This window comes from Budorcas taxicolor, chromosome 25 (assembly GCF_023091745.1).
Source record: "Budorcas taxicolor isolate Tak-1 chromosome 25, Takin1.1, whole genome shotgun sequence".
NCBI lineage: Eukaryota > Metazoa > Chordata > Mammalia > Artiodactyla > Bovidae > Budorcas > Budorcas taxicolor.
Genome location: NC_068934.1, coordinates 50950585 through 51004587, shown reverse-complemented (window position 1 = coordinate 51004587; position 54003 = coordinate 50950585). Strand labels below are relative to the sequence as shown.

The window sequence follows — 54003 nt, the reverse complement described above, 5'->3', positions numbered from 1 at the left end:
TGGCCGGATCTGCTCGCCCCACGTGCCCATGCCCCCACCCTGGTGCTGACCTGTGGGATGGGGGCAGCAGGCAGGGGGCTGCAGCCAGCTCCCTCACTGTGCGGCCACTCAGGGCCTGTCAGCCACTAGGGTGCCCGAGGCTGCTTAGCATAGGGCCACGCCCTCCCAGCCTGAGCTCCTGGAGGTGTGTGGTGATCCTGGCCACCACGACCAATGACCCAGGCTGGAGAACATCACCCCCAGAGAACATTGCTCCAACCAGGGGTCGGAGGTCAGGGAACTGGAGGCCCCGAGGATGTGGCTTTGGCCACTCAGTCAGCCCCGGGGGCGCTGGTGCCCTGGGCTCACGGCAGCAGCCCTCCTGTGCCCACCCCGTCTCCAAGGCCGTGCCCCCTGTGGCTCATGTCTCGCCTCCGCCTCCCCATCCGCTCACCACGACCCTTGCCTTGGAGCTGGACCCATCAGGGAACCAGGATGAAGAGGGCTCAAGGGCCTCCCCTTAGTTACAGCCATGAAGACCTGTTTCCCAAATGCGCATACTCATAGCTTCTGGGGCTGGGGTGCAGGTGTGAATTTTGGGGGCCACTATTCACTAGCTTCACTCGCAGCCCAAGACAGGGTGGTCCAGAGGGCAGGCAGGGCATCCTGCACGGCCGAGGGTCAGAGTCCCCGCAGGCCTGACCGCGCCAGATCATGGTCACATCTGCCCTGGGCTGTTCCCACTTTCTGGAAAGTCCCCAGGCCTCTCACCTCTGGGACAAAGACCCTGGGCCTCAAGCTGACTGGTCACTAAGGTCCTTCAAGCACTGGAGGTGGAGCCACATCACCTCCCCCGCCCCCTGCCCCCACGGACTAAACCCACTGTGTCCCCTGCTCCCGAGATAACAGCCAAGGTCCCCAGAGACACAGAGCCTGTTCCTGGGCTCCACTCCGCAGCTCCCAGGCAGGCCCGGGGGCTGAGCATCCCTGGGACCCCCTGCCATTTGGGGAGGACGCCATCCAAGCCCTCCAGGCTGGCCGTCTCAGGCACAGTGGCGCACAGCCGACCCGCCCACTCGGTCTGTGTCCTGGCCCTCACCTTGCCCACCTGCCAGCCCTGCTGGGGGAGGGCATCTGTGGGGACCAGCGGCCTGGAACCTGCCCTCAGACCCTGCATGCCTCCCAGAGGCCCTGTGTCCTTGCTTCTGAAACCAACGCCCTGCCCCGCACCACCCTGCCCCGCACTGCCCTGCCCCGCACCACCTGGCCAAGGTCTTCCTGGGGTTTATCGCCGGCCACCAGCATCAGAGCCGCAGCGGGGCGGGGGTGGTCTGTGCTGAGAGCAGGCCCGCGGCCGGCCTCCCGACTGAAGGAAGCAGCGGTCACTCATGTGCCGCCAGCCGCGTGTCCCCTGGCTTCATCCTCGCAGCCGCTGCGGGGTGGGGGGTGTCCTCACAATGCAGGAGGGGTCCCCAGCCTGCAGTCCCGAGTGGGGCTCCCCGGGGCCGGGGTCAGCATGAGCACTGGGCACCCAGGGGGAGGGGAGTGAGAGCCACCTGCCTTGTGGGCGAGCTGGGGGCTGGGGGCCAGCGGCAAGCATGCTCCAGCCAGAGCTGCCCGGTGGGGAGGGGCACAGGCCACGTGTGTGGACACAGTCCAGCGATGGGAGGGGTTAGGGTGGCCCGGGCTGAGGAGGCTCGGACACCACCATGGAGGAGGTCCCTTCCCAGCCCAGGTGTCCTGCAGGTGGACACGACTCCACGGTGACCCCTGCAGCCATGGGGCATGGGAAGCGGGCACGCCAGGCGCTCAGCTCTGGCCTTTGCCGACAGGCTAGCTGAGCTGGGGCGGCAGACACGCCTCCCTCCTATCAGGCCCAGGGGCGCTCCTCAGGGAGTGGCCTGGTGGGTCCCCACGTCAGCAAGTCGAGGCCGTGAAATCAGCCTTATCGGCAGGGATGTTGTCTCAGGCGGAGCTGGGCTGCCAAGTCTGGAGGGCGTTCCCTGCCGCGGCCCGGGGGGCAGGGTGGCGGCAGCTTGGGTCAGGGGCCTAGGAGGGCCGGGCAGGGCGGGCAGCAGGGTGCCCACTGCTTGGTGTGCGGCCTGGTCTCCAAGGGCCTGTCCTGCTCCTGATCCTCTTGGAGCTTCTGCACTGGGGGCCAGGTGATGCTAGGGTACGGGGGGCCTGGCCTGCTCAGGGCCCTGCTGGGGAGGGGCCGTGGGCACCCGCTGGGCAGTGTCTACAGTGGCATCGGGGTGCCTGGTGTGCCCAAGAGCACATGCCCTCTGCCTGGATTCTCAAGAGGGGACCCCCTCCCACAAGTGAGGAAAAAGTCTCAGGGGCGCATCTGCCTCGCATGAGGTCACTGGCTGGTGGTTCTGACCATCACGGTCAGAGCTCGCCTCATCCCGCAGGGCCGGGCACCTCGCAGAGACACGCAGCGTAGGAAAAAAGGCAGCCCCGTGGGGAAACAGGGAAAGAGAGGCTGGCCCGGGATGCGGGTAGGGCCAGGCCAGCAGCAGGCACTCTTTAGGCGGGCACTGCTCACTCATGGCAGGGGTGGCACCAAGTCTTCCTGTCACTGCTGCCTGGACGTGGGAGGTGGGGTCACAGAGAGGGAGGGGGGCCAGGGCTCCAAGGCCCTGGGGGTTACAGGAGGGAGGGGCAGAGGGCCGGGGGTGCAGACTCACAGCCGCCAGGGCCTCCACATCCGCCAGGCTGAGCCTCGTCTTCGCTCCCAGAACATCAGGTTCTGGGTCTGCCCCCAGGACCCCTGCCAGCTCCCAGCTCTGTGTCCACTTCACGAAGGCCCAGCCTGCATCCAAGCCCCCCTGCACGCCCCTGCACGATGCCATTCCCTGCCCCGAGCCTGTCTTACCCCACCTGCCCCTCGGGCACAGGTGGGCAGCTGGTCTGAGGTCAAGCTCCCAGGCCAGGCCCTCCTGCTGGCCCTGGACCTGGGTATGCGTCCTGGGAGCTGCAGCCCCGAGGCGCTCTGGGCGGGGGGCCTGGGCCTCGCTCTGGCCCAGAGCCAGGGGGCGTCTCCAGACAGAGAGGAAGGCAAACACCCCTTTGTCTGCAGCCTCAGCTTCTGCTTGAGGGTCTCAGGGGACAAAAGCCAGGTGGGCCGAGGAGACTGCAGGCTGTCTAGACGGCCCCACTGGCAGGGGAGGACAGGGACGCACAGGTGTGGTGGCCGGGAGCCTGTGGAGGGGCCGGAGCCGGGGCACGGAGCCCGGCCGTGGTCCTGCCCTGCCGCCCTTCTCCTGCCCCTGCTTGGCCCTCTGCGAGGTCACCTCCTCCAGGAAGCCAGCAGGATGTGGCTTCCCTCCTGTCTCCCCCACTGGCCTCAGAGCCCCTCCAGCAGGCCTGTGATGGGGGAGCCGCCTGTGAGACTTGATCTAAGGGGCCGGCTGGGGAGTGATGTCCTGCTGTGGTCCAGTGTTGCCCGGCCTCTGCCACCGGCCATCGAGACCCCCTGTCCTGGGAACCGGTGGGCTTCAGGCCTGCTTCCAACCGTCGCCCCTCACAGGCCCCCACTTCCTCTCTGCATCCCAGTCCCCGGCAGCTCGTCGCCAGCCTCCATCCTCAGCACGCGGCATCCTCCCGGCCCCGTGCAAGCGTTCCTCACCCAGGTGTGCGCGCTGTTGGAAACGCCCTGCAGCCTCCGGGCAGGCCCCCCTCCTTGGAGCACTGCTCCCCTGGCCTCCTGTCCGTCATCTCCAGACCTGCCAGAGACCCGGTCATCACCACCCCATTCTTACTCCATCAGCCCTGCCAGGATTTAACCCTTCAAGGCCATTTTCTCCTGGCACCCAGCCTTCTCATGTGCTCACAGCTCTCTGCTTATTCAGGATTACTTTATTGCCCGGGGCAATAAAGATGCAGAAATAGGAACATCTCTAGCAATACTCTTGGCCCAGGGTTCTGTCCTCTGCCACAGCGTGGGGCAATGCCCCAGGAGCCCAGGTCCCGCAGCGACGGTGCCACACACAAGGCCCCAGCCAGTCCGCAATGGACGTGCCTGCTGTGTGGGCCCCAGTTAGAGCTTGGAGAGTTTGAACCTCGGACTTCTAACAAACTGACTGATACACTAACCAATCACTGAGCCCCGGGACGAGGAGAACGCACGATCCGCTCCACAGAAAGTGCCAGAGGCCTGGAGAAGTTACTTCATAGCAGGCAAACCACAAGCAAATAAAACCAACTGGAGCAGAGCCCTCGAAAAGAGGCATTCGCTAGTATGAAGGAAACGTTTCTGCTGAGAGACAGAGGAGACGTAATAGTTTTGTAAGAAAAAAAAATACAACAGAGAAGTAAAGTGTGCTTCAGAAAGTATCTATTAATTCAAGGAACTACTGACTCTGAAACAAGCAGTGAAAGATGGAGTATGAGAGATGGCTGATTAGTCCCCCCCAAGATCAAGTGACCCGCCAAAAAGTTAACTCCCTGCTGACCCAGAACAGAGCCTTCTCCTGAGGACGAGAACAGGACCTAGAGCCTCGGCATGCATCCTGCACAAGGGTCCTGTGTGCAGTAAAATCCACTGGGGAGTACAGAGAAGGGGCAGCCGAGGACGAGACGGTCAGACAGCATCACCAACTCAGTGGACTCAAACCTGAGCAAACTCCAGGAAGTGGTGGAGGACAGGGAAGCCTGGCGTGCTGCACACCATGGGGCCAAAGAGCTGGACACGACTGAGCAACTAAGCTGCCACCAGCATCCCCACCGTAAGGCCACAGGGAGCGCGAGGATAATGCCAGGCCATACAGCAAGTCTCAACAGGCTTTTGAGAATTGGTATCATCCAAGCATGTTCTCTCACTAAAATATAAATTCACTAAAACCCAGTAACAATAGTTGGTAAGAACACCCTTAAATGTTTGAAAGTCAAGCAGCATCATGAGTTCTAAATAACCTATGGATTGAAGGTGGCCCAGTGAGAATGACAGCTGATTTCTCCTTGGAAATAACAGTGGCTAGAGGATGATAGCAGAGCAGCAGCCAACCACCAGTGGAGCTGAGATGAACAGGAGCAGAGCGCCAGAAGCAGCAATTAGAAGGCAAACACAGGTGAAAGAAATTTCAGCTTTCTTAGTTTCTCTTAAAGAACTATTAACTGTTTAAAGCAAAAAAAAAAGAAGGACTTGACTGGTGGTCCAATGGTTAAGAATCCTTCTGTCAAGGCTGAGGATGTGGGTTCGAGCCCTGGTCCGAGCAGACTCTACATGCTGGGGAGCAGCTAAGCCATGCACCCCAACCGCAGAGCCCGCGTGCTCTGGAGCCAGCTTTCTGCGACGAGAGGAGGCAGCGCGGCGAGAAGCCCTCAGACCACAGCGAGGAGCGGCCCCTGCTCGCTGCAGCCAGAGCAAGCCTGTGCAGCAGTGCAGACCCAGAGCGGACAAGAGCAAGCAAATCAGGGAGCGAGGCGAAACACTGGCCATGAGTGAGAGCCGCACACGCGGAGTAGCGCGCACGGAGTAGCGCCCGCACAGTAGCACCCGCGACACGAATAGCGCCTGCCACGGGGGAGAAACGGAACCAGAATGTTCTAAAGTCCTCACGGTTCAGCCATTTCCCAACAAAACCTTTGCTCGAGCCCTGAGAACCACAATGTCAATTTCCAAAAGAAAATATTTGTTTCAACTGTAAGTTTCCAGGGCAGACATTGAAGCCCAAATTCACATTTTTGTTTATGACACTCATCAGATCAATGTTCTCACACACAAAAGAAATAAAGTTCTTACACCTCACGTTGAGGTATATGATGTTAATTCAAAATAGATTCTGATAAGTTAAGGATGATACTATAATATTTTAAAAAGCCACTAGAAATATAAACGTAGGCAGGTGAAAAGACAATGTGCACGCGCGCTCAGTCGTGCCCAACTCCTTGCGGCCCCACGGACTCCCGCCAGGCTCATGCTATGGGCCCCCTGGGCTCCTGCCAGGCTCCCCTGTCCGTGGAATTTTCTAGGCATGGATTCTGGGCAGGGGTGCCATTCTCTCCTCCAGGGGTTCTTTCCGGCCCAGGGATTCAATCTGCGCCTTTTGCGGCCCCTGCATTGGCAGGCAGATTTTTCACCACCGCACCACCTGGGAAGCCCCAAAAGTCGATAGAGGTTTTCAAATTACATATCGAAAAATGCTTAACCAACTATGCCAACTGTTGGCAAGAACGCGGAATAAGTGTCCAACTCTTTGCGACCCCATCTCCTCTGTCAGCGGGATTCTCCAGACAAGAATTCCGGAGTGGGTTGCTATGCCCTCCTGCGGGGGGTCTTCCCAGCCCAGGGCCTGACTGCGGAGTGGAACAAACAACTCTTTTGGAGGTGGAGGGAACGTCATATCTGGATCGCAGTGGCGGTTTTGTGAGTGTAAACGTTTGTTAAAACTCATTGACTAAGAGCTTGAAACGAATTAATCTTATGGTGTGTGAATTATATCTCAATAAAGTTTACTTTAACAGAAGAAAAAAAATTAATTGAAAGGAAATCAGGAGAGGAACAAAGAACAGGTGCGTAAGACACAGAACAAACTGAGAGATGAGAGGCTGGAGCCCGACTGTGCGGGCGCATGGCAGGTGAGGACATGGCAGGAGAAAGCCTTTCTGAGCTGAGGCACGATGTGAGTTTTGCTCATTTATTTAGCTGTTTGAGAACCTGACTGTCCTTTTTCGCTGAGCAAAAGTCACAAGAGCAGACGAAGCCCTTGCTCTCATGGGGAATAAAACATAGTGGGACCATCATCTTCTGGTTCTACAGTCTCATTAATCAGGGTATAGTTGAAAAAGGAGCATAATTCTATGGGAGTACACTCTTCCTGGGAGGTGAGCCACCGGAAGCAGAGAACAGCCAGAGAAGGTGTCCTTAACTGGGTGATGGAGGCTCAGACACAGGTGTTCAGCTGGAATGGGAGAGGACAGGACCTCTGAACACTGTTCAGTACAAGGATTATTATTTCTATTCTTTTTTTTAATGATTTTTTGATGTGGACCATTTTAAAGTCTTTATTGAATTTTGCTACAATATTGTTTCTCTTTAATGTTTTAAAGGCATGAAGCATAGGGATCTTAGCTCCCTGACCAGGAGCTGAACGCACAGCCCCTGCCATGGACAGCAAAGTCTTAACTGCTTCAAGCTCTTGGACCACCAGGGAATCCCAAAGGATCAGAAAGAATAAATACTCCCCATGTACTTTTCCTGGAAACTAAAAGGACTCAAAGACATGCTTGGAGATGATTCAATCAAGAAACGATCTCTGTGGATGTCCCTGGCGGTCCATTGTTTGGGACTCTGCCCTCCCAGTGCCTGGGGCAAGGATTCATCCCCTGGATGAGAAATAAGATCCACAAGCTGGATGGAGTGGCCTAAAACAAAATTCTTAATAAACTTTCAAATTCTGTTAAAAAAAAAATTGCAGCCTGAATAGGAATGCTCAAGAATGAGGAAGCTGCGAGCTAAGGAGGCCAGCGGGGGTCCTGGAGCACTCTGGCGTGGGCACCACTCAGGTGGCCTCGTGCTGTGGCAACGGCTCTGAGTGGGAAGATGACAAATAGCTCTTGCGGGACAGACACAAGGGGTGAAATTGTTATCACCATCCGGGGTGAACAGTCCAGAATAATGCCTGGAAGAACAGAAGGGTGGTGGCTTTTCTGCCATCCACAGTGGTGAGTCAATATTGGAAGAAAAAGATAGTCTCTATGGTGAGGTGAAATTACAGAGTGAGGGCCCACAAGGCAAAAAAGGCAAAGCAAACATGAGCCCAGCGGCGAGAGAAGGCAGGCTGAAGAGAGAGGCAGAGAGGCACCGACATGGCCCGGGGAGCCCACTCTCACCTGTGACGGCGAAGGCCCGTCCAGCCCCTCCTGAGCACGAAGCTGCCAGTCAGGCTGAAAAGGGATGAAGGCACCCACAGGCTGACTGCACGTTCTGTGTAAGAGACGTGTCTAGAAACCATGCCACAGCACCCGAATGTTCGCTGCAGCACTATTTACCACATCCTGTTCCTGGAAACCACGTAAATGTCCATCAGCAGAGAAATGGGCAAAGAGGATGCTGTGTGAGCAGTGGAATATTACTCCACCACGAGACAGAGTGAAATGGCGCCATTAGCAGCAGCATGGAGGAACCCAGAGATGATACCGATTCAAGCAAGTCAGGCAGAGAGGAGAAATATCGTTTGACACCCATTACATGTGGAGTCTAAAAAGAAATGATCCAGATGAGATTAGAAAGCAAAAAAAAAAAAAAAAAGATTCACAGACTTAGAGAACCACCTTATGGTTGCTGGGGGGAAGGATGGGGGAACGGATAGTTAGGGGGTTGGGGATGGACATGTACACACGGCTGATTTAAAATGGGTGATCGACAAGGACCTGCTGTACAGCGCTGGGAATGCTGCTCAGTGTTTTGTGGCAGCCTGGATGGGAGGGGAGTTTGGGGGAGAATGGACACATGTGTATGTGGGGCCGAGTCCCTTAGCTGTTCACCTGAAACAGCCACAACATTGTTAATTGGCGACACCCCAATATAAAAGAAAACGTTTAAATAAATAAATAAATAACAACCCATGCCACAGAGCAGTCAGAGGAGAAAAGGCAACACAAAGGTGACAAAGGCCAGAAGCAGAGTCACCGCAACAGTATCAGTAAACCAAAAAGCAGGGTGAGAACAGGGAGTCTAATAGGACAAAGGGGAAGATCTGGGTCAGCTGACTACCCTGAGTACCCTTGATACCCTGAGTACCCTTGATACCCTGAGTACCCTTGATACCCTGAGTATCCTTGATAGAGCAAGAGACAGAAAATCAACAAGGATGCAGAAGAATCTAATGCTGTCCACCAACAGGATCTAATCACCATTTACAGAACGCTCCACCCAGCAGTAGCAGAACGCACGGTTTCAGGTGCCCACAGAAGATACACACCAAGATGGGCTGTATCCTGGGATACAAAACAAATTCAACAAACTTAATGTGACTGAAACCACACGGAGTCTGTCCTCTGACCACATAGCCAGAGAATCAGATTAGAAACCAGTCGACGAAAGGTAACAAGAAGACCTCCACATGCTCAGAACTGCGTTTCTAAATAATTCATGGAGCAGCGAGGAAGCCTTGAGGGAAACACAAAGATCCATGCAAAGGACTGAAATGAAAACTCAGCCCATCCCAATCGAGGGGCAGAGCTAAAGCAGCGCTGGGGAATGTTATATCAGCAAGTGCACATCCTAGGAAAGAGGGAGCGTCAGATCAGGACACGAAGCTCCCACCTCAGAACCTAGGAAGAGAAGAGGAAAAACAGACTCAGGTCAGAAGAGGGAGTAAGCAAAGACAACAGCAGATTTCAGTGAAACAAAACAGGAACGAAATGAATTTTAATTCATTCAAATGAAGGAAAGGAAAGGAAAAATGTCAACAAAATTAACAAAACTCTAGAAAGTCTGCAAAGAAAAAAGAGGTGACCTAAGCTGCCAATATCAGGGATGAAACAGAGGCCATCACTACAGACCCCACAGTCGTAGAAAGGATGATGAGCAAGTGCTGGAAACGAGAGACAGAAACGACAACTTGGACAAAATCCACCAGTTCTTCAAAAAGCACACGCTACACAACTTAATAGAGATGGTTTGTGCAGCCTTGTGACCCTTACGAAAACTAGATTCATAACTTTAAACTCCAAAAGGTGAACCCGGGGTCAGACGGTTTCAGGGAAGAATTTTTTCAGCCTTTTAAAGAATTGACACCAAGTGTGCACAATTTCTTCCAGAAAATAGAAGAGGAGGGACTTGTCCCAATTTATTTCACAAAGCTAGTGTTACCCAGATATGATAATCTTAGAGACAGCACACAAAAAATTAAAAACCAACTCTCAAAACTACAGATCAACATCCCTGATAAATATAGACACGAAAATGGTTACTAAAGCCACAGCACACAGAGTTCACTGGAGAGAGTTCATAAGGAGAATTGTACATTACGGCCAGGTGGGGGAAGTAAGAGACGTAAGGCTGGTTCAACTTAAAAAGGTAATGAAATCAACTGTCTTAACAGGCCAAAGAGGAAAAATCACACGAGCTCATCAGCTGATGCAGAAAAAACTCTTGACAAAGTTCACCACCTGTTCATGATAAAAGCTCTCAGAGAAATAAGAATGAAGGGAGCTGCCTCAGCTGGATGAAGGCCATCTACAAAAAGCTGTGTTTCTAACGCTGACCTTTGCAGGGAGAGGTGAACACTGGGAACCAGAGAAGGACACCCATCTCATCACTCTTGTTCAATAGGCCTGGAAGTTCTGGTCCATGCAATAAGGTGAGGGAAGGAAGTGAGCGTCCAGGTTGGATGAAATGAAGCTGTCCCTATTTGTTAATAACACAAACGTCTACACAGAAAACTCCAAATAATCTATTAAAAACCTGCAAGCATGAATAAGCCAATTCTGCAAGTTTCAAGGATACAGGATAAACGTGTAGCCATGAGTTGAGGTTCTACGTCTTAGCAGTGACCAGGTCGTCGCTGACCACTGTATTAAGATCGCAATATTGTGGGCTCAGTGGTGTGGAATCCGCCTGCCAGTCAGGTTCAGTCCCTGACCCAGGGGGATCCCACATATTGTGGATCAGCTAAACTCACGCACCACAGCTACTGACTCTGTTCTAGAGCCTGGGAGCCTCAACCCCTGAGCCCATGGGCCCTGGAGCCTGCCCTCCACAACCAGAGAGGCCACTGCAATGAGGAGCCCATGCACCCACAGCTAAAGAGAAATCTGTGCAGAAATGAAGACCCAGCACAGCCATAAATCAGAAACCAAAATGATAGAGAGAGTACAGTGCCATTCGCAACTGTTCACATCGATTGAAAAGTTAGATGTGGCTCTAACAAAGCATGTATAGGACTCGCAGGCTGAAACCTGCAAAACACTGGTGAAAGAAATCTAAGAGGGTCTGAACAGACGGAAATGTTCCTGAACTCAGCTGGCTGCTCACCTGACGGATCCAATGCTAAGAGACAGATGTTGGGTAAATGGAAAGGTAGCTTTACTGAGCAAGCTGGCAGCCCTGGAGAAAAGGGGAACTCATGTCCCAAAGAACCAACTCCCCGGCTGCCAGTAAGAGGGCAAGCGATTTTCAGGGATTGTTCAGGGTGCACAGGTAGGGCGAGGGGGCCGAAAGAAGCAACTGAGTCAGCGCTGACCTTGTGTGAAACTGGTCATGTAGTGGTCTCATGAGCGTCATCTTGACTGTTTTAATTTTAAAGTTAATATTCAACTCCACGGTCATTTTTTTTTCTTCCTGTTTCCTTGAGGCCAGTTCTTAGAATTGTGCAAGATGGAACAGCTTATGTAATGACTAACGTCTGATCATCACGCAATTGGCTTTCCAGTTTCAGCATCTATGAAACAGCTCAGCGGGTATTATCTGCAGCCCCTGAGGAGGAACAAAGACCCTTGACTTTGTTTTATGGCTCAACTATTATTTGGTCTTGCTTGACTGTTTCCCTTTGCTTTTGCATCTTCTCACTTCTCAGATTAAAGTCATCATTTGGAACTCAAGGAATGTCTAGGAGGCTAGTTTTTCCATAAACAAGAGGAAGATGAGGACGGGAGTGAGGTCTGTTCCAAGAAGGCCCCACAGGGTCCTGTTTTCTTAGAGACATGCCCTGTTTATGCGCTGGAGGACTTGGCAGAGTAAACCTGTCAGTTCTGCCCAAATTAGCATACAAGTGCAATGCAGCTCCTATCGAACCCCAGCAGGAATGTTTGTAGATACAGACAAGATTATTCTAAAACTCACAGGTAAAGATGGAGGAGCTAGGGCAGTCAAAGTGACTTTGAAAAAGAACGATGGGGGAGGATCACTGTGCCTGATGGTAACATTTCCTGTGTAGTTGAATGAAAACTGCGTGATGGTGGTCGTTGTTGAGTCGCTCAGTCGTGTCCGACTCTCTGTGACCCCATGGACTGCAGCACGTCAGGCTTTCCTGTCCTTCCCCATCTCCTGGAGCTTGCTCAAATTCATGTCCATTGAGTCGGTGGTGCCGTCCAACCATCTCATCCTCTGTTATTCCCTTCTTCTCCTGCCTTCAATCTTTCCCAGTATCAGGGTTTTTTCCAGTGATGGGCATTTTGCATCAAATGGCCAAAGTATTGGAGCTTCAGCTTCAGCATCAGTCCTTCCAGTGAATATTCAGGACTGACGTCCTTTAGGATGGGCTGGTTGGATCTCCTTGCAGTCCAAGGGACTCTCAAGAGTTTTCTCCAACACCACAGTTCAAAAGCATCGATTCTTTGGCGCTCAACCTTCTTTATAGTCCAACTCTCACATCCATACGTGACCACAGGAAAAACCATAGCTTTGACTAGATGGACCTAGTCAGAAGAGTAAGGTCTCTGCTTTTTAATATGCTGTCTAGGTTGGTCATAGCTTTCCTTCCAAGGAGCAAGCATATTTTAATCTCATGGCTGAAGTCACCATCCACAGTGATTTTGGAGCCAAGAAAATGAAGTCTCTCACTGTTTGCCTGGTTTCCCCATCTATTTGTCATGAAGTGATGGGACCAGATGCTGTGATCTTAGTTCTTGAATGCTGAGTTTTAAGCCATCCTTTTAACGCTCTTCTTTCACCCTCATCAAGAGGCTCTTTAGTTCGTCTTTGCTTTTTGTCATTGGGGTGGTGTTATCTGCATATCTGAGGTTGCTATGTTTCCTAGCAGTTTTGATTCAAGCTTGAGCTTCATCCAGCCCAGCATTTCACATGATATATTCTGCACAGAAATTAAATAAGCAGAGTGACAATATACAGCCTTGACAAACTCCTTTCCCAAATTTGAACCAGTCCATTGTTCCATATCTGGTTCTAACTGTTGCTTCTTTACCTGCATACAAGTTTCTCAGGAGGAAGGTAAGGTGGTCTGGTATTCCCACCTCTTGAAGAATTTTCCACAGTTTGTTGTGATCTGTGAAGTCAAAATATTTGGTGTAGTCAGTGAAGCTGAAGTAGATGTTTTTCTGGAATTCCCTTGCTTTTTCTATGATCCAATGAATATTGGCAATTTGATCTGTAGTTCTTCTGCTTTTTGTAAATCCAGCATGAACATCTGGAAGTTCTTGGTTCACGTACTGTTGAAGCCTTGCATGGGGAATTTTGAGCATTACTTTGTTAGCATTTGAAATGAGTGCAGTTGTGTGGTAGTTTGAACATTCTTTGTCATTGCCCTTCTTTGGGATTAGGATAAAAACTGACCTTTTCCAGTCCTGTGGCCTTTGCTGAGTTTTCCAAATTTACTGGCATATCGAGTGCAGCACTTTCACAGCATCATCTTTTAGGAGAAAGGAGCAGCGACCCCACAAAAGACTGAACCAAACTTACCTGTGAGTGTTTTGGAGTATCTGGTGGAGGTGTGGGTCAGCGATGGCCTGCAGTGGGCTCAGGGGCACTGACATGCTGGCCTAAGTCCTTTTGCAGAAGGGTGCCATTGCCCCCACCCTAGTTTGGCTTGAGGCCAAACTACAGGGAGGGAACACAGCCCCACCCATCAGAAGAAAATTGGATTAAAGTTTTAATGGGCATGACCTTGCCCACCAGAGCAAGACCCAGTCTTCCCAGCAGCCACTCCCTCCCATCAGGAAGCTTGCACAAGCCTCTTATCCTCCTCCACCAAAGGGCAGACAGAATGAAAACTAAGATCACAGAAAACCTACCAAAATGATCACATGGATCAAAGCCTTGTCTAACTCAATGAAACTATGAGCCGTGCTGTGTAGGGCCACCCGAGACGGACGGGTCACGGTGGAGAGTTCCGACAAGACGTGGTCCCTGGAGAAGCGAACGGCCAATCACTTCAGCACTCTTGCCTTGAGAAGCCCATGAGCAGCATGACAAGGCACAAAGAAAGAGCCTATACGAAGGTACGAAGAGAATGTAGCCACTGGGAGAGCATATTTGCAAACCTCATATTCACCAAAGGATTAGTGCCTAGAACATAGAACAAACACTCAGAATTCAACTTTAAAAACCGAACAATCCAATTAGCAAATGGGAAAGAGATTTGAAGGATCACTTCTCTGAAGACACAGAGGCAAAGAAGCACACGGGAAGACGCTCAGCAGAGCATCTTGCCCACCAGAGCAAGACCCAGTCCTGCTGCTCTAGGCTGCTGCTGGTGCTCAGCCACTCAGTCGTGTCTGACTCTATGACCACATGGACTGCAGCACGCCAGGCTTCTCTGTCCTTCACTGCATCCCAGAGTTTCCTCAGACTCATGTCCACTGAGCTGGTGATGCCGTACAACCATCTCATCCTCTGTCGTCCCCTTCTGCTCCCGCCTTTAGTCCTTCCCAGCATCAGGGTCTTTTCCAATGAGTCAGCTCTTCGCATCAGGTGGCCAAAGTATTGGAGCTACAGCTTCAGCATCAGTCCTTCCAATGAAGATTCAGGACTGAAGTCCTTTAGGATAGACTGGTTGGATCTCCTTGCAGTCCAAGGGACTCTCAAGAGTCTTTTCCAACACCACAGTTCAAAAGCATCAATTCTTTGGTGCTCAGCTTTCTTTATGGTCAAAGTTTCACATCCATATGCGACTACTGGAAACACCATAGCTTTGACTACTTGGATCTTTGTTGGCAAAGTGATGTCTCTGCTTTTTAATACACTGTTTAGGTTTGTCATAGCTTTTCTTCCAGAGGGAAATGCAAATTAAAGCCATACTTGTCAGCCTGGCTAAGAAAACCACGATGCCAGGTGCTGGTGAAGACGTAGAGAGAGCGGCTCACTCACCCATTGCTAGTGGGGATGAAAAATAATACAATTACTCTGATGGCACTTTGTTGCCAAGTTTTTAAAAATCTAAGTATGTAAATGCTGTTTAATGCAGAAATTGCACTCGTATTTATTTATCCCAGAGAAACGAGAACAGATGTTCAAACCAAAGCCTGTGTTCGTGTCTTCACTGCAGCTTCATTCGGAACAGCCGACACCTGGCCACAGCCCACATGTCCTTCCACAGGTGAATGGATGGACACGCTGTGGTCCAGCCACACCCCGGAGTCTCACTCGGCACTGAAAAGCAGGGAGCACAGAACAGTCCGAGCGAATCTCCAGAGAATTATGCGGAGTGAGACGAGCCGGTCCGCAAAGGCTGTGTGGCATCCTGGGAACAAGCATTACCGAACTAGAGGAGAGACTGTGGTTGTCAGGGGCTGAGCGGGAGCAGGGAGTGAGCAGAGGCGGGGGCGGGGGGGGGTCCAGGAGGGGCTGCAGAGGCTGAGTGTCTCGGCCGCGGCGGCGGCAGACACGCTGTGGAACGTTACCCGCCACGGAGGCTGGGAACCGGTGCCTGGAGTCTTTCTGGATTATCTCTTAGAGCTTCATGAGGGTCTGCTATCTCAAAATAAGAAGCTCAGTTGCAAACAAGAAACAACACCTCATAGGGCTTCCCTGGTAGCTCAGCGGCAAAGAATCCGCCTGCCAACGCAGGAGACACAGTCTTGGTCCCCGATCCGGGAAGACCCCACGTGCTGTGGAGCCGCTAAGCCCACGCTCCATGGCTACTGAGGCTGTGTCCTGGAGTCCAGGACCCACAGCTGCTGAGCTCACCCGTCCCAACTGCTGAGCTCACACGTCCCAACTACTGAGCTCACCCTTCCCAACTACTGAGCTCACACGCCCCACCCTGGAGCCCGTCCCACCCTGGAGCCTCTGCTCTGCAACGAGAGAAGCCGCTGCGGGGGGGCCTCTCACCGCAACCGGAGACTAGCTCCTTCTGTACCTAGAGAGGCTTTATCTTCTTGGGCTCCAGAATCTTCTCAGGACTTGAAATAGCTCAGCTGGAATTCCATCACCTCCACTAGCTTTGTTCGTAGCGATGCGAACACCATCCTGGTTTATCTGTGTCCTTAAGATCTTTTTTTAATATAGTTCTTCTGTGTATTCTTGCCACCTCTTCTGAATATCTTCTCTTCTGTTAGGTCCATACCATTTCTGTCCTTTATTGTGCCCATTTTTGAAAAGGCAAAAAGATATGACACCAGATTATTTACCAGCATTTTCTCAAGTTGAGGGTGGCAACTTTTGCTTCATTTTTTCTCTCATTAAAAAGAACCGCGTTGGCCTCTCCTTCAGGGTCGGCCCGCCCTAATGCCTCGGGGCTGCACTATCATTTGTTTACAGAATAAAACTGTGAGCTGTTAAAAAAAATTGTGTTACTATCTGTGTGACAAAGGGCTTCCCAGGTGGTGCTAATAGTAAAGAATCCACCTGCCAATGCAAGACGCATAAGAGACGCGAGTTTGATCCACGGGTCGGGAAGATCCCCTGGAGGAGGGCATGGCAATCTACTCCAGTGTTCTTGCCTGGAGAATCCCATGGACAGAGGAGCCTGGTTGGCTACAGTCCACGGGGTCAATAAGAGTCGGACACGACTGAAGCGACTTAGCACGCATGCACACACGTGTATTTATCACGTTAACCACATCTAAGTGTACAGCTCAGATGTACAGCGTGACCTGCGTCCCTGTGCGTCTTGCCCACCGTCCACCTGCAGAATCTCAACCGCCGGCTGAGCCCTCACTCCCCTCCCCCACGGCCCCGGCCCCTGGCCCGCTTCCTGTGTCTATGGCGGCGACCCCTCCAGGGGCCTCCCGGAGGCAGTCAGACAGCGTCCGACCTCGGTGACTGGCGTATTTCAGCGAGAACCGTGTCCTGCAGGCTCCTCCTGTGCCGAACGCCCTTCCTGCTCGAGGCTGAGTGACAACGTCCACCATGTGGATGGAGCTCCGTCCGCGTCCCCCTCATCCGTCCATGGACCATGGACCCCTGGGCTGCCTCTCCCTCTGGGTGACTGTGAGGACCTGCTGAGAGCACGGGGTGCGCGCATCTCGCTGAAATCCTGCACATCTTCTGGGGACACGTCCAGAGGCGCCCTGGTTCACACTGTGAAAGACACCTTGAAAATGTGCTGATGCATTCGCCCCCACCCCCCGCTCCAACTGCTGACCCCTTCGTCCTGGGCTCAGCCGCTGAGCTGGACAGCTGACCCTCAGCAGGCCCCCGCGGTCATGGTCAGGGCCGATTGGACGGCCTGGCACTTGGCCGTGTTCTCCTGTCTTCTTAGAGGCTGATGGGGCAGCGATGGGGATGCTTCCCTGTCCTGATGCAGGCAAGTGGCCTGGCAGCCCCCTGCCTGTGGATGGCAGTGCCCAGGGAGGGGCTGGCACAGAGCTCTGAGGGCAGAGGAGGGGCCTCTTCGAGGGTCGGCTGCTCCCTGGCCCCTGGCTGCCGAGGGAGGCAGGTGCCTCCTCGGAATGGTCTCAGCCGGCCACCCCTCCCCGCCCTGGGAGGTGGGAGATGACTGCTGAGCGGGGCGGGGGCTGCGGAGGGAGGCCTGGGGAGGGGGCAGAGGCCTCTGGGCTGCCGGGGCAGGTGGAGTGAGAAGGCAGGCAGGGCTGAGAAGCTGGGCCTAGGCAGGTGAGCGACCCCAGGGCTGGCACTGCCCTACCAGGCCTGGATGGAGCGGGACCCGGCCGCAGGGTGTGGATGGGCAGGGGCAGCCACGGGCAGTGCTGCTGGAGCTGCAGGTCGGGGCTCAGGGCTTCTGCTTCCAGGCCCGCTCTCGGGAGGAATTCTGTTTGCCCAGTGACTCAGATGAACAAACACGTGCAGGAAGGTCCAAATCAGTGCAGCCCCGCCGTGAAACCAAATTTACTCTCCTCCCGCCCCGTGGGCATCTCTCGGTGTCTCTGCCTCCCAGGCCCCAGGGCCAGGCAGGAGGGTGAGGGCACCTTCCTCCTTATCAAGGAAGTCCCCGGGCTGGGAGAAACTCGGGGCCACCCTGCCCTTTCTGTCAACAGTGTGATAATTCCTGTAAGCTATCGCAGGTTCCCAGCGCCTTCTGCCAAGGTGGCACCCACTTCCTCTTCGCGGGCTCGAGGGGTTCCGTCTGTCTTTGTCCTGGAGTTGTCCCCTGCCACACGGGAGACGCGGCAACCTTTCCCCAGGCTGCTGGCTTCCCACCTGTGACATCAGGGCCCAGAGCAGCCTGTCTGGTGCGTGGCCGGGGGGCCGCACCCTTGGCCCCACAGGGTCCCCTCAGTCAGGCATGGCCACGGGTCCCGGATGCTGAGAATCTGGGTCATGAGTTCAGACGCCGCCAGGCGAGGAAGGCGCTGCCCTTTTCACTGTCACAGTGCAATCAGGCCCTAGACGCTCAGTGACTCCAGACTCGTTAGAACACTCACAAAGTCAGAGGGGTGACACCGCGTGGCGTCAGGAAGTCTCCTTGGGGGGCCCCGTGAGGGTGGTGGGGGCTCTTCTGGGGACCAGACGCAGCTCGGGAGACGCTCCCCTGAAGTCCATTCTGTCCTGTGATCACTGATTTCCAGACGAGGCACAGAGAGGGTGATGTGCTTGCCAGGGACACACAGGGGCCAGGACACCACCTCCTCCCAGGGTCTGGAGCCCCTGGCCCTGGGTTCAGATCCTAGCCAGCCCCTCTGAGGTCAGGTGCTTCCCACCTGTGTCACCCAGAAGTGGGGACACCCACAGACCCTACCTCTCAGGAGTTGTTGGTGTCCTATGGACTGAATTACACGGTGAAGCCTCCAACAAGGGCACCTGGCCCGCCAGGGCCCCCTGATTGTGTCGGAGCAGCCAGCCCTGTACTCAGGGCGTCTGAGACGGGGTTGGCAGAGTGTCCGCCGGGAAGGCAGCCATCCACTCCACCGTCTGGGCACCATCTGTGGCTGGTCCAGGCCTGTCCTTTTCCTTAGGGGACAGGGTTGGAGTGACCTGGCATTTGGGGTGCAGGCGTCCACCTTCAGGTTGGAGGTGCGCCCCAGGTGTGAGGATGGAAGTCAGGTCTCCCCCCGGCGGCCCCTTGAGGGCACCAGGCTTGCGGAGGGTGGCCTGGCTTCCAGTCATCTGACCACTCAGCTGTGCTCACTTCTTTGGCCTGGAGGGGCGGATGTCAAGCCCCGAGTCCCACACGGGAAGGGCTGTGAACTGCCCTCTCTTGCTTCCCCGAAGCTGTACCTGCATCCCCAGACAGAGCAGCCACCTCGGCAGGGAGCAGGGAGTGTCGGGCCTGAGGGCAGCTGACAGGACTGCTTGGCGCCCCAGGTCCCGAAGCTACCACAGCGCAAACCCCAGGCGCTTGCACTGGGACGGTGACCGCCCCCCAAAGCTGGGAGGGGTCCCAGCGCTGGGCAGGTAGTGCTGAAGCTGGTGTCCCCTGCCTTGGTCACTGGTCAGAAACAGCTGGGCTGGGCTGGGCCAGGCCAGGGTCAAGATCAGTGTCAGGGTCAGGCAGCCCCGGGTCCAGAGGGGCGGATGGGTGGGCTGCGTGTCTGAGGAGAGATCTGTGAGGACCGTGCTCCCCCCGGGTGCCTGGGATACCGCCCGCCCTGGGAGGAAAGCGCTGGGCCGGCTCCCTGACCCTGCTCCTGCCGGCTCCTTGCCCACCATGGGGCCTGGTTCTCAGCGGATCCCGGCTGGCAGGCATTTCCCCATCATCTGGTCAGTCACTCATAAGCACAGGGGCTGTCTGATGCTCACCTCCCATCCTGAATCGGAGCTGCCAGAGCAAGTCTGGCCTGGCCTGCATCCTGCCCACGTCCTGCCACAGTTTTCTTGTCGCCATGGCAACCCATGGGAGCTCCAGCTGGGGACAGATCCCAGTCCTCTGTCCACACAAGCACTGCCCTGCTGGACCCCAGTCAACCCACAGTTCATCAGGTCCAGGTTGGGGCTGGCAACAGCCCAGGGGCAGGTGACCCCAAGGAAGCAAGGCCTCTGGGACCACCGCCCTGTGGCAGCCATGTCCCCATGCATAGCACCCTATGTGAGCCCTGGACACAGCCCTGCTCCTGCCGTGGACTCCGTTTAGAGGGGGAACCTGAGGCGGCCCCAGCTGGGCCCCTTCTCTGTGCAGCCCCTCGCTGAGCATGCAGACCCCGAGAAGAGGACACTGGAGTTTAAGGGGTCCCCCTCCAGCCCCGACCCTTCCAGAGCCCCCACTGGGTGTAGGGGGAGGTCCCAGGGAAGAAGGCCCTGGGTTCCTGGGCTGGGTCACTGGGCCACTCCGGCCCCGATGCCAGGCCCTCTCCCCGCGGGGTGCTTCTTACGGGGTTCCCCTGTAAGGCAAGCCAACCCTGGGGTGGGGCACACGCTGGTGGCTCAGACCAGGCAGGGGGTGAGGGGGGCCCATGTCTGTGCCCCCCCTCAGTGGCGTGGACGCTGGTTGCCATGCTGCCTCCCTGCCTGCCTGGGGTCATGAGGAGGGTGGGCTCACGTCACTGCAGCCTCCAGCCTCCACCCCCTGACCCGAGCTCCGGCCCCCTGAGGCCGACCCTCAAACCTCCCCCAAGGCACGAGTTGCCCACATCCAATACCCCAACCACAAAAGCCACAGCCCTTTGGAGCCAGACACATCCCTTGGCCTTTTCCCCTAGGGACGCCCCCGGCCCCGCACAGCACCAGGCTGCCTGTGGTTCAACTCTAGAGCCGGGCAGCCGCGCGGGGACGGTGGGGGCACGAGGCGGCAGCCGGTGTGCGGGGCCGCTCACGCTGCACCCCTCAGCCGGGCCTGTGCGAGCGGCCAGCAGCGCTCATCACTCACACACTCCTCACCCACTCATTCATTTATTCATTCACTCACTCATTCATTCACTCACTCACCATGCCCCACCTTCACATTCTTGTTCGGTGTGAGGTGCTCTTTCTACCAGATACCAGGGTAAATCAGGGGCATAAGGAGGGAAAGCTCTGGGATAGAAAGCTAGGTGCCCAGAAGGAACTCAGGACAGGCCCCAAGAGCCAGAAGCCAAAGCTCCGGTCAGCTCCCCGGGGCCCCTGAGCCAGGCCTGCCTCAGCGTCAGAGGCCCGGCCTGCTGCTCCGCCCCAGGGAGAGCCTCCTGGCCAGCCCCTGTGGCAGTGGAGCCCCCCAGCTGCGGCGGCTGCTGTGTGTGGCCACCTGGGACTGAGGTCCAGCCCCAGCACCCAACACCCTGACAGGCCCGGAGCCCACACACCCACGACCTGAGTGGGTGGCTGTCACCAGCGTGCTTCCTCAGGCAGAGTCTATCACGGCCAAGACCACCAGGCCAGTTTCTGGGCTGGTTCCCTCGGCATCGCCCCTGCCCCTCAAGGAAGACACAGGCCCACGTGGGATGAGCTAGCCTGGGGCTGCTCACCGCCCCCTGGGAGCACAGCCAGCCTCCCAGGCAGCACTGGTCTGGGGGGCAGGGTCCTGCCACTGGGAATGCCGCCCCTGAGCCCCTGTGCAGTGAGGGTGGGGCCGGCCCAGCAGCCCCAGCAGCAGGAAGCATGGTGGCGGCCTCCAGGCACAGGAGCTCAAGGGTCAGCCTCACAGAAGCCTGCCCAGCCAGGGTTCAGAGCTGGGTGCCCAGTGAGAGGATGCCTGAGCCAGAGCTTAGGGACCCAGGAACCACATCCCAGCTGCAGACACACCCATCTCTGCTGTCTTCAGCCGCGGGCCATCCCAAAGCCAGTGGCCACTGTTTACCTGGGTGAGGGGACTTGCAGGCGTGGCCCCGCCCTCCCACGTGAGGCTGATGGGGCCGCAGCCAGCTCCAGGACTACAAAAGGCTCCTGCCGGCTCACAGCCGTCCTCAGAGGCCGCCTTGGGACTTTCTCCCACACGCCATGGGTGTCGGCCGGAGGAGGCTGGCCCCACTCTGGGCCCTGGCCCTCACTCTGGCCTGTGCCCAGCACACAGGTAAGGTGCCCGCTGGCATCCCCAGGCCGGCCGTGACGGGAGCCTGGAGCCCCTGCCACCTCTCAAGCCCCAGAGAGGCCCTGGTGCTAGGTGGGCAGCAAGCAGCTCGGAGGCCTCGCCCAGGGCTCTGAGAAGCTGAGGGTGTCCGTGGGCCGCTCTTCCAGCTCGTTCCCGCTCCAGGAGATTGTGGCATCGGGGAGGGGCTTCTGGGGCTGTAGGGTCCAGGTGGGGGTCGGGGAGGGGTCAGCCGTGCATCTGTGAGCCCCTGGCTGCAGGGTGCCGTCCTCAGAGGCCTCTCCCACTGGGGCTGGCATCTCCCACCTGCTTCCCAGGGCACAGCTGGGCCCCAGACGTGTGTAGGGGCTGCTCGGCCCCCAGCACTTGGCAGCTCAGGGACCATGCCGTGTAAGCTGAGGTGCCCCTGCCCCAGGTGGCTTGCATGCCCTGGTGCCCAGCCTCCTGCAGCCGGCTGCCTGCAGTGCTCAGGCCGAGGCTGCCCGGCTGGGGGCTCCCTGGACGCGCCTCAGAGGGAAGGCCAGGTTCTTGGGGAGGCCTCTGGGCTGACTCTGCCGGTCCCCAGGCGCTGCCTGCCTGGCCTCCGAAGCGCTGAGCTCTGCAGTGGCGCTGAGCTCCTTGTTTCGGGTGCGGCTCTGTCTGCACTCTTGGTCCCAGATCCCCAGCTGGCTCTGAAGGGGCTGAGCCAGCCCATGGCCTCAGGGTCTGCCCCTCGGATGGGCTGCTGCCTGGCGGGTGCTTCTGCCTGTTCCCCTGTGTCCTGAGCAGGGAACCAGGGTCTGGTACCTGGTGGATGCTTGGTGTGAGTGGTGGATGCTTGGTGTGCGTGAATGCACCATGCTTGAAGGAACGGCCCCTGGAGAAGCTGGCTCAGGGCCGGGGGGCTCACCGGAGGGCGTGGTTGAAGGAGCCGTGGCCCAGTGGAGGGCCTGGGGTGACTCAGAAGAGGGCCTCCCAGGCCCCCAGTCCGCGTGGAGAACCCCACCCTCCAGGCCCGCCCCCTTCCGTCGTTGTGTCCTTTGGGGCCAGCTCCAGCCCAACGCCCAATCCCTTTCCTGCAGGCCAGGCCCGGAACAGCGCTGCAGAGCTCAGCTTCGAGCACCCAGACCTCCCTCCTGCCCCTCAGGGGCCTGGCGGTGAGTGGATCCCCCACCCGTCGGAGCCCCCGCCCCACTCAGGAGGCACCGCTCAGGCTGCTCGCCGTCTCCCGGTCTCACAGCGAGGCCACCAGCCGCAGAGCAAGGGCAGGCTCGGGGACACGCCTCGGTCTGCTTGTCCCCTGACGGGGCTCCCTGGGAGGCACACCTGGGCCTGAGCTCAGCACGGAAGCATGGTTTGCAGCCACAGGTGTTGATTCAGGCATTTTTGAGATTCCGGAGCCGGGAACTCCCGGGTGCAAACAACATCAGGGCCACATGGGCATGAGAGCTGACCTCCGCTGCTCGGCGGTGGGAACCTCTGCTGGCCCTGGTGCTCATGCAGCAGCGAGGTCACATACACGGCAGAGCCCAGAGCTCGGGAGCGGGCAGCCCTGCAGCGGTGGAGGCCCGCCTGGGGGTCGAGCTGGGGGTGCTCGAGTGAGCGTGTGAACACCTGCCTGTTCCCTCAGGCACCGGCCTCCGTGGAGTGACCATCCACCCGCCTCTGAGGACCGTCCCTGTGGTGCAAGGTGAGGCCACGAGGCCAGGTGGGGGGCGGGCAGCCATGTCCGCGGAGACCTGTCTCTCTGGAGCCGGAGGTGGCGGGAGGGTGCGTGGCTCCTTGCGGGGATGAGGGCACGGCTTTCGGGAGGTCCAGGCCATGTCGCCAGTGTCCCTCAGAAATGCCCCGCTCTGTTTGACCGCAGCCCTGAATGCGGCCCACGGCGGGCGGGTGTGCAGCACGTGGGGCGACTTCCACTACAAGACCTTCGATGGCGACGTCTTCCGCTTCCCCGGGCTGTGCAACTACGTCTTCTCCGCACACTGCGGCTCCGCCTACGAGGACTTCAACCTGCAGCTCCGCCGTGGCCCTGGGCCCAACAGCACTGCGCCCAGCAGGGTCACCATGAAGCTGGACGGCCTGGTTGTCAGGCTGACCAAGGGCTCCGTCCTGGTCAACGGCCGCCCGTGAGTCTGGGGCCTGGAAGGCACGCGTGCTCCCGGGACCACGGAGGGTGGCCCCAGGCCCCCAGGCCCCCACGCTCTGCCTGTCTCTCCTGGGGGCTCAGGCTCTGGCACTGCGCCCGGACGCGGCCCCTCCTTTGTGCTGCTGACACTCGAGCTCCATGCTCTTGGGTCTTGGTGACCTGGTCGGGATGTGACCTGAAGGGCCTCCCCGCCTGTCCTGACCTCTGCTGCCCGGGCCCTCGGGCCCCACATGCCTCAGCCAGGCCCTCTCCCTGCAGAATTCAGCTGCCCTTCAGCCAGTCCGGGGTCCTCATCGAGCACAGCAACGGCAATCTGAAGGTGGTGGCCAAGCTGGGCCTGGTCTTCATGTGGAACCAGGACGACAGCCTCCTGGTGAGGCCAGGGGCTGGGGGTGGGGGTGGGGAGCTGGGAGTTGGGGGCTGGGGGCTGGGGACCAGGGGCTGGGGGCTGGAGGTGAGGGGCTGGAGGCGGGGGTCCTGGCACATACCTCCAGCCCAACAGCCTCCTGGTGAGGCTGGGGCCGGGGGGCCGGGAGTGGGGGCCAGGGCTGGGGGCTAAGGGCAGGGGCCCCAGTAGGTACCTCCAGCCAACAGCCCCCCCAGGGAGGGAAGAAGGTGCTCTGGGTGAAGGAGGGTGAGAAGGCCGATCCCACCCCGCTGGGGGCCCAGGGCCCACACCCCATGGAGACGCCATGTGTCGGGGAAGTGTCTCCTCCAGGACACACTCCTGCTCCGGGTCCCAGCTTGGAGGAACGAGTTGGGGGGTCCTCTGTGAGGAGCTGCAGCCCCGACCTCCTCGGGAGCCTGGTCCATCGTTCTGGTCCTGGGGCGTCCCTGGCGCGGCTGGAGTCCGATGTGTCCTCTCCCTGCAGCTCGAGCTGGACGCCAAGTACGCCAACCAGACTTGCGGGCTGTGCGGAGATTTCAACGGCGTCCCCGTCTACAACGAGTTCTTCTCACACAGTGAGTTCTCCCCGGCGCCTCCCCGTCCCCCTACCCCCGCCCGCGCCCGGCTCCTCGGCGCTCCCTGAAGCCTGCCTCCAGAATCCCAAGTCAGAGATGTCAGTCTGAACACGTGTGCACAGCCCACATGTGCACGCAGACCTGTGCACTCACACGCGCCACACACGTGTGCAGACCCGGGCACGGCCCCGCACCGCCCCCTCAGCAGAGCAGGCAGCCCCCGCCACGCCCTCCTGCGAAGCCGAAGACCTGCCTCTGTCCAGACCCTGCCTCTGCATCTTAGTCCTGACACTGTGCCACCCAGCCGTGGCCTATCTTGCGGCCCACGCCTGCCACGGCCCCGAGCTTGGGGTCCCCTCTGCTGGGCCTGTGGAGCCCCACGCAAAGCCCATCCATGAGGGCTGCTTACCAGAGGCCAGCCCAGGGGCCCGGGGGCCGCCGGCAGGGGCTCAGGCTCACTTTCCAGGCCCCTGGGCTGCGAGCCGGCCCCAGGCCCACGGAGCATCAGGTAAAGGGCCGAGCCCACGGCCTGTGGCCTCGAATGCCCAGGGGCCCCTCACTTCATCTCAGAGGCCCTGAATATCCTGCAGAGCTGCCACTTAACCGGGCAGTGTGGGCAAGGAAGGCAGGCATGGCCAGAGCACCCTGAGCGAGGGATGTGGGGGGCCCTTGTGCTTCTGGCAGATGTCAGACTGACCCCCACCGAGTTTGGGAGCCTGCAGAAGATGGACGGCCCCACGGAGCAGTGTCAGGACCCTGTTCCCGAGGACGCTGGGACCTGCTCGGATGACTCTGTAAGGCCCAGAGTGGACGGGGTGGGGTTCTTGCTCCCACAGCCCCGGGGCTGAGCTGGGGACATTCCAGACCCGACTGAGCGAGGGGTCTGGGCTCTGCCCCAGGGCATCTGCGAGGAGATGCTGAGCAGTGAGCCGTTCTCGGGCTGTGCCCGCTTGGTGAACACCAGCAGCTACCTGGAGGCCTGCCGGCACGACCTCTGCCACTGCAGCCGGGTCAACCTCACCAGCTGCCTCTGCCACACCCTGGCCGAGTACTCCCGCCAGTGCGCCCATGCCGGGGGGCTGCCCCTGGACTGGCGGGGCCCCCAGCTCTGCCGTGAGTGCCCAAGTGGCCTGGGCCCTGGCCTGCTGTCCCCCAGGGCCGGGGGCAGGGCAGGGTGTGACACGGCCCGTCCTCCCCCACAGCCCAGACGTGCCCCCTGAACATGCAGTACCGTGAGTGTGGCCCGCCCTGCGCGGACACCTGCTCCAACCCTGAGCATTCCCAGCTGTGCGAGGACCACTGCATCGCCGGCTGCTTCTGCCCCGAGGGTGAGAAGGAGCCCCTCCCCGGCCCCCCGAATCACACAGAGGCATCACGGGTCCCAGGACGGAGCCCCTGAGGTGTCCCTTGGCCCCTGGGTCCGAGGAGCCCTCTAGGGCAGGCCCGTGGTGGGCAGGGGCCGTACCCCTCCCTACGCCCTCTCAGCAGACAGTGCGGCACGTGCCACATGGCCTGCCTGCCTCTGCAGGGATGGTGCTGGACGACATCGGCCAGGCGGGCTGCGTCCCCGTGTCCGGGTGCTCCTGTGTATACAACGGGGCCACCTACGCTCCAGGGACCGGCTACTCCACAGGCTGCACCAACTGGTAGGGCCACGGGCCCTGCCCTCTGCTCGCTTGATCCGCCCTGGGACGGGCGCTCCTGGGAGGCCCCCTGGGGGCTGTGGCCAGGTGCCACGGGTCTGCTCCCACCTGGGGCCTGGGGCAGAGGCCAGCGGCTCTCTGGGGAGGGGCCAAGGGGCTCCAGTCTCTGTAGGGAGGCAGGCGGGCCTGGGCGAGACCGCTGTCGGCCTGCCAGCTGGGTGGGGGCTGTGCCTGGGGCCCAGCACGCACGCGGGGCCTCCCTGCTCTCAGCACCTGCTCTGGAGGCCGCTGGACCTGCCAGGAGGCGCCGTGCCCGGGGACCTGCTCGGTGCTGGGTGGCGCCCACATCTCCACGTTTGACGAGAAGCAGTACAGAGTGCCTGGGGACTGCAGCTACGTGCTGGCCAAGGTGCGGGGCCTCCCTGGAGATTGCCCCGGGAGACTGCCCCGGCTTTGGGCGGGCGGAGCGGGGAGGCCGAGGCGGGCTGGGGGCTGCTGAGCTCTGCACGGGGGCCTGTGTTTCCAGCCTTGTGACAGCAGCGCCTTCACCGTGCTGGCCGAGCTGCGCAGGTGCGGGCTGACCGACAGCGAGACCTGCCTGAAGAGCCTGACGCTGAGCCTGGGCGGGGGCCACACGGTGAGCACGGGCCCGGGCGGGGTGTCCCTCCTGGCAAATGGCCTCTGCCCGAGCCATGACCCCACAGAGGCAGCAGCCTGTGGACACCCCCACTGCGTCCCACCTGCACCACTTGTGGGTCTTCTGAGCAACCGTCTCCAGAGAGACCAGCTCTGAGACGGGCTCTAGGGGCTCCTCACCTGTCCAGCGTGGCCCAGGAAGCTTCTCTGTTGAAACTGACTTAAAAAAATAGTACATTTAAAAAACACTTAGGCTTCCCCAGGCCCTGGCTGCGGCCTGTGGGATCTTCTCGTGACATGCGGTGCCTCGCTGAGGCGAGCGGGCTCTGGAGCGCCGCTTCAGTAGTTGCAACTGACAAGCTTAGTTGTCCCGCAGCGTGTGGGGTCTTAGTTTCCTGACCAGGGATCAGAACCACATCAGCTTCTTTGCAAAGTAGATTCCTAACCACTGGGCCACCAGGGAAGGCCTTGAAGTCAACTTTCTTACTTTAGTAAATCTCTTTGCTCAGTTCAGTTCAGTTCAGTCACTCAGTCGTGTCTGATTCTTTGTGACCCTATGGATTGCAGCACGCCAGGCTTCCCTGTCCAACACCAACTCCCGGAGTTCACCCAAACTCATGTCCATCGAGTCAGTGATGCCATCCAACCGTCGCATCCTGTCGCCCCCCTCTCCTCCTGCCCTCAATCTTTCCCAGCATCAGGGTCTTGAGTCAGCTCTTCCCATCAGGTGCCCAAAGTATTGGAGTTTCAGCTTCAGTATCAGTCCCTCCAAAGAACACCCAGGACTGATCTCCTTTAGGAAGGACTGGTTGGACTCCTTGCAGTCCAAGGGTCTCTCAAGAGGCTTCTCCAACACCACAGTTCAAAAGCTTCAATGCTTTGGCACTCAGCTTTCTTTATGGTCAAAGTTTCACATCCATATATGACAACTGGAAAAAACATAGCTTTGACTAGATGGACCTTTGTTGGCAAAGTAATGTCTCTGCATTTTCCATATGCTGTCTAGGTTGGTCATAGTTTTTCTTCTAAGGAGCAAGTGTCTTTTCATTTCAAGGCTGCAGTCACCATCTGCAGTGATTTTGGAGCCCAAGAAAATTGTCTCTCACTGTTTCCATTATTTCCCTATCTATTTGCCATGAAGTGATGGGACCAGATGCCATGGTATTAGTTTTTTGAATGCTGAGTTTTAAGCCAACTTTTTCACTCTCCTCTTTCACTTTCATCAAGAGGCTCTTTAGTTCCTTTTCACTTTCTGCCATAAGGGTGGTATCATCTGCGTCTCTGAGGCTATTGATATTTCTGTCTTCAATCTTGATTCCAGCTTGTGCTTCATCCAGTCTGGCATTTCGCATGATTCATGTAAGGGGTTTTCCAAAATTTGCTGGCATATTGAGTGCAGCACTTTCATAGCATCATATTTTAGGATTTGAAATAGCTCCGTTGAAATTCCATCACCTCCACTAGCTTTGTTTGTAGTGATGCTTCCTAAGGCCCGCTTGACTTTGAACTCCAGGATGTCTGGCTCTAGGTGAGTGATCACACCATTGTGATTATTTGGGTCATGAAGGTCTTTTTTGTATAGTTCTTCTGTGTATTCTTGCCACCTCTCTTTAATATCTTCCGCTTCTGTTAGGTCCATACCATTTCTGTCCTTTATTGAGCCCATCTTTGCATGAAATGTTCCCTTGGTATGTCTAATTTTTTTGAGGAGATCTCTAGTCTTTCCCATTCTATTGTTTTCCTCTATTTCTTTTCATTGATCACTGAAGTAGGCTTTCTTATCTCTCCTTGCTATTCTCTGGAACTCTGCATTCAGTTGGGTACATCTTTCCTTTTCTCCTTTGCCTTTCACTTCTCTTCTTTTCTCAGCTATTTCTAAGGCCTCCTCAGACGACCAATTTGCCTTTTTGCATTTCTTTTTCTCAGAGATGGTCTTGATCCCTGCCTCCTGTACCAATGCTATGAACCTCCATCCACAGTTCATCAGGCACTCTATCAGATCTAACCCCTTGAATATATTTCTCACTTCCACTATATAATCATAAGGGATTTGATTGAGGTCATACCTGAATGGTCTAGTGGTTTTCCCTACTTTCTTCAATTTAAGTCTGAATTTGGCAATAAGGAGTTCATGATCTGAGCCACAGTCAGCTCCTGGTCTTGTTTTTGCTGACTGTATAGAGCTTCTCCATCTTTGGCTGCAAAGAATATAATCAATCTGATTTTGGTGTTGACCATCTGGTGATGTCCATGTGTAGTCTCCTCTGTGTTGTTGGAAGAGGGTGTTGGCTATGATCAGTGTGTTCTCTTGATAAAACTCTGTGAGCCTTTGCCCTGCTTCATTCTGTACTCCAAGGCCAAACAAAGGCACTGGGGTCTCTGTGGGGTCCCTGGGTCCTGGTGTGCACAAGATTTTGTTTGAGCCCCCCGAGCATCTCTGGCAGGTAAGGAGTTTGACTCTTAATGCGATTCCGCCCCCCCCCCCCCACTCTCTTGCTGGGGCCTCTCGTTTGCCCTTGGATGTGGGGCATCTTTTCTTGGTGGGATCCAACACTCTCTTGTCGACATCTGCTCAGCGGTTAGTTGCACTTTTGGAGTTCTCACGGGAGAAGATGAGCGCACATCCTTCTACTCCGCCGTCCTGAACAACTTTCATGTCACACACACAAAAAAAAGTCCTATCCCTGTGGAAAGCTTAGCAAAGCAGGCTGAGCCTGAGTTGGGCAGGGGTGGTCATCAGCCCTTCTCTGCCCTGCGGGGACTGTCATGACCCCTGCTGTGTGCTTCTCCAGGTCTTCATGGTCAAGGCTAGCGGGGAGGTGTTTGTGAACCAGATCTACACCCAGCTGCCCGTCTCAGCAGGTAAGGGTGCCCGCCCCGGCCCCACTTCTGGCGGTTCCACCTCTCGCACCCACTAAGATGTGGGCCCCTGTGTCCACAGCCAACGTCACGCTCTTCAGACCCTCCACCTTCTTCATCATCGCCCAGACCCAGCTGGGCCTGCAGCTGGACATCCAGCTGGTGCCCATCATGCAGGTGTTCGTGAGGCTGGCGCCGCAGAACCGAGGGCAGAGCTGCGGTAAGAGGGTCACCGCCCGGCAGCCAGGCCCACCCCCCGTGGCTGGGTGCTTGGGGGCCTCACCCTGCCTTCTGCCCCAGGCCTGTGCGGGAACTTCAACCAGAACCAGGCCGATGACTTCCGGACCATCAGCGGCGTGGTGGAGGGCTCGGCCGCTGCCTTCGCCAACACCTGGAAGAGCCAGGCCGCCTGCCCCAACGTCAAGAACAGCTTCAAGGACCCCTGCTCCCTCAGCGTGGAGAACGGTGTGTGTCCAGTAGCCCCGGGGCCCGCCTGGCGCCTCGGACCGCTCACACCCGGTGCTGCTCCTTACCGAGGAACTCGGGGTGAAGGAAAGCCGCTCACCTCGAGGGGGCTCCCACTTGACATGACGTCCAGCCCCACTGACCACCCCTCCTCTGTCCACAGAGAAGTACGCTCAGCACTGGTGCTCCCGGCTGACCGACCCCCACGGCCCCTTCGCCCAGTGCCACTCTGCCGTGGACCCCAGTACCTACTACTCGGTAATGCCGCCTCCCAGCTCTGCCCTTGGGCCTGGGCCACCCTCAGCGTCCCAAGGGCCAGGGCGACAGCGTCTGGGCCCAGCTGGTCTCCCGGGCTCTGTCCCCTCCCCCACTCCCCCACTCACTCATTCCCTCACTCATTCATTCACTCATTCATTCACTAATTCATTCACTCACTCATTCCCTCATTCCCTCATTCATTCATTCATTCACTCATTCATTCACTTATTCATTCATTCACTCATTCATTCACTCATTCCCTCACTCATTCACTCATTCACTCATTCATTCACTCACTCACTCATTTACTCATTCCCTCACTCAGTCATTAATTACTCAGTTGCTCGTTTGCTCGCCACCCATTGTGAGATTCCGAGCCCATCTGTGCTCCTGCCCTACACCCAGGCACTGGGGCAGGGGCTGCTACACACAGTGAGTGAGTACCCCGCTGGGCCTGGGGTCAGTGAGAAACTGGTGTCTGGGACTGACCGCACGGGGCTGGACCGCTGGGTCACAGAGATGAGGGACTGCGGCCCCTCCGGCAGCCCCCCACCAGCCCAAGGATGTGAGTGCAAGATGGTCTGTTCACGCTCTGCTGAGGGAGGGGGAGCCCCCGTGAGCCTGGGGAGGGGGCCTGGGGAGGCAGGGGCTCCGGCCGCGGCATGCGGAGTGATCGCCGCGTGTGGGCTGGGGTCCCTGACGCCCCGGTGTGCCCCCAGAACTGCCTGTTCGACACCTGCAACTGTGAGAAGAGTGAGGACTGCATGTGTGCGGCCCTGTCCTCCTACGTCCGGGCCTGCGCCGCCCGAGGCGTGCTGCTCAGTGGCTGGCGGGACGGCGTGTGCAGTGAGTGTCCTGTGGCAGACGTGCCACAGATCCCACCCCGAGCCGGGCACGGGGGTCGAGGAGCACCGAGCCCAGGGCCCCAGGACCCTGCCCGGGGGCTATAGGGGCTGGGGATGCCCGCCAGCTCTGGCCTGAGTGCCACCCTCCCTGCACCCACAGCAAAGCCCATGGCCAACTGCCCCAAGTCACTCGTCTACCGCTACAACATCAGCACGTGTCCACCCACCTGCCGGTCCCGGAGTGACGAGGACGTCACCTGCAGCATCAGCTTCGTCCCCGTGGACGGCTGCACCTGCCCCGATGGCACCTTCCTGGACGACGCCGGCGCATGTGTGCCGGCCGCCAGCTGCCCCTGCTACCTGCAGGGCTCCGTGATCCCCAACGGGGAGTCGCTGCACGAGCAGGGCGCCGTCTGGTAGGAGGCCCTGCTGAGTGGGCGGGGGTGGGGGAGGCTGGCGGCTCTCTGACCATGCTCTCCCGGCAGCTCCTGCACCCAGGGCACACTGACCTGCATTGGAGGCCACACCCCAGACCCAGGTGAGCTGGGAGTGGGCGGGCGAGGGGGAATCTCTGCACAAAGCTCCTCCTCGAGGCAGTGAGCTTGGGTGGCGGCAGGCTCCCTGAGCGCCCCCTCCCTCCCCAGTCTGCGCCCCACCCATGCTCTACTTCGACTGCCGCAACGCCACGCCCGGGGCCAGCGGGGCCGCCTGTCAGAAGAGCTGCCATGCCCTGGACATGGACTGCGTAAGTGTCCCCCGCTGTCCCTGGGGCCCCTCTGCAGGCCCAGGTCATCCGTTAAGCGGGGTCTGTCCTCCCACAGTACAGCACCAAGTGCGAGCCCGGCTGTGTGTGTCCCGACGGGCTGGTGGCCAGCGGCGATGGCGGCTGCGTCCCCGTGTCCGCCTGCCCCTGTGTGCACAACGAGGCCAGCTACCAGCCAGGCCAGACCATCCACGTGGGCTGCAACACCTGGTACGGGGCTGGTGGGGGGGCGGCTCCGGCAGCGGGACGAGGCACGGCCTGGCCAGCTGTGGGGGCGGGCAGCTGGGGCCTCGAGGAGGGAGGTGTGGGCTGACGGGCACTGTCCCCCAGCACCTGTCAGAGTCGGACGTGGCAGTGTACCGACCAGCCCTGCCTGGCCACCTGCACGGTGTATGGGGATGGCCACTACCTCACCTTTGACGGGCGGCGCTACAGCTTCAGCGGGGACTGCGAGTACACGCTGCTCCAGGTACACGGCCACCGAGTTCCCCCACCCCCCCAAGGCCTGCTCGCTGCCCCGGTGCATGCTCACCCCAGCGGGCCGCTCCTCTGCCCACAGGACCACTGCGGCGGGAATGGCAGCACCCAGAACAGCTTCCGCGTCGTCACCGAGAACGTGCCCTGCGGCACCACAGGGACCACCTGCTCCAAGGCCATCAAGATCTTCCTGGGGGTGAGCAGGGGAGGGGGTCCAGGCAGGAGCCCCCCAAGAAGGCCGTGCTCCCATAACTAAGCCAGGACAGGGGTGGCCAAGCCGTGGACCCACCCAGGTGGTGGCCAGTGTCCTCAGCCACCCTCACGTCCTTGCAGAGCTACGAGCTGAAGCTGAGTGACAGGAAACTGGAGGTGATCGAGACGGGCCCTCGGCCACCCTACTCCATCCACCAGATGGGTATCTACCTGGTGGTGGACACGGAGCTGGGCCTCACGCTGCTGTGGGACAAGGGTACCAGCATCTTCCTCAGACTCAGCCCCGAGTTCAAGGTGAGGCCTAGCCCTGGACCAGGGGCGGCTGGTGATGGAGGTGCAGGCAGGGGAGAGACAGAGACCCCGAAACAGAGAGAGAGGCAAGCAGAGGACACAGGGGAGGCAGAGAGAGGCAAGCGGCACCGGAGGAAGAGAGGCACAGAGAGATGGAGAGACAGAGAGAGGCAGGGCTGACGACGGCACAAACCCTCGGCCGCGTCTGGGTCCTGAAGCTGCAGGAAGGAGGACCCCAGACAGGGGCCCCTCTTCCCCAAGGCTGGACGCCGAGCCGGCCCAGGGGCCCCTTCACCCCCGGCCCTGGTCCCCACATCCCCACACCGTCTTCGTTGCATGGACCCTCGTTCCATAAGGATGCACCCACCAGATCGGCCACCTCACGCCAGGGAGCCCTCGTCCTGCAGGGACCTCACTCTCATGCTCGGCTGTAGGGGCTTCCAGGAGGAGGACCTGAGTCTGTCTTTGGGGGCACCCCATAGCTGCTACGCCGCGTTGCCTGTACCCTCTGCTCCAGGAGACGCCAATGCCCAGTGGGCCGCACCCAGGGCCGCCCTCACACTCACTGGGGCTGCTCTGGGGGCTGTCCTGGGGAAGGTGGGGGCCCGAGGGAGTGAGTGGGCCCCTCCTGTGCCCACCCGGAGCTGCTGCCATCTCTGTGTCCATCTGTCTGCAGGGGAGGGTCTGCGGGCTGTGCGGGAACTTCGACGACAATGCCCTCAACGACTTCACCACACGGAGCCAGTCTGTGGTGGGCGACGTGCTGGAGTTTGGCAACAGCTGGAAATTCTCCCCGTCGTGCCCGGACGCTCTGGCCCCCAGGGACCCCTGCACCGCCAACCCGTACCGCAGGTCCTGGGCCCAGAAGCAGTGCAGCATCATCAACAGTGCCACCTTCAGCGCCTGCCACGCCCACGTACGCGGGGCTCCTCCGGGCACCTGGGGAGGGAGGGATGGAAGTGGCTCTGGGCTCCCCACCACCCTCTGAGGCCAGCGGTGGCCGCGCAGGACTCCGTGCTCCAGGGGAAACTGGCCCAGGTGGACATCAAGCCGCGTGGGTGCCCAGGAGCCCCCCAGTGTCTGAAGCCTTTCTCTCCCGCAGGTGGAGCCAGCCAGGTACTACGAGGCCTGCGTGAGCGATGCCTGCGCCTGCGACTCGGGGGGCGACTGTGAGTGTTTCTGCACGGCCGTGGCCGCCTACGCCCAGGCCTGCCACGATGCGGGCGTGTGCGTGTCTTGGCGGACCCCGGACACCTGCCGTGAGTATTCTGGGACCTGCCTCCCAGGTGGCATGGGGGTGCAGGGGATCACGAGAGTTGGGCTGAGAGTGGGTGGGGAGGCAGGGAATGAGCAGGGCCCCCTTCCCCCGCCCCAGGGCCCGGGCGCCAGGGGCGGGCATCCCCAAGAAGCCAGCTGCTTGCCCCCTCTCACCCACGGGCCTTGTAGGCCCACACCCTGCGAGGCCACGTCTAGGAGGCACAGAGGACAGCCGTGGCTTTGTGGGGGTGGCCCTGGGCTGTCCTTCTGGGGCAGCCCTCCGCCTGGGGCCCCCCGACCAGACGCCTGGCCCTGAGTGACCCCTCGCTGCCCCTCGCCCACAGCTCTGTTCTGCGACTACTACAACCCCCAGGGCCAGTGTGAGTGGCACTACCAGCCCTGTGGGGCGCCCTGCCTGAAGACTTGCCAGAACCCCAGCGGCCAGTGCTGGCCCGACACCCGTGGCTTGGAAGGTGGGCACCCTGCTGGTCCGGGGCGGGGGGGGGGGCCCGTGCTGGGGGCCCTGGGTTGGGGCTGGGGTCTATCCTGGCGATCCTGGGACCGTTGACCAGGCTGAACTCCCCCTGGCCCCTCGAGGTGCCTTTGTGGCCATAGCCTCGAGCTCCCTGCTGCCTGGGGGGTGAGGTCCAGGGCTGGGGCCCGAGGTGGGAGCGAGGCCATGGGTGACTGGCCTGGCTGGGACTCACGTCCCTCTGGCTCGCAGGCTGCTACCCCAAGTGCCCACCAGAGGCCCCCATCTTCGACGAGGACCAGATGCAATGTGTGGCTTCATGCCCGACCCCATCCCCACAACCCCCCTGCCACGTTGGAGGCCAGTCTTTCTGGCCAAACTCCACGGTGCCCTCGGACAGGAACTGCTACTCCTGGTGAGTCTGGCCGGAGCTGCGAGATCCTGGAGCACGTGGGGGATTCGCCTGGCCACCTCCCAGCAGGGTCTCCTTCCTTCAGGGCCAGAGGGTGCCCCGTTCTGGGTCTCCTGTGGGGGTCCATGGGGAGCCTCCTCACTGCTGGATGAGGGTGGGGGGCCTGGGGGTGAAGAAAGGGGGCAGAAGGGAACCTGGGTCGTCACACCACCCGAGGCGCCCTCCCCAGGAAGAGGCCCTGGGGAGGAAGGGGCCTCCGGAAGGTCCTTGGGTCCAGAGGCTGTGCTGGAACCGCCTCCTCTGCCCATTGGCTGAAAGGCTCCCTGAGAGGGCGTGGCCTCCGGGCTGAGACCTGGCCGCAGGGACCCAGCGGGGTGGCTCCGGCCTGCCCCCGGCACAGGCCAGAGGACGCCCGGCACCCCCAGACTCACCTTTCTTCTGTCACCAGCGTCTGCACCAAGGGTGGCGTGCAGTGCGCCTACGACGCGAACGGTGAGCAGCAGACCGCCCTCCTTGCGCCCGGGGCCTGGGGCTCCTGCCCGCGTCCCCGCCCGCTAACGCTGGCGCTCTGCTCCCCACAGCCTGCGTCTGCACCTACGACGGGAGGCCCTTCCATTCTGGGGACGTCATCTACCACACAACGGATGGCTTGGGGGGCTGCATCTCGGCCCACTGTGGGGCCAACGGCACCATCGAGAGAAGGGTCTACACCTGCAGCCCCACCACGCCCACACCCCAGACCACCTTCTCCTTCTCGACATCCCTGCCCGGTAAGGCAGACACGTGGGTACCGTGCAGGGCCGCGCCCCACCCCCACCCTGAGTCAGGAAAGAGCCGGCACCCAGCAGAGCGTGTGACCCTTGTCCAGTCACCCTGCAACCAGGAAGGGCCAGCCTCCTCGAGGCCCCTTGGCAGGACCAATGCCCTGGTCGTGCTTTCAGGGCTGAGGCTCCCAGCGAGGGGCAGGCGCTGTAAGCGGAGGTGTCCCAGGCCGGTCCCCAGGGAGAGGACCACGGGAAGCCCAGCTCGAGCACCCCTGCCCAGACCTGCTGCCCTCAAGGCTGCTCTGAGTCCTCACTCTTCCAGGGGCACCTCAGGGCCTTATTAGAGCTTCCCCAAAGGGTGACGAGCCCCTGGAACTCTGGCCTTAGGTTCCAGGAAGCAGGCTTCCTTACACAAGCTTGACTCACCTCTTGACTCAGGAGCGGTGAGCCCCACACCTGCCAGGTGTGGGCGCCCTGCCCCCCAAGCTCCTTTCGGGGCAGACAGATGCGGTGGAATACCCCAGCAGCTGATGCTGAGAGAGCGGCGGGGTGGGGTGTCCTCGAGGGCCGTCGGGAGCCCTGGCCCCTGATGCTTGTCCTCTCTGTCCCGCCCTCAGGTGTGAGCTCGACGCTTCCACCTGGCAGGCGCCCCAGCCCTTCCGAGAGCACAGCACACACCCCAAGCACGGCCCCGGCCTCCAGCCCAGGCACCTCAACACCTGTCCCAGGACCCTCTACACCTGTCCCAGGCACCTCAACACCTGTCCCAGGCACCTCAACCCCTGTCACAGGTAACTTGACTCCTGGGAAAACAACCCTCTTGACTCCCAGCCCAGTGCCAGTTTCAACAACAATTTCAAACACAACCTCTGTGTTGTCCACAGCTCCAAGGCCCTCAGAGCAGTCCTCACCTGAGCCCACCACGGTCACCTGTTTACAAGTCTTGTGCAACTGGACTGAGTGGATGGACGGCAGCTACCCTGGGCCAGGGAGAAACAGTGGCGATTTTGACACTATTTCGAATCTCAGAGCCGAAGGGTATAAGTTCTGTGCAGAGCCCAGGAGCGTGCAGTGCCGGGCAGAGCGCTTCCCTGACACCCCACTGCAGGAGCTGGGCCAGGATGTGGTCTGCGACAAGTCCGTGGGCCTGATTTGCTGGAACAAGGACCAGCTGCCCCCCATCTGCTACAACTACAATATCCGCTTCCTGTGCTGCGAGCTGGTGGACACTTGCAGGACAAACACCGCTTCCCCTGCTGCGCCTGCCACCACACGGACAGCCACAGCTGGAGCCAGCTCTACCTGGGCCACTGGGACCCTCTCCACTTCCACAAAGCTCAGCACTGCCAGCTCACCTCACATGACCCCAACAAGACGGGCCACGCCCAGCACACACAAGCAGTCCTCTCCTGGGACCACCCCCTGCAAGCCAAAGTGCAGGTGGACCAAGTGGTTCGACGTGGACTTCCCAATGCCCGGGCCCCACGGGGGAGACAATGAAACCTTCAGCAACATCATGAGGAATGGAGACACTATCTGCCACCGACCTGAATCCATCAGCAAAGTGGAGTGCCGAGCCGAGAACCACCCCGGGGTCAGCATCCACGAGCTGGGCCAGCTGGTACAGTGCCGCCAGGATGTAGGCCTGCTGTGTCGGAACCAGGACCAGAAGGGCAAGACCAGGCTGTGCCTCAACTACCAGATCAGAGTGCTGTGCTGCGAGCCCCAGGAACACTGCCCTCCCGCCACTGTCACAGTAACCAGCACCTCCAGTGTGCGGGTCACTGGGCACACAGGGACCACCTTCCATGAAGCCACATCCAGTGCAAACTCTGTGCACACAGGCAGCACAACCTTGGCTCCTACAACCAGTACAACTTCTGTGCACTCAAGCAGTACAACCTCAGCTCCAACAACCAGTACAACCTCTGTGCAGACAAGCAGCACAACTTCAGCTCCTACAACCAGTACAACCTCTGTGCACACAAGCAGCGCAACCTCGGCTCCTACAGTAATCTCAACCTCTGTGCAGACAAACAGCGCAACCTCGGCTCCTACAATGAGCTCAACCTCTGTGCACACAAGCAGTACAACCTCAGCTCCAACAACCAGTCCAACCTCTGTGCAGACAAGCAGCACAACCTCAGCTCCTACAACCAGTCCAACCTCTGTGCAGACAAGCAGCACAATCTCAGCTCCTACAGTAAGGTCAACCTCTGTGCAGACAAGCAGTGCAACATCGGCTCCTACAATGAGCTCAACCTCTGTGCACACAAGCAGCACAACCTCGGCTCCAACAAGCAGTGCAACCTCTGCGCAGACAAGCAGCGCAACCTTGCCTCCTACAACCAGTGCAACCTCTGTGCACACAAGCAGCACAACCTCGGGTTCAACAACCAGTGCAACCTCTGTGCACACAAGCAGCACAATCTCAGCTCCTACAATGAGCTCAACCTCTGTGCACACAGGCAGCACAACCTCGGCTCCTACAACAAGCTCAACCCCTGTGCAGACAAGCAGCACAATCTCAGCTCCTACAACGAGCTCAACCTCTGTGCACACAGGCAGCACAACCTCGGCTCCTACAACGAGCTCAACCTCTGTGCAGACAAGCAGCACAATCTCAGCTCCAACAACCAGTACAACCTCTGTGCACACAAGCAGTGCAACCTCGGCTCCAACAAGCAGTGCAACCTCTGTGCAGACAAGCAGCACAACCTCAGCTCCTACAACGAGCTCAACCTCTGTGCACACAAGCAGTGCAACCTCAGCTCCTACAACGAGCTCAACCCCTGTGCAGACAAGCAGTGCAACCTCGGCTCCAACAAGCAGTGCAACCCCTGTGCAGACAAGCAGCGCAACCTCGGCTCCAACAAGCAGTGCAACCTCTGTGCAGACAAGCAGCACAACCTCAGCTCCAACAACCAGTACAACCTCTGTGCAGACAAGCAGCACAACCTCAGCTCCTACAACCAGTCCAACCTCTGTGCAGACAAGCAGCACAACCTCAGCTCCTACAACCAGTCCAACCTCTGTGCACACAAGCAGCACAATCTCAGCTCCTACAGTAAGGTCAACCTCTGTGCAGACAAGCAGTGCAACATCGGCTCCTACAACGAGCTCAACCTCTGTGCACACAAGCAGCACAACCTCGGCTCCAACAAGCAGTGCAACCTCTGCACAGACAAGCAGCGCAACCTTGCCTCCTACAACCAGTGCAACCTCTGTGCACACAAGCAGCACAACCTCGGGTTCAACAACCAGTGCAACCTCTGTGCACACAAGCAGCACAATCTCAGCTCCTACAATGAGCTCAACCTCTGTGCACACAGGCAGCACAACCTCGGCTCCTACAACAAGCTCAACCCCTGTGCAGACAAGCAGCACAATCTCAGCTCCTACAACGAGCTCAACCTCTGTGCACACAGGCAGCACAACCTCGGCTCCTACAACAAGCTCAACCTCTGTGCAGACAAGCAGCACAATCTCAGCTCCAACAACCAGTACAACCTCTGTGCAGACAAGCAGTGCAACCTCGGCTCCAACAAGCAGTGCAACCTCTGTGCAGACAAGCAGTGCAACCTCGGGTCCAACAACCAGTACAACCTCTGTGCACACAAGCAGCGCAACCTTGTCTCCAACAACCAGTGCAACCTCTGTGCAGACAAGCAGCACAACCTCAGCTCCTACAACGAGCTCAACCTCTGTGCACACAAGCAGTGCAACCTCAGCTCCTACAACGAGCTCAACCCCTGTGCAGACAAGCAGCGCAACCTCGGCTCCAACAAGCAGTGCAACCCCTGTGCAGACAAGCAGCGCAACCTCGGCTCCAACAAGCAGTGCAACCTCTGTGCAGACAAGCAGCACAACCTCAGCTCCTACAATGAGCTCAACCTCTGTGCACACAAGCAGTGCAACCTCAGCTCCTACAACGAGCTCAACCCCTGTGCAGACAAGCAGCACAATCTCAGCTCCTACAATGAGCTCAACCTCTGTGCACACAGGCAGCACAACCTCGGCTCCTACAATGAGCTCAACCTCTGTGCACACAAGCAGTGCAACCTCGGCTCCTACAACGAGCTCAACCTCTGTGCACACAAGCAGCACAACCTCGGCTCCTACAACCAGTGCAACCTCTGTGCAGACAAGCAGCGCAACCTCGGCTCCAACAAGCAGTGCAACCTCTGTGCAGACAAGCAGCGCAACCTCGGCTCCAACAAGCAGTGCAACCTCTGTGCACACAAGCAGCACAACCTCGGCTCCAACAAGCAGTGCAACCTCTGTGCAGACAAGCAGCGCAACCTCGGGTCCAACAACCAGTACAACCTCTGTGCACACAAGCAGCGCAACCTCGGCTCCAACAAGCAGTGCAACCTCTGTGCACACAAGCAGCACAACCTCGGCTCCAACAAGCAGTGCAACCTCTGTGCAGACAAGCAGCGCAACCTCGGGTCCAACAACCAGTGCAACCTCTGTGCACACAAGCAGCACAACCTCAGCTCCTACAATGAGCTCAACCTCTGTGCACACAGGCAGCACAACCTCGGCTCCTACAACAAGCTCAACCCCTGTGCAGACAAGCAGCACAATTTCAGCTCCTACAACGAGCTCAACCTCTGTGCACACAGGCAGCACAACCTCGGCTCCTACAACCAGTGCAACCTCTGTGCAGACAAGCAGCGCAACATCGGCTCCAACAAGCAGTGCAACCTCTGCGGAGAGAAGCAGCGCAACCTTGCCTCCTACAACCAGTGCAACCTCTGTGCACACAAGCAGCACAACCTCAGGTTCAACAACCAGTGCAACCTCTGTGCACACAAGCAGCACAATCTCAGCTCCTACAATGAGCTCAACCTCTGTGCACACAGGCAGCACAACCTCGGCTCCTACAACAAGCTCAACCCCTGTGCAGACAAGCAGCACAATCTCAGCTCCTACAACGAGCTCAACCTCTGTGCACACAGGCAGCACAACCTCGGCTCCTACAACGAGCTCAACCTCTGTGCAGACAAGCAGCACAACCTCAGCTCCTACAACGAGCTCAACCTCTGTGCACACAAGCAGTGCAACCTCAGCTCCTACAACGAGCTCAACCCCTGTGCAGACAAGCAGCACAATCTCAGCTCCTACAATGAGCTCAACCTCTGTGCACACAGGCAGCACAACCTCGGCTCCTACAATGAGCTCAACCTCTGTGCACACAAGCAGTGCAACCTCGGCTCCTACAACGAACTCAACCCCTGTGCAGACAAGCAGCACAATCTCAGCTCCTACAACGAGCTCAACCTCTGTGCACACAAGCAGTGCAACCTCGGCTCCTACAACGAGCTCAACCTCTGTGCACACAAGCAGCACAACCTCGGCTCCTACAACCAGTGCAACCGCTGTGCACACAAGCAGCACAACCTCGGGTCCAACAAGCAGTGCAACCTCTGTGCAGACAAGCAGTGCAACCTCGGGTCCAACAACCAGTACAACCTCTGTGCACACAAGCAGCGCAACCTCGGCTCCAACAAGCAGTGCAACCTCTGCACAGACAAGCAGCGCAACCTTGCCTCCTACAACCAGTGCAACCTCTGTGCACACAAGCAGCACAACCTCGGCTCCTACAATGAGCTCAACCTCTGTGCACACAGGCAGCACAACCTCGGCTCCTACAACAAGCTCTACCCCTGTGCAGACAAGCAGCACAATCTCAGCTCCTACAACGAGCTCAACCTCTGTGCACACAGGCAGCACAACCTCGGCTCCTACTACAAGCTCAACCCCTGTGCAGACAAGCAGCACAATCTCAGCTCCTACAACGAGCTCAACCTCTGTGCACACAAGCAGTGCAACCTCGGCTCCTACAACGAGCTCAACCTCTGTGCACACAAGCAGCACAACCTCGGCTCCTACAACCAGTGCAACCTCTGTGCAGACAAGCAGCGCAACCTCGGGTCCAACAAGCAGTGCAACCTCTGTGCAGACAAGCAGCGCAACCTCGGGTCCAACAAGCAGTGCAACCTCTGTGCAGACAAGCAGTGCAACCTCGGGTCCAACAACCAGTACAACCTCTGTGCAGACAAGCAGTGCAACCTCGGCTCCTACAACCAGTACAACCTCTGTGCAGACAAGCAGCACAACCTCAGCTCCTACAACGAGCTCAACCTCTGTGCACACAAGCAGTGCAACCTCAGCTCCTACAACGAGCTCAACCCCTGTGCAGACAAGCAGCACAATCTCAGCTCCTACAACGAGCTCAACCTCTGTGCACACAAGCAGTGCAACCTCGGCTCCTACAACGAGCTCAACCTCTGTGCACACAAGCAGCACCACCTCGGCTCCTACAACCAGTGCAACCTCTGTGCACACAAGCAGTGCAACCTCGGCTCCTACAACCAGTGCAACCTCTGTGCACACAAGCAGTGCAACCTCGGCTCCTACAACCAGTGCAACCTCTGTGCAGACAAGCAGCGCAACCTCGGCTCCAACAACCAGTGCAACCTCTGTGCAGACAAGCAGCGCAACCTCGGGTCCAACAAGCAGTGCAACCTCTGTGCAGACAAGCAGTGCAACCTCGGGTCCAACAACCAGTACAACCTCTGTGCACACAAGCAGTGCAACCTCGGCTCCAACAAGCAGTGCAACCTCTGTGCAGACAAGCAGCGCAACCTTGCCTCCTACAACCAGTGCAACCTCTGTGCACACAAGCAGCACAATCTCAGCTCCTACAATGAGTTCAACCTCTGTGCACACAAGCAGCGCAACCTCGGCTCCTATGAGCTCAACCTCTGTGCACACAAGCAGCACAACCTCGGCTCCCACAACCAGTACAACCTCTGTGCAGACAAGCAGCACAATCTCAGCTCCTACAACGAGCTCCACCTCTGTGCACACAAGTGGCACAACCTCGGCTCCTACAATGAGCTCCACCTCTGTGCACACAAGCAGCACAACCTCAGCTCCTACAACGAGCTTAACCTCTGTGCACACAAGCGGCACAACCTCGGCTCCTACAACGAGCTCCACCTCTGTGCACACAAGCAGTGCAACCTCGGCTCCTACAACGAGCTCCACCTCTGTGCACACAAGCAGTGCAACCTCGGCTCCTACAACGAGCTCCACCTCTGTGCACACAAGCAGTGCAACCTCGGCTCCTACAACGAGCTCCACCTCTGTGCACACAAGCAGCACAACCTCAGCTCCTACAACCAGTGCAACCTCTGTACAGACAAGGAACACAACCTCAGCTCCTACAACGAGCTCAACCTCTGTGCACACAAGCAGCACAACCATAGCTCCTACAACCAGTACAACCTCTGTGCACACAAGCAGCACCACCTCGGCTCCTACAACCAGCTCCACCTCTGTTCCTGCATCTGAGACCACCCCGTCCCCACCGGGGACCACACCTTGCTCCTGCAGTGTGTCTGGACAGTTGCACTCCGCAGGTATGCAGTCTTCCTGGGCACGTGCTGTGTGCCACCTCTGGTCCCTGGCGCCCTGTTCACAAAGCCTCCGCGTGCAGGAGACACAGGTGTGTCTTGTCTCTGTGACAGGCTAGGTCTGTGTCCAGGATTGCAGTAAGCTCTCCATGAAGATGCAGTCTAGACCTGGGCGGGAGGGCCCCAGCCAGGCCGGCTCTTCTCTGGAGTCACTTCCTGGCCTACAGTGTCTGCCTCTTTCTTTTTCCTGCAGGGTCCAACATCTATCAAGTGACTGACCTATTGGGCCACTGCTATTATGCCTTTTGTAGCCTGGACTGCCACGTGGTCAAGGGAACGGCCCCCACCTGTCCCACCAGCATGCCACCTCCCACCCCGACCACCTCCTCACCAGAGTCCTCCCCTTCTACCTCCGTGTCAGTCCCTCCACAAGGGTGCCCAAATGCAGTCCCCCCAAGAACGGTAACCTCACCTCTCCTGCCCTTCTCAGGGACTCAGGGGGCCTGGGAAGGGACCCTCAGCGGTTTCCAACTAGAGAGTGTGGCATGAAGCGTGGGTGAAGGTCAGTGACTCCTGGGCTGATGCAGGCTGGCCATGACAAGCGGCCATCTGGTCTCCAGCTCTTCTGGGTGGGGAGCATGAGGCCCAAGGTTGAGACTCCGTTCCCTGTAAAGGGGGCTGGAGCAGGCTGTTGTTTCTCGGGGGGTGGGTGGAACAGCCAAGGACTGGAGACCAAAGAGTTGGAGGCAGGGGACAGGGTGGAAAGGGGGCCGCCTTCACCAGCCAGAGCTCCCCCTACTCAGCCCCGTGCCTTCTGGGTGGGGCTGGGGGAGGAGAGGCCTGGGGCAAGGCTGGCCCCTAGTCCCAGAAGAGTGGCTCTTCTCTCTGGGGAGACCCAGGTGAGCACTGAGCCCCGCGGAGTGGGTACCAGATGGCAACAAGGCCCTGTAGCTTTCTCTGCTTCCACAGAAAGGTGAGACCTGGCCCATGCCCAACTGCTCTGAGGCCACCTGCCAGGGCAACGGGGTCATCACGGTGAGCCCGCGCCGCTGTCCGAGGGTGCAGAAGCCCACCTGTGCCAACGGCTACCCCGCCGTGCAGGTGGCTGACCGTGACGGCTGCTGTTCACACTACCAGTGCCAGTGTGAGTGTGCAGGGCGGGGCGGGGTGGGCAGGGGAGAGAAGGCAGAACGGAATTGGGCTGGACCCAGGGAGGACACCCCAAGAGCAAGGCACCAGCGGTGGTGCTCAGCCTCCACTGGGGTGCTGCGCGGAGGCCTGCGTGGGCCTGGAGTCCACGGGCCGCAGGGGCGAGGAGGCGGAGGGAGTCTGGTCCACCTCCGGCGCCTGCTGGCCAGAGTTCTGTGTGGTGCCAGTGCATGGGCCCCGACGGCGAGGCGGTCACCTGCTCCCCTTGGTGTGGGACCACGTGCCCCTGGGGCGGGGGCAGCGGTGCAGCCCGTAAGGCGCTGGCCCCTCCGTGCAGGCGTGTGCAGCGGCTGGGGGGACCCACACTACATCACATTCGACGGCACCTACTACACGTTCCTGGACAACTGCACGTACGTGCTGGCACAGCAGATCGTGCCGGTGTACGGCCACTTCCGCGTGCTGGTCGAGAACTATTTCTGCAATGCGGAAGATGGGCTATCCTGCCCACAGTCCATCATTGTTGAGTACCAGGAGAACCGCGTCACGCTGGTCCGCAAGCCCGTCCACGGGGTGATGACTAATGAGGTAGGCACGCGGCAGGGCGGCCCCACAAGCGCCGGGCGGGCTGAGGGCGCCAGGCGCTGGCTGCTCACCACCGCCCCCTTGCCCTCTCGGTCTGTTCCTCACGGGTCACTGTCCAGATCATCTTTAATGGCGAGGTGGTAAGGCCCGGCTTCCAGAAAGGCGGCATTGCTGTCTCCCAAGTCGGCATCAAGATGTACGTGAGAATTCCTGAGCTCGGTGTCCGGGTCATGTTCAGCGGCCTCGTCTTCTCCGTGGAAGTGCCCTTCAGCAAGTTCGCCAACAACACAGAAGGGCAGTGCGGTGAGTGCCCGGCCCCCACTCCCCACCCTCCTGGCTCCGGGCTCTGTCCGTGGTCATTCAGCGTGGCTGAGTGTGTCCGGCATGAGAAGGGTTCGCCTTGGGTGTGTCCCCCGGAGCCACACTCTTAGCCCTGGGCTGAGGCCACTGCATGGTGCTGAGCCTACAGGCAATTTTGCTTTCTGGCTGTACCAAGAATGTGTGACCACAGGGCCTAGGGCCTGGCCACACAGCCCACACCCAAGGCCCACCCCTGTCGTCCTCCCTGGGAACGGCCCCAGGGTCTGGCTTCTTGGAGGGAAAAGGAAGCACACGGAGGTGGAGGGGCAGGTTCGCACACTCCATCAAGGGCTGCCTGGAGATGCCAGGCCCGACCCTCGGCTCGGGGACGCTGAGCCCCTGGCGGCGGGCGGGAGGCCCCCTGACTGCCACCCCCACGCTGCAGGCACCTGCACCAACGACCAGAAGGACGAGTGCCGCCTGCCCGGGGGTGCGGTGGTGGCCTCCTGCTCCGACATGTCCAGCCACTGGAAGGTGGCATACCCCGGCCAGCCGCCCTGCAACGGGCCTCCCCCGACGCCCACCCCAGTGGAGCCCAGGACCTCGCCTACCCCGTGCCCACCTTCGCCAATCTGCCAGCTCATTCTGAGCAAGTGAGATTCTGGGGCAGGGCTGGGGCAAAGGCAGGGGTGCGAGTAGTCCTATTGACCCCACGCTGCCGGGCTGGTGGGAAGAGGTTGGCTGCAAGGGGCTGCGAGGGAGAGGGAGTCACATCTGCTGGGATGCCATGCGCAGAGCCCCATGGAGGCTGGCTGCAGGGCGGCCTCAGGCTCTGCAGCAGCTCATGGGGGGTCCAGGTGCAAGTCCTCAGCCAGCAGGGCGCTGGGTAGGCAGGCCCCCGGGGAACTCAGCGGAGAATTTGCAGGAAGAAAAACTGTTCAGCCAGACTCCCACCCTGCCCATACAGATTGCCTCATGGGCTGGGGTCTCCAGGCATGCAGATCGGCCCAGTGACATCTCTCCCTCGGGGCCCTTTCAGGGAAAGCCTGCAGCCGGGCAGCCCCTCCCTGGTGCTGCCCACAGCCCCCGTGTTTGTGCCACAGGCCCTTCGAGCTGTGCCACGTGCTGATCCCGCCCTGGCCGTATTACCAAGGCTGCACCTTCGACCAGTGCCACATGCCCGGCATGGACGTGGTGTGCTCTGCCCTGGAGCTCTATGCCGCCCTCTGTGCGTCCCTTGGCGTCTGCATCGACTGGCGGGGCCAGACCAACTACACGTGCCGTGCGTGTCCGCCCCCTCCCCCTCCCACTGGGCAGTGGCATTCAAGGGAATGGGCGCAGTGTGCAATCAGTGGGTGGGCTTGGGTGGTCAGGGTGGGCTTCTGGGAGGAGGAGGAGGAGGGCTGGGCCCAGGATGGAGGGCATTTGTTTCCTGAGAGACAAGAGGGGGCATCCAGGTGAGTGCGCCTGGGCCTGGGGTGCAGGGGTCAAGGCTCCACCAGCAGAGCCTGGCCCGAGGCCCAGGCCAGGGCCCATGGGTGGTGCCCTGTGGCCTCAGGCGCATCCTTGCCCTCCACACAGCCTTCACCTGCCCTGCTGGCATGGAGTACCGGCCGTGCGGCCCGCCCAGCCCCTCCTACTGCTACATGAACAGCAGCGCCAGCCCCCTGTAAGCACCTGCCTTCTGCCTTGGGGGCCCCCTCCCTGGCCCAGCCCGTGTCCCCGCCCTGGAGGGCGCGGCCCACTCACCCTCTGCTCCTGCCCCACTCAGGGCCCTCCTAGAACCCAGTCCCATCACGGAAGGCTGCTTCTGCCCACAGGGCACAATGCTGTACAGCTCAAGCAAGGAGGTCTGCGTGCCCACTGACTGCAACGGTAGGTTCCTGGGCTGGGGTCCCCGGGCTGGGCTCCAGGCTTCCAGGCACTGCCTCTGGCTTTTCAGCCGGACCCCAGGGCTTTCCACCATGACCTGGGGTCCCCCGGCCCCAGACTGGGTCTGGCCGTGATGGGCTAGGGGCCAAGGTGGCCCAGCAGTGATCTCGTCTCTTTTCCTCCAGCTTGCCTGGGACCCAGTGGGGAGCCTGTGGAGGTGAGTGTGGGGCCCTCGGGGCCTGGGGACTTCTCTCAGCCCTGGAGACTCACAGGACGGGCAGGAGTGGGGGCGGAGTTCCCTGGCAAGACTCAGGACCCCCACACACAGCCCTGGGGCCGGCGCACCCAGTCTTCCCAGGGACCCCTCCCGAGCCACAGCGTGCAGGACCGCCTCCTGCCTCCAGGCCCTCGTGGGCCTCAGCTGCACCCGCACCTCTGGAGACCCCCTGTAGGCCCCGAGCCGGGGGTTTCTGCCCCTCCGGCCGTGGCCATGGGCTCCCTTGTCCCTCCCCCGACAGCCCGGCCACACGGTCAGCGTGGACTGCCAGGAGTGCACCTGTGAGGGCGGCACGCAGACCATGAGCTGCCGGCCCCGGACCTGTCCCCCGGCCCCCGCCTGCCCCGAGTCCGGCCAAGTGCCTGTGCCTGAGGCCATGCAGACTGGCCAGTGCTGTCCCCAGTACCGCTGCGGTGAGCCCTGGGTGGGGCGGGGGTGGGGCTCCAAAATGTGGCTACCGTGAGGGCAGAGCTGAACAGGAGCCTCGTCCCTCGGGCAGCAGGCACCCCTCCAAGAGCCTACCCCCTGCCAGAGTCCTCCCCCGTTCAGGATTCCTGGAGAGCCCCCATAGGGGTGGCGCTCAGGGTGGGGTGGGAGGCAGATCCCTGATGCCCCCTCTGTCCACTGTAGCCTGTGACATCAGACACTGCCCTGAGCCCGAGCCCTGCCCGAAAGGCTCGCACGCCGTCCAGACCTACAGAGAGGCGGCCTGCTGCCCGGCCTACAGCTGCAGTGAGTGCCCTGGCTCAGCAGCGGCCAGGCGGGGGGAGCGGGGCTGTCACCTGGGGCCCGATGCTGTGCCGAGGGGCGTGGTAGCCGCTCTCGGGGCTGAAGGTGGGTCTGCAGCTTTGCTTTCTCCCCCGAGCAGGCTGGACCGTCTGCAGCATCAATGGCACCCTGTACCAGGTAGGAACCGGCGAAGGTCAGGCCCCCCTGGGACGCAGGGACCAGAGTCCCCGTCCCGCAAGCTTCTGCATGGCTGAGGCTGCACCCCTGTGGGGCTTGGGGAAGGGGCGCTTCGGAGCAGCAGTGGGCTCTCCTGGGACCACAGAGCTCTTGTCCTGAACTTGACAAGGTCCCCAGGCAAGCTTTCCCCCGGCCAGGCCCTCCAGGGCATGTGACGCAGCCTTTGGACTCTGTCCCCAAGACCGGCAGGGGGCACTCCCGAGGGCCCCCCCGGGGGAGGAGTCTGCCTGGCAGGGCCAGGCCTGTCCCGCTGACACTGCCCCTGACTCCTGCAGCCCGGCGCCGTGGTCTCCTCCAGCCTGTGTGAAAAATGTTGGTGTGAGCTGCCGGGGGGAGCCTCGTCAGACACCTTTTCGATCAACTGTGAGACCCAGATCTGCAGCACCTCCTGCCCCCTGGTGAGTGCCCCTGCCCCCGGCCTCCACACCCGCCTCCGCAGCGTCCAGAGGGGCTCAGGCCACGTCCCGCCTCCCGCAGGGCTTCAAGTACCAGGCTCGGGCCGGGCAGTGCTGTGGTGAGTGCGTGCAGGTGGCCTGCGTCATCAACACCAGCAACAGCTCTGCCCACCTCTTCTACGTGAGTAGTGGCTGCAAGGCCTTGGGGTGTGTCCTGGGCGGGGCAAACCCCAGCCCTGTACAGAGGGCAGAGTGCGCAGCGATGGTGGGGGTGCAGGGTGGGTAGCATCCTGGTGCACTGGCGACCCTGGGGAGCCGTCAGAGCTAGGCGGCCTCTGGGCAGAGCCGCGGGAGCTCTGGAAGCCTGTGGGCTGGGGGCTGAAGGACAGATACAGCGCCTGCCCCAGCTGGAGGGGGCCCTGGGGAGGGCCGCTTACCTGCCGGCTGGGACTCCCTGCAGCCGGGCGAGTCCTGGTCAGACCCCGGAGACCACTGCATCTCACATGAGTGTGAGCGGCACCAGGATGGGCTCGTGGTGGTGACCACAAAGAAGGCGTGTCCCCCGCTTAACTGTTCTGCGGTGAGTCCCAGCAGCCCGCCTGCCCTTCCTGGGGGACCCACAGTAGCCACGGAGAATCAGTCCCTGGACAGGAGTGGGTGGCCACGATCAGCAGGTGGGGGGCATGGCTGCACCCTCCTGGTACCCGCTCCCCGCTAATGGCACCGTGGTCCACGCAGGACGAGGCTCTGCCAAGCGAGGACGGCTGCTGCCTCTTCTGCCCCCTACCCAACCGTGAGTGGGCTGCTCTGCCGGGGAGGGGACGTGAATTCCCGTCTGCCCCGGGCCAGGGCTGACCTCTGCACACCCCCTGACCCTGCACACCCCCTGACCCTCCCCAGGGTCGGCCTGCGCGGTGCACCACCAGCTCCAGGTCCTCCGGCTGCAGGGTTGCAGCTCCCCCGGGCCCGTGCGCCTCGCCTACTGCCGGGGCAACTGCGGGGACACCACCTCCGTGTACGTGAGCCCGCCCCCGCCCCACCCCGCGGGGCCACCACTTCCCTGGGCGTGAGCCCCTACCCCCCACCCCGCGGGGACACCAGCCCCGTGGGCTTGAGCCCCGACCCCCTACCCCCCGGGGACACCACCCCCGTGGGCATGAGCCCCGCCGCCACCCCCCGCCGCGCACAGAAGGCTCCTGCGGGGCAGTGCTCGGGAAGGTGCAACGGGGCCCGCCCGCGGGGGGCCGCGGGAAGCCCCCCAGGAAGGGACTGGAGGGACCAGGGGCCAGCAGGGGGCTGGGCTGGGGTCCAGGGACGGTGGCTCTCAGCCTGTTTGGAATCACGCTCTTCTATTTACTAAGAACCCCGCTTGGGTCCCAGTGCCGGTGGTTCAGGAGCCTGGCGGGCTCCTCCCTGCGGAGGCGGGGCTGCACGAAGGCGGGGCCTCGCGGGGCGGGGCCTCGCGGGGCGGTGCTGAGCGGGCCCCGCCCACAGGTTCTCCCCGGAGGCGAACGCGGTGGAGCATCTGTGCAGCTGCTGCCGCGAGCAGCGCGTCTCTCTGAGGAACGTGACGCTGCGCTGCGAGGACGGCTCCAGCCGCGCTCTCACCTACACGGAGGTGGAGGAGTGCGGCTGCGCGGGCCTGCAATGCGACTCCCCCGGCGGCCTCGGCCTCTCGGCGGTGGCGCTGGAGCCAAGGCCGGAGAGCGGGCTCAGGCGCCGCGGGAGAAGGGCCCCGCGGGCCCGGCCCCTTCAGTAGAGGCCACAGCCCCGGCCCGGGCCTGGCGGCCGCGCTCCTCGACACGCCCGCAGGAATGCTTCTACTTGCTGCCAACGGCCTCTCAGGCCGGTGGAGCCTGAGCCCGGGCCAGGGAAGCGCCCCCACCCCTTCCGTCCGTCCCAGGGTCCAGCTGCCCTGGTGTGCAGGGGCCCCAGGGGCCTGCTCAGGACCAGCCCCGCGGGCGAGGGGTGGGGAGGCTCCTCTGGCCGCGGGACCAGCCTCCTGGCCCCAGGCCTGTGCATCACGCGGGTCCCTCAATGTGGTGACTGGGGCTGCTCGGCTGGCTGCTGGGAGGCGAGCCTCACCCCCCTTTCCTGGCCCTGGGCCTCAGGAAAGGGCCAGCGGGTTTGTGAATACACTTGGAGCATTTTGCAATTCCTGGACTCCGTGTGATTTTTTAAAGCTTGTCCGTAATAGCCAGGAGAGGGGCAGGGGGCGGGCATGGGCCCAGGGTGTGGCCCGGGACGGTCCTCTCTGTGCTTGGATGGACAGAGGGCGTAAACGAGGGGACAAGGGCGGGAGTCTCCTGTGTCCGCCCAGCTGGGCCTCAGACAGGAGGGGCTTCTTCTCCCGCAGACCTCTGGACTCTGCCATCATGCCAGAGCCTGGCTCGGTGTGCGGTGCCTGTGTGTGTGTGTGTGTGGTGTGCGTGCAGGCCCGAGGGAAACCACTGCCCTGGGAATCCTGTCGACCCCCCCACTGCGACCCCTGACCCCCACCTGGAGAACCTCCATGTTCCTAAACCCAGCCCCCTCTTCCTTGGAAGCCCCAGTGGAGCCCCTACCCCTCCAATGACACACTGGCTTCATGCTGGGCCTGGCCCCACAGCAGCGCTGGGAGGGTGGGCAGGGGCCGTTGGATGTACGGAGGGGGCCCCCTGCCTAGACAGGGCAGCAGAGTGGGGTGGGGACAGCGTCCAGCACAGGAATGCCCCTGGGGGTCCAGAGTCCCCCAGACCCCAGTGATGGGAGCGGCCCCCAGAGCAGAAAAGCCGACAGCACCCGAATCAGGCCCACTTCGTCCACCTCAGGCTGCCTTGGTTGCCAGAAGCAGGCCCAGGCTGAGCTGGGCCTGGGGACCGTAGTGAGGTGGGTGGGGGTAGGAGCCAGGGCTGGCGGCAGGCTGTGGCTGCAGTGTCTGTGGCCGCCACCAGGTGGCAGCACAGTGGTCCTGGTGCCTCCGACAGGCCGGGGGCTCAGGAAGCAGTCGGGGGTCTCAGGGCCCAGGTCCGCGGCTTTTGTTGTCTGAGTCTGGGCCGCCTCTCAAGGCCAGCGGGGTCAGGAGGACCCTGAGTGAGGGCCAGGACCACCCTTTACAGTTACACACCCCCACTGGGCCGGCTTTCCCACTCCCGCCCCGTCTGCCCCGTGCTGAGCCCCGTAGCCATGCGGGTAGCGGAGCTAACCTTGCATCCTGACCCCGCCGGTCAGAGACCAGATAGGGGCAAAGGGTCTCCCGCAGCCATGACCTCATGATCCCTTGGTCCTGGGGGGCGGGCGGGTAGGGGGTGGACGGACGTGGCCAGGAGGTGGGGGCAGAGAGCTCACTGCCGCCCCCATGAGACGCTCCCCTTGGGAGCAGGAAGTTCCTGGCCCTCGCGGTCTGGGAGCCGCTGCCCCAGTGACCGGCTGACCCCGCAGCTGCAGGCAGCACCTTAATCAGCGCCTCTGCCCCCACCGAGGGGCTCAGGTGTCGGGAGCCGCCTCTTCCTCTCTGGCCCGGCTGGACGCCGCCGCAGAGACTAATCCCCACCCCCCACGGAGCGCACGCCGCCCCCACCCCCAGAACTCTGACCCAGCAGCAGAAACCAGACAACGGGCCCCTGCCCCACCCCAGGCCCCAGCCAGGTTGTGAGCAGGCGCTAAGGGGCTGGGCAGGGCCCACCGCAGCTCCGCCTCCTCCAGGCTGTGCTCAGCTCCCGGGCGAACGGCCAGAAGAGGCTCTGGGGCCGGGACTGCTTGGGGCGGTTCACCACCCCACCTCCTGTGGCCCTCCTTGGAGTCCAGCCTTGGCAGGGCCGTCGCTTCAGGGGCTGGACGAGGAGTGGTTCTGGGTTCTGCCCCAGTCAGATGGGGGAGGGGTGTCCCCGCTCACGCGGGGGTCAGGCTGAGCACGGCTTCTGCCCAGATGAAGGGCTGAGGGGTCCTGGAGATGGGCAAGGAGGCGACTAGGGACACGAGATGCTGGCAGCCCCCTCCTGACCTCAGCCCCCAGCATGCCCACCCCACCCTGGGACACCTGGGCTCCCATCCTGGCCCCAACCTTCAGGAGAGGGCTGCTTGGTCTGAGGCCAGAGGCGGGGTGCCAGCGGCCGGCTTGGTCCTGGGCGCTCGTGGGCCACAGCTCTGTCCTCTTCAGACCTGAGCCCTGGGCAGCGGTTGGCACTTCACAGCTGGCCCTGTGGGGACATGTGGGGCCCGGGACATCCCGCAGGTGTCTCTGTGAGTGCAGCTCAGACGGCTGCACAGCCTCATCTTCAGAGGAAGTGAGCAAATTGGCTGCAGGGTCCACGTGGACGTCAGAGTCCTCAGGTCTCCGGGGGTCAGCGGTGACAGAGAGCAGGGGGTGCTCTCCACCGGCGCGGGAAGGACCACGGTGACCTCGGAGCCAGAGCTGACCCGGAGCTGTGCTGCACAGCGGCCAGGACCCACCCAAGGCGAGCCAGACTCAGGGCCTCCCAGGGAGCCACACCCAGCGTGAGCCTGGCGACAGCGGGCAGAGTGGACAGATCACCCAGAATGAGGCCACGTGTTGGTGCCACAGAAGCAAAGCAGAACCCCCCCGTCTGCTGGGAAGTTGGGCTGGCATCCCGCTAAGAGACCAGCACAGGAGGGAGGGAGGGTAGAGGTGCCCCTGCAGGGTTCGGCAGGGTCAGAGGTCGGAGCTGCGGGGACACAGGAGTACCTGTCGTGGGTGGTGGAGGGGGCTGGAGGGCGGCCGGGCCAGGCGGAGTGGGCCTCAGGGTCATCCAGGACCAGGCCTCCGAACCGAGGGAGGGGCACTGGGGGGCGGGCAGGGGTGGAGAAGCCCTGCCTTGTCCTTCAGACACCCCCACTGGGTGAGGATGGACACACAACACAGGCT

At 60.2% G+C, this 54003-nt stretch overlaps 1 protein-coding gene across 1 annotated transcript; it reads left to right on the top strand.

The window, feature by feature from the left end:
- The first annotated feature begins 21634 nt into the window (after positions 1-21634).
- MUC5AC (mucin 5AC, oligomeric mucus/gel-forming) lies at positions 21635-50898 on the top strand. The gene is given in 53 exon segments (XM_052661714.1): positions 21635-21707; positions 22784-22858; positions 23332-23391; positions 23569-23830; positions 24109-24223; positions 24723-24813; positions 25498-25607; positions 25713-25883; positions 26141-26221; positions 26224-26459; positions 26727-26865; positions 26983-27093; positions 29885-29954; positions 30034-30171; positions 30252-30418; positions 30582-30674; positions 31394-31520; positions 31680-31935; positions 32005-32057; positions 32164-32264; positions 32341-32492; positions 32613-32751; positions 32842-32955; positions 33093-33266; positions 33940-34179; positions 34366-34522; positions 34865-34993; positions 35245-35407; positions 35853-35896; positions 35986-36174; positions 36960-37942; positions 38641-38684; positions 38733-38951; positions 39084-39308; positions 41133-41752; positions 42185-42599; positions 43462-43601; positions 43849-44057; positions 44565-44739; positions 45082-45332; positions 45449-45632; positions 46075-46282; positions 46733-46911; positions 47211-47298; positions 47401-47504; positions 48409-48510; positions 48647-48684; positions 49020-49142; positions 49222-49320; positions 49600-49719; positions 49878-49932; positions 50040-50222; positions 50741-50898. Coding segments are annotated over 53 exon segments (8952 nt in total).
- Positions 50899-54003: the final 3105 nt, after the last annotated feature.